At 37.3% G+C, this 60,948-nt stretch overlaps 1 protein-coding gene across 1 annotated transcript; it reads left to right on the plus strand.

Moving 5' to 3' along the window:
* The first annotated feature begins 36,220 nt into the window (after positions 1-36,220).
* On the plus strand, positions 36,221-36,607 carry LOC125858917 (uncharacterized). The gene has a single exon (XM_049538687.1). The coding sequence runs from the start codon at positions 36,221-36,223 to the stop codon at positions 36,605-36,607; it is 387 nt and encodes a 128-aa protein (XP_049394644.1).
* Positions 36,608-60,948: the final 24,341 nt, after the last annotated feature.

Below are 60,948 nucleotides of genomic sequence, written 5' to 3' on the forward strand. Positions count from 1 at the left end.
ACATCAACTCCATCTCAAGACATAATCAATGCAACACAAGAAAGTGGGAGCTACATTCACAACCCATTATGCACAAAAACTCATCATTTCACATAATCATAGAAGGAACTACCTTCTCCAACTGAAGCAAGCTCAACACAACATTATGGAGCCAATATGTCATTTCATCAAAAGCATAACTAAGCATGTTCATCAAATCACCTCATGAAGTCAAATATGGAATCATCATACTAAAATGCACAACTACATGAGGAACATAAAAATCATGAAAACTCATTTTATACTAAACATGAATTCTCACAAGAACATTCATATCATAAGGAAAATCATAAAGAACACATATAGCACACATGACTCCCAAAATACCAAACTCAAGAGAGACTACTTACCTCAAGCTTGGATAGGAGTAGAAGGAAAAAGATGAGGATAGCGGGACTTCATTTCGGACTCGGCCTCCCATGTAGCACCCTCAACTAAATGATTCCTCCATAAAACCTTTACGGAAGCTATTTCCTTGTTTCTCAATCTTTTAACTTGCCGGTCTAAGATTTCTACCGGAACCTCTTCATATGAAAGGCTTTCATCAACCCCCAACCCTTATAAGGGAATGATGGATACCGGATCACCAATACACTTCTTAAGCATAGAAACATGAAATACCGGATGGACCGGAGCCAACTCATTTGGCAAGTTTAACTCATAGGCAACTTTCTCAACACGTTTCAAGATTTGGTATGGGCCTACATACCGGGGACTAAGTTTCCCTTTCTTTCCAAACCACATCACACCCTTCATAGGTGAGATTTTAAAATAGATCCAATCATTAACTTCAAATTCTAGATCCCTCCTTCTAACATCGACATAAAAAAAATTTCGACTTTGGGCCGTCCTCAACCTCTCTCTAATGAGTCAGACTTTCTCAATGGCCTCATAAACTAGTTCGGGACCAATTAGAGAAATTTCACCTACTTCAAACCAACCAACTGGAGACCTAAATCTCCTACCATACAAGGGTTCAAAAGGAGCCATGGAAATACTGGAGTGGTAATTATTGTTGTAGGCAAACTCTATTAATATTGATTATTTTTTAGATGGAGTTGAAGTTTCATCCTTTGAATTGTGCATTATTTTGATGTTTCATGCATGATGGGCTGCTAGTCTTGAGTCTATACTTCCATAAGGTGTCTAGATCGTCATGCGAGGATGAATGATCCCTAGGGGGAGATATTGTAACACTCCGGAAACTAGCAGGCTAAACTAGAGCTTAACATGAGGGTTAGAGTCGTAAATGTAACTTCCCGTAGTTAGAAATAAAGGATTTCATGTTAAAACGTCAAGGTACGACCCCCAAGGACCAACCATGGGTCCTTGAGGAAGACCCTAGAAAATGGCCTAGACAGTGACCCACGAAAGGGACCTACGCACCGTAGGTCCATCCAAGCCCGTGGGTGAGGAGGCGTGGGTGAAGGTCCCAGGAATCAAGCCCCAGAACCAAACCATGATTCACCAGCACGGGTTGTGGGTCCAACCACGGTCCGTCAATGGTGGGTCGTGGGTGAGGCCTGGAACTGCTATTTGGCAGTTAAATTTAGGGGCACTTTGGGGTTTTCCAATTTTAGTTAATATTTAGTGCATCGTTTTATACTAATTTAGACTAACTATATAAGGATTTTAAACCCGTAAATTAAGTCTTGTAACCCAAATCCTCTCCAAATATTCTCTCTCTTCTAGGAAGAAGAAGAAGAAGGAAGTTGGAGCTAGGGTTCAAAGAGCAAGGATTTCTTCTCAAATTCATTAGATTTCATTGCTAAGGTATGGTAGCTCTTCATCCATGGACAGAATTTATCCATGGAGCCCCTTTAAAACCTCAGTTTCAAAGATAGAAATTCCCCAAAAACTAGGGTTTGACTCCAAATAATGTATTCCTTTCAAAAATGATTCTAATGATTGAATTAATTTATATTATGATTGAATTGATTATTAATTATGATTTTTTTGTTGAAATCCCCAAGAATCCATGAACTCACCATATTCCCAATTTATGACCTTGTGATGTGGGTGAATTAATGAACGAAGGATATTATGAGATTATGCTTGTAGCAATTGAGTAATTTTAACTATGTTATTATCCATGTCTAATTTAGTGAATTATAGATGTGTTGATTGAATATGATCTTTGATCCTTGAAGGGCAAAGTATGAGAATTATGCATGATTATGAGATTTATGTATATGATTTAAGAACACTTTGAGAGTGAAGTGATTATGATTATGATCTAGTTGTTGTGTTGTTGAAAGGTTATCCTCATATACACACTTATGTATGATTATGATATGATGTGAAAGGTTTTCTCACAATAGGATGATTCTAGGGTTGAAAGTCTTTCTCAACTATTAAATCTATATGTAGACATGGATGGTGAAAGGTTATTCTCATGCATGATCTACTGAGCTATCTTATGAATTTTGTTGGATTGAGTATCAAAACATTATTCCATGAATATAAACTTGAGTCAAGACTTAGTATGTAATTTGTGGGAATAAATGCTTAACACCGAGTGGATATTGAATATGAGATGGAAGCTTTTACGCTAGTTGAGTCCGGCTTCCCAATGAAAGCTTATACACTAGTTGAGTCTGGCTTTCCAAATGGGTTCCTTCTACCTTAGTTGAGTCTGGGTTCCCAAAGTATGTATCTCATGAGATAGAAACCTTCCACCTTACTTGGGTCCGGGTTTCTAGTAGCAATCTCCTTATCCTATAAACTATTTTTCCTTATAGGTTATTTAGCTAGTGCATCCACCAAAGCTAAGAGTATGGTTCAACCTTAGGCAAGTAGGACAACCTTTTTTCAGTGTGGGGTAGACACCAAATTCCATGTTAAGCTCACATGGTCTATGTCGGTTAAGGCTTATCCCCACTATGACAACAATATAAATAAGAATATGAATTATGAACTATTGTTACTCAAGAAGCTTTACTTAGTGTGGGTGAGATTTATGGGATCTTATTCATGCATTGCACAAGAATTCTTTGAGGGTATTTATGATATGTTCCTCTTATGTTATGATGATCCCCACTAGTCATTTTTCAAAAATCAACTTCATATCATGTTATCATCAGCTTAAAGTTAGAGGTAGTGACATCCCAAAAACAGCCTTCAGAACTTGGTATGGTCATTATGAATTTGTAGTTATGTCTTTTGGACTAACCAATGCTCCCACAGCTTTCATGGATTTGATGAACATGGTGTTCAAGCAGTATTTGGACTTATTTGTCATTGTCTTTATTGATGATATCGTCATTTACTATGGGAATAAGGAAGAACATGCAACTCATCTGAAGGTTGTTCTACAAACTCTTTAAGATCGCCAGTTATTCGCTAAGTTTAGAAAATGTGAGTTTTGGTTACAATCAGTTGCTTTCCTTTGGCATATAGTATCTAGCGAAGGGATTCGAGTGGATTCTCAAAAAATAGAGGCAATGAAGCAATGGCCCAGACCCACCTCTCCTACAGATATTAGAAGTTTCTTGGTTTTAGTCGGTTTTTACAGAAGGTTTGTGAAAACATTTTCATCCATAGCTTCTCCATTGAGTAAGTTGACTCAGAAAAAGGTTAAGTTTCAGTGGTCAAATGAGTGTGAGAAGAGTTTCTCAGAAATAAAAACTAGGTTGACTACATCTCTTATTTTGACTCTACTAGAGGGTTCAGACGGTTATGTGATCTATTGTAATGCATCCAGAGTCGGCCTAGGTTGTGTGTTGATCCAGCGAGGTAAGGTTATAGCTTATGCTTCTAGACAGCTTAAGGTGCATGAGAAGAACTATTCGACTCATGACCTCGAACTTGCAGCCGTAGTATTTGCCCTAAAGATTTGGAGACATTATTTGTATAGTGTTCACGTAGATGTGTTCACATACCATATGAGCCTTCAATATACCCAGAAGGAGTTAAATCTTCGCCAGAGAAGATGGCTTGAATTCCTCAAGGACTATGACATGAATGTGCTTTACTATCCTGGTAAGTCCAATGTAGTATCTGATGCTCTTACCAGACTATCTATGAGTAGTGTAGCACATGTTGAGGGAGAAAGAAAGAAATTAGCAAAAGATGTTCACCGGCTTGCTCGCTTAGGAGTTTGCCTTATGAACCTATCAATGATGGTGTGAGAGTTCAGAATGGGTCAGAATCTTCATTGGTAGCAGAGGTTAATGAAAAACTAGACAGTGATCCTATNGCTCGCTTAGGAGTTTGCCTTATGAACCTATCAATGATGGTGTGAGAGTTCAGAATGGGTCAGAATCTTCATTGGTAGCAGAGGTTAATGAAAAACTAGACAGTGATTCTATATTACTTCAATTGAAGGGTGCAGTTCATCATCAGAAAGTTGAGGTTTTCTCCCAAGGGGGAGATGGTGTGCTTCGCTACCAGGGTCGTTTATGTGTTCCTAAGATGGGTGAGTTGAGACCAAAAATCCTTACAGAAGCCCATAACTCTAGGTATTCAATTCATCTAAGTGCCACCAAAATGTACCATGATCTGCGGGAAGTCTTTTGGTGGGATGGCATGAAGAGGGATATAACAGTTTTTGTGGCTAAGTGCCTTAATTGTCAACAGGTGAAGGTAGAACATCAGAAACCAAGAGGTATGACTCAAGATATTAACATTCCTACATGGAAGTGGGAAGTGATAAACATGGACTTCATTACGAGTTTACCTCGTACTCGCAGACAACATGACTCCATTTGGGTAATAGTAGACAGAGTTACTAAGTTTGCTCACTTTTTGGCTGTTAAGACAAGAGATTCAGTGGATAACTATGCTAAACAATACATTGATGAGCTATTCAGGTTGCATGGGGTTCCTTAGTCTATTATCTCAGATAGAGTCCCTCAATTTACCTCTCATTTCTGGAGGTCATTTCAAAAAGGTCTTGGTACCCAGGTAAACCTTAGTACAGCATTTCATCCACAAACGGATGGTCAGGCAGAGCGTACCATTCAAACCTTAGAGGACATGTTGAGATCTTGCGTGATCGACTTCAAAGGCAATTGGGATGGTCACCTTTCTCTTATAGAGTTTGCCTACAATAATAGCAACCATTCCAGTATTTAGATTGCCCCTTATAAGGCATTGTATGAGAGTAGTTGTAGATCTCCAGTTTGTTGGTTTGAAGTAGGTGAATCAACTTTGATAGGGCCAGATTCGGGTTATGATGTTATGGAAAAAGTTCAGCTCATCAGGGATAGACTTAAGATAGCCCAGAGTCGTCAGAAGTCCTATGAAGATGTAATGATAAGGGACTTGGAATTCCATATCAATGATTGGGTTTTCCTAAAAGTGTCACCTATGAAGGGAATGATGAGATTTGGAAAGAAAGGGAAGCTTAGTCCCAGATATGCAGGTCCTTATGGAATATTGAAAAGGGTTAGTAAAGTGGCTTATGAGTTACAGTTGCCAGCGGAACTAGCAATAGTCCATCCAGTCTTTCACATTTCCTTGTTGAAGAAGTGTGGGTGATCCAGCATCAATAGTACCATTAGAGAGTGGTTGTGAAGGATAGTCTCACTTATGAGGAGGTTCCATTGGAAATTCTTGATCGTCGAGTTTGAAGGTTGAAAAATAAAGAAGTCGCTTCAGTTAAGGTGTTGTGGAGGAGTCAGTCTATAGAGGGAGATACTTGGAAGCAGAAGCAGCCATTAAGGCCAAGTATCCTCATCTCTTTCCTTCAGATTCCATTCCAGCTTGAGGTCATAATTCCTCTCCAGTCTTTCAGTTACGCTTGCATAAATTCAGTCTTAGTATCATGTTCCTTCAGTTATACTTGAACTTCAGCATATTTGCATGTTCTTAGAACTCAGTTCAGTCAAATTTCAGTTTCTAGTACTTAGTGGTAGGAATTGCGGCTCCTTCCTTCCATGTTCAACTATTTTAGACTTCATTCGAGGACGAATGTTCCCAAGGGGAGATAATGTAACACCCCGTATTCGAAAAGAAACAAAAATGTAGATTTTCAAAAGTTACATGTGCCACCAATGGAAGCCACCTATGGACCGTAGGTGGGGTCCGTGATTGGCCACCTCAGCTCCTTCCCCAAAACCCCTAGAATTTCCAATTAAGTCTCGACCAACGGCAAGACCTATGGATGGTAGGTCACACCATTGTCCGTGGTCCAGGGTCCATGGATCGTGACCCTCAGCCCGAGCCTCTAAAACCAATCAATGACTAACAGGAATCTGTCAGGCCCGTCAATGACCCCGATAGCTTTTAAGTTAGGGTCGTTTTGGTATTTTCCCCTATGCATTGGACACCTAGATTACGTCATTTGATCCCTAAACTATGTCATTTTGGTCAGTTTTAGCCTAGTGACTTAGTCATATCTTACCCTAAGTGATTCATCTCCAAAATTCGCTGAAACTAGAGCAAAAAGAGATAAAACAGTCAACCAAGCCCTCTCCAAGAACGCAGAAAGTTTTCTTCAGTTCCAGCCCCAAAATTGAAAAGTTGCTTCATGGAATTCTTCACCAGGTATGTGGGATTTCACTGGTGGATTCCTTTCATCCACTAGGTCCCTAGAATTGAGTTACACTCTTGATTCTGTATCTTTTGGTTAGACCTAGGGTTTCTTGAACTTTAGAGAATTGTTGTGATTTAGCTGTTATAGTTCTTAATCAGATTATCAAGTTTTCATAACATTGTTGCTTAGCTTCTTGCATGAAACTCACAACCCTAGTTGTGTAGATTCGTTTAGTTCATTAATTACACTAGCTAGGATAGATATACAGATATACATGCCCCAAATTTCAAATACTTCATTATCACTATTTAAATGTTGCATTTTCTGTTAGCATGTCAAAATATTGAGCTATCCATATATTTCAGTTATGTTGTATTGTACACATTTCTAGTTGGGAGTAGGCTTAACACTGAGTTGGACTAGGGTTCAGCTACCCTCATAGTCCCAGAACTATGTGCCCCCGTAGGTTGATAAGTCCCCTCTGTGGGCATCAGATTTTAGTGATCACGTCAGTCATGCCTTTATACCCTTGGCAAGGTATATTGGGTCCTCTCGATGGGTTGTATACATCAGACTCCATGTTTAACTCATGTGATTTTATGTCGATTAATAGTAGCTCCCACAATTAGACTACAGTGCATTTGACTAGGCTTTCAGTTATATTTCAGTATTTAGTTTCAGCATGTTATGTACTTTGTCATTGCATTCAGTTTAGTTCATATTCAGTATATTTCAGCATCTTCATCATGTTCAGATTATATCATTGCTCAGTACTCTTGTTCAGTTATATGTGTGTTTAGATTTATCCTATCCTGCATGCTCAGTACCTTCCAAGTACTGACGCATACTCTGCGCTATATCATTTTGTGATGTAGGTTCGGGTCCTCCGCATTCAGATCATGTGTAGATCGGTTCTCGGTCCATATTTAGCAGCATCAGTGGTGATTCCTCATACTTCGAGGAGAATAGACATGTTTTCTATTTCATTCTTTCATTTTAGTTTCAGTTTTACTAGAGTTAGTTGGGTCATATCCCAGCATCTCTAGTCAGTTAGAGGCTTATTTCAGACATAGATAGATTTAGCTTTAGTATTTTGAGTTATAGTCTAGTACCATTAACTCTTGTTCAATATTTATATATTCAAACTTATTTTGGGTATTCCCTATTATTCAGTTTATCTCATGTTTTAAGCTTCCGCATAGTATCTTTTGTTTAGTTGTTTAAGTATGCTTTTGATATGCCAGCTCAGGGTTAACTTGGGGTCATGCGTGATCCTAGGTCCCGTCTTTATGTCAAGGGGGTAGCCTCGGGGAGTGACAACTACGCCCTCTCATACTACCACTCGTATGCTAAAGTTTTTCACCTTGGAAACTAGCCCCTTCATGGCATTATCAATCATTTTGTGTAGCCCTATAGCCCACTTGTTGAGTTGCCTATTGTTGTGGTGGGTTGTTTCTACCAACTTTTGGTAGGTACTATTGTTGTGGGCAAAGGCATGAGATGATTATGAAGGTGCTTGTACATTCTCACCTAAGACATTTTTTTTTCTACGTGATTAGGCTCACATTGCATCCTTTTCATCTTCAGTGTTAGGGCTTCTGTGTCTCTCTTTTCTTCACATCTATCACACTTCTTACATGGATGGACTCATAATAATCAAAATATTGAATTCCATCTTGGTCACAACGCTTGCTAATGAGCACCGAAAAGGACATAGAATGGTTGTGTTGATGAACTTTTGTATGCTATGCACTACCACTATCTCTCTAGAGTTGGTATGAATACTTGTCATTAAATAGGAAATAAAATGGCTACCTCGTGGAAGACCCGCTGAATCATTTTTTGATGGCAAGAGTCATGTGCAAATGAAGTCAAGCCACACTTTGGCTTCAGAAGACAAGTCTTGCAAAGATTTGTCCTTTCTTTCCATGCCCTAAAACTTGGACCTTCCATATATTACGCTGGATACCTATTAAAATTTGGCACTTTTTGTAGCAAATTTCTACATATACACAACTACAATCCCAGTTGGCTTATCCCAAAATAGTGAATTCATGGTTGTCGGTGTGATTTCCACCTCTACTCGACATACTTTATGGATAACAAAAATAGAAACATATCCATATTCCATTTGTACCCTTAGGCATCTTGTGTAGATTGATAGGAAACATAGAACTCCAGGACAACCTCTGGATATGTAACACTTTGAAACTTAGTAAGTTGAAGTGGAAAGGAAAACTTCATAAATATTGTTGATGCAGTTATCATGAGCCCACCTACAACCATACAAGGTCATATAGGCCATAGGTAGGTAGTCATAGAAGAGGGTGAGATATTTGGAAAATGACAACTCCTAGATGAATGCCTACGGACTTCCAGGACAGTCCGTAGATGCATAGACAGACCGTAGGAAGTGGTCGTATGTAAGGTTCCAGACTTGGTGAAATTTTGATTGACATTGGGTTCTATGGTTGGGATCTACAGCCTGTAGAAGGTGTTACCGACCATAAGAATTTCTCATGGAGATTTATTGGATTTTTTGTCTTAATTTTATGTACGGATGACCAGCACGGTCCGTAGAGGGTTGTACGAACCGTAGGCTTGTCCATAGGTCGCCTCCGACAGCTTGTAAGTCAAGGTTATTTGAGTCTTTTTCTACCCTTTATACACCTAAATTATGTCATTTTGACCCTATAACTAAGTCCTATAACTGCTTTTACTCTTCAAAAATCTACCTATTTCCCTCTCATCACTAAAACCCTCAAAATACCTGAAGGTTTTCTCTCCAAATTCACTCAAAGGATTCTATCAAGTGGAGCTTTCAAGTTCTCTTCTCCAAATTCCAATGCTTAATTACTCAAGGTATGTGGGAAGTTCATCAATTAATTCTCTTTCATCCATTGAGTCCCAAAGGTTTTCTCCAATTCTCTTTAAGATTTCACCTAAATTTTCTAAGGTTTTATATGATTTCTTCATAGGTTCACTTATTTATGATTCAATTGACTATATTTGATCTTATTATGCATGATTTGATTCAAATTATATTTTTTTCAATATTCATATGAACCCATGCTATATGCCTATTTTATGATCATGAATTGAGTTTTGAATATTATGCACGCATAAAGAAATTGTAGTGACTGTGATTCTAGAGTGCTTTCAAATTAAGTATCTCATGATTTATGAAACTAGGTTGCTTCCAATTGAAGTATTCCTACTATGAAATTATTTTATGATTTAGTCACTTCTGATTGAAGTGTGTTTTTACTAAGAAAAAATTATCAAGATTTAGATGTTTTTTACTAAAGTGTCTTTTAATCATCGGTTATGTTATGAAATCATCATTTTGAATAGAGCTACTCTATGATGTAAAGTGTATAATTGGATTGATATAACTATTTTCTTACCCTTCCAAGTATTATGATTATAATAAATTACTCTTTATGATTTTCATTGGAAGTTTACTTAGCACCGAATGGATAAAGTCCTTGAACTATGTGCCCCCACAGGATGTCCCAAATGGATGAATTAGCTAGTGGATCCACCTAATCTTAAGTATAAGTTCTTTACCTTGGAAAGTAGGACAATCTATTTTTGGTGTGGGAGAAAGACATTGGATTCCATCTTATAGCTCGCAGGGTCTATGTCGGTTAACGGTAAACATCCCACAAAAAAATATGATTTCTCACTTAGCTTATATTTTATACATATTTCATGACTTTTATATTGCATTGACCTTTTTATGATTTATCTTTTTATGATTTATGAACTAATCTTACCCAGTTGGTATATTTCATTTGGTCATGCATTATCATGTTTTGAACTTATCAAGTTATCATGTTAATGTTTATGTTTATGTTTATGTTTATGTTTATGTTTATGTTTATGTTTACGTTTACGTTTATATTTACGTTTATGTTTATGTTTATGTTGATGTTTATGTTTATACATTTTCCCTATATTCAGTACATTAAAAGTACTGACACATATATCTCTTGTGCCTATATTATTTTATGATATAGGGTCTGATGTTACTTCATTCATTTGTGGCTAGTAGATTGATTTAGCTTTGCTTAGATTGGGGTAAGTTCTCATGGTTCAAGGGCATGATCACACATTATGAGTTTCTTGTTTATTGTATTCATTTCAATTTTTGGACTTCTTTTGTGAGCTAGGGGTTTCTCCTAACCACATCTCGAATATAGAGGCTTGTTGTCAGAGTTGGTATGTTCCCGTTAATGAGGTTGTTATACTCTGATTTTGGCATCATTTATGATGTTGATGTTGAGATTTATATCTCACTTTCATGTTTTATTTTCTTTATTTGTTCATCTTAGTGTTGTGATGATGTCAAGTGTCTTATTTAGGGTCTCTCAGGATCGGTAACAGTGGTTATATACTTTACAAGGATGAATCCTCTGGAATTTTATGGTTCGAAAGTGGATGAGAATCTATAAGACTTCATTGAGGGAATCCATAAGATTGTGGAAATTATGGGAGTAACTCTAGTGGAGAAAGAGGATTTGGCCGCTTATCAATTGAAAGGGGTTGCTCAAGTTTGATATGATAAATGGAAGGAAGAAAGGGCTTTGGATGTGGGTTCCTTAGATTGGGACAATTTCAAAAGGGCATTTCTTGATCAGTTCTTTCCCCTTGAGATGAGGGAAGCTAAAGTGCAAGAGTTCATAAATCTAAGGCAATGGAACATGAGTGTGAAGGAGTACTCTTTGAATTTCACTCAATTGTGTAAGTATGATTCGACAATTCTTGTTGACTCTTGGGAACGAATGAGTAAGTTTGTTTCGGATGTATCCAAATTGGTGGTCAAAGAATGTCAAACCACCATGTTGATAAAAAGAATATTGATATCTCAAGTTTGATGAGTCATTTCCAAAAAATCAATGCGGAAAAACTTAAAGAATAGGCTGGAGAGTCAAAAAGGGAAAGAATGGAGGGTGGTGATTTCTCTTACTCTATGTCTGGTAGACATGGACGTTCTCAGTTTCGACAAAGGTTCTCTGGCCCAAATTTATCTAGTGCTCTAGCTCAAAAGTTTGGTAAGTATAAGATGCCTACCCCAAGGACCCAAGGTTGTACACCTAGTGTCAAAATTTCCCCGCATGTTCGAGATATGGGAAGAACCACCCTAGATAGTGCTTAGCATATTTAGGTGCATGTTTTGGTTATGGAAAGACGGGTCACATATTTAGAGATTTCCATTCGTATGCTAGAAAGGCTCAGCCTCATGCTTCTTCTGGCTCTGGTGGTAATCCTCTTCAAAACAGATTTTATGCTCTTCAGACTCGACAAGATCATGAAGGTTCTCCAGATATGGTGACGGGTATGTTATGAGTCCTTTTGTTCAATGTTTATACGTTGCTTGATCTGGGTGATACATTGTCCTTTTTTACTCCTTATGTGGCTATGAAGTTTAATGTCGATCCCAAAATTCTTTTAGAACCTTTTTTAGTCTCTAATCTCGTTGTTGATTCTAATGTTGCTAAACGAGTCTATAGAAATTGCCAAATTTCAGTTTCTCACAGAGTCACTCCAATTAATCTAGTAGAGCTAGACATGATATATTTCTATGTCATTTTAGGGATTGATTGACTTCATTCTTGTTATACTTCCATAGATTTTTTGACCGGATTGGTCACTTTCTAGGTTTCGAATGAACCTATCTTGGAATGGAAGGGTGGAAGTTCAGCACCTATAGGTCAGTTTATATCTTACCCAAAGGCTAGGAAAATAATCTTTAGAGGTTGTATTTATCATTGTGTTCAGGTTAAGGATATCGATTTTGAAACCCCTACTCTTGAGTTAATTCCAATTGTTAATAAGTTTCTGGAAGTGTTTTCCAATGATCTACTTGGTGTTATTCCCACAAGGGAAATAAACTTCAGTATTGACCTTCTTCCCCATATGCAACCTATATTTATTCCTTCTTAATGTATGGCTCTGGTATAACTTAAGAAGTTAAAGGATTTGATGGATAAGGGTTTCATTAGACCGAGTATCTTACCATGGGGTAGTCTGATCGATCCGGTGCTATTTTTTTTTAAATAAGGATGGTTCACTTCATATGTGCATTGACTACCGGTAATTGAATAGGGTCACGATGAAGAATAAGTACCATATTCCAAGGATATATGACTTTTTTATCAACTCCAAGGTGTTAGCTTCTTCTCAAAGATTGATTTTTGATCGGGGTATCATCAATTGAGGGTAAAGGAAAGTGACATTCTGAAGACCAATTTTTGAACTCGGTATGGTCACTATGAATTCATGGTGATGTCATTTATTTTGACTAATGCTTTGATGGCTTTCATTGATCTTATGAATAAATTGTTCAAGTAATAACTCAACATGTTCGTGATTGTAATCATTGCGATATTTTCATTTACTTGCAGAGTGAGGATGGACATGTTGATCACCTAAGGTTAGTCTTGCAAATCCTCAAGGATCGTCGATTGTTTGCTAAATTTGAAAAGTTTGAGTTTTGGTTAAGGTCCATTGCTTTCCTTGGCCTTATTCTGGTGAGGGTATTAAGGTTGATCTTAAGAAAACTGGGGCAGTTAAGAACTCGCCTAGACCTCTTTACCCTTCGAATATTTAGAGTTTCTTAGGTTTGGCAGCTTATTACAGGAGGTTTGTCAAAGGATTTTCCTCTATTGTTTTCCCATTGACCTTGTTGACTTAAAAAATGTGAAATTTCAATGGTTGGAAGCATGTGAGAAGATTTTGCAAGATTTGTAGGACAGACTCACTATAGCCCTAGTTTTGATGATACTGGAAGCATTTTATGGGTTTGTGATTTATTGTGATGGTTCACAGATTAGTCTTGGTTGTGTATTGATGCAACATGGTAATAAGGTAATTGCTTACGCCTCAAATCAATCAAAGGTGCATGAAAAGAATTTTTTGACTCATGATTTGGAGTTAGCGGGGGTGATTTTTGCTTTGAAGATTTGGAGACATTATCTCTATGGTGTCCATGTGGATGTGTTCACTGATAATAAAAGTTTTCAATACGTCGCTAGAGTTACTAAAAGACTATGATATGAGTGTTTCTTATCATCCGAGTAAGGGAAATGTGGTTGTCGATACTCTTAGTCGATTAACGATGAGTAGTGTAGCTCACATTGAGGATGGTAAAAAGGAGTTAGTTCATGATGCTTATTGACTAGCTCGATTGGATGTTTGCTTGGTTGATTCCGAGGATGGTAGCATCATTGTTAAGAATGGCTTAGAATTGTCTCTTGTTTCGGATGTGAAAGCTAAGCATCTTGACCCAACTATGATTGAGTTCAAAAAACAGTTTCTAAAAAAGCCATTGAGGGTTTCTCCCAAAGGGGAGATGGTATGTTTCGTTACCAATTTCGGTTATGTGGTTAGAATGTTTATGATTTGAGGTAACATATTTTATCATGAGCTCATAGTTCTCAGTATTCTATTCACTCGGGATCCACCAAGATGTACCGTGATTTGTGAGAAGTCTATTGGTGAAATGGGATGAAGAAGGATATTGAAAAATTTGTGGCCAAGTGTCCTAATTGTAAACAAGTGAAAGTTGAGCATCAAAACCTGGGAGGTTTAGCTCAAGACATTAGACTCCCTACTTGGAACTTGAAATATTTGAATATGAACTTTATTACGGGTTTACCTCATATTTGGCGGCAACAAGATTCAATTTGGGTCATTGTGGATCAAAAGACAAAGTCGACACATTCTATTCAATGAAGACTTTGTATTCAGCTAAGGATTATGCTAAGTTGTATATATGAGAAATGATTAAGTTGAACGGGGTTCCCTTATCCATTATATCGGACCGAGGTACACTTTTTTACTTCCTAGTTTTGGAGGTCTTTCTAAAAAGGTCTTGAAACTCGAGTTAATCTTACTACAGCCTTTCATCCTGAGATTGATGGCCAAGCCAAGCGTACTATTTAGATTTTGGAAGATATATTAAGAGCTTTCGTGATTGATTTCAGGGGTAATTGGGTTGATCATTTGTCTTTGATTGAGTTTTCTTACAATGATAGTTATCACTCAAATATTCAAATGGCTCTTTTTTAGGATCTCTATTGTATGAGGTATAGGTCTTCTATAATTAGTTGGCTTGAATTTGGTGAGTTCGCTTTGATAGGGACCGTGTTGGTTCATGATTCTATGGAAAAGGTTCTACTTATTAGAGAAAGATTGAACCCAACCTTATTTGGGGATCCATTTCTCCAAATGGTGGTGTAATTAAATCATAACACACATTCAAAGTTTTAGATGAAAATTATTAATTCCTGACAATGAACCAATTTTGATAGGAGAACCTTGTTGGCTTGATGTTGATCTCATACAAAATTTATTTTTGGGAGATTTTTTCTTATAACCAATCAGCATTATTGTAATGACCTAAAGTACACCCTAGATGTGACATGGAAAATAGAACCCTGAAAGTCCCTAACCAAGTCACTTGACATAAGTATGGCATAAAAAATACAATAAGGGGGAATAGGCAATAAAATCTCATATCTTATAAGGAAATTGAACATAAGTGTAGAACACTAAACTGTGTCTGACATAACCTTTTGAACATCATAAGAGTGGTTGGGATGTAACCTATACACCCCGTACAAGACTAAAACAAAAGTGACCATAAAAGTAACATAAGAACTAAAACATCAATGCCTTGTCCTTAGAACATGAGGACTCACCAATCTAATGACCAACCTGAGCAATCTCGATATAAGTACTTCCGAAAGGAGAAGCGTTGGATCTTATATTATAAGGCAATATAGGCACAACTATGCATTAGTACATTGAAAGTACTAATATATGAGGAAATGCATAAAACATAAGCATGGACATGACAATATGAGAAACTTTAATCCTGACATGCATGACCAAGTAACACATATTAAAAGTCTTCAAAATAATCCATGAGTCAAAATCAAGGTCAATGCATACTTAAAATTATTTGATAAGCTTTCATAAAACCTTTGAGTAAAGCATAGTTCATTTGTGGGATATATACCATTAACCGACAGTAAGACCATGTGAGCTATATAGCATGAAATCTGGCATGACCCTCACACCGAAAAGGGAAAACTACTTGCCAAGGTAGAATTATGTCACATTCATTCATAATGGCTATTGTGGATCTACTAGCTAGATCATTTAATACAATCCTACGGGGGCACATAGTTTAGGACAAGGATAAGTCTTATATAGACCCGACCTCTACTAATAGGAGAGTCTCCATCTCAAAATTATCTCGGTGCTAAGTAAATTCCAATGAAAAATACATAATCATATTTATATCAAAATACTTGGAAATTCTCAATTAAGACTACTAATCCAATCATAAGTTATCATAGAGTAGATCCTTTCAAATCATAATTTCATACAACTTCTTCATAATAGACATTTACCTTTCTAAGCATATAAATCATGATTTCATTCATATGTGAGAAAATCTTTCACATATCATTGATACTTATCTCAAAAGCATCAATAGTTCATAAATCATCCTTTTTATAAAATATGCATAGCTTTCATAGTCATAATTCATAAGTTTATAAGCTTAACACATAAGTAATGTTCATAAAGTAGACATAGGCATGAGTCCATATGAAATCAACTGAAAACAATGTAATTGAATCAAATCATGCATAATAAGATTGAAAATAAACAATTGAATCATAGTAAATAGGACCCATGAAGATTTTCATAAAACCCTAATGGAATCGGGTGAAATCAATTAGGAGATTGAGATTCTTTTGAGACCCAATGGATAAAAGGAATCCATTGGTGAACTCTAACATACCTTGGGTAATCAAAGCCCTAGAAATGGTGGAAGAAAAATTGAAGTTTGATGGAAACCTAATCCTTAACTTGACAGCTCTTGAGAGAATTTGGAGAAGAAGACTAGAGGGATATGGGAGATTTTGAGTGAATGAGAGAAACTAGGCTTACTTTAATGTGTAAAAACAGTTATAGGGATAGTTATAGGGTCAAAACAACGTAGTTTGGGGGTTAGTTGGGTAGGAAAAGACCAAAATACTCTTAATTAAAATCTTCATAAAAGGTCTACGGTTTGGACATACGGTCAGTAAGTAATCTTGGTCAACCATAGAACCTATTACTTGGGTTTAAAATCCATTCAACTTCCAAGAAACTACTATATGGGTCATCATATGTTCTATGGTCCGTATACCTCTTCCGTAGAACCCAACTTTAAGTCCAAAATTTCACTAAGTCTAGATCCATTCTACGAAACCCTCCTACTTCCCGTAGAACACTCTACGACTTGTTTTGTTCACTCGTATATCAAACATCAGAGACTTGATACTTTTAAAACTCAAACTCAATCCTACGACTTCCTTCCTATAACCCGTCGGACTTCCTACGATCAGTAAGTTGGACTTGTAGACTCTACATCAGTGTCCAAAAATGCATCTTTCCTTACCAATCCAACTTTTCAATTTCTGAGGTGTTACAATTATTATCATAAATTAATACCTTGAAACGTGTTCTTGATCTAACAATTGAAGTAAATAACCTTTGAAAAATCAATTTTTAAATTGATATCAAAGCACACCTGACCACCCCATAAATGCAATTATTAAAATCATATAATTGCAAACGGTCCACATGGCAGGTGAACGGATCCATATTCACCTTTTTTATATGTTCCAAAACTTCAAGGGATACAATTCAAACCTTAACAGGTACAATGATTATTTTATCTCTAGAACAAGAAACACAAGAGAATTTTTGAAGATTATTTTTTATTTCTTCAATATATAGTCATGTGAATTCTCAATTATTTTGCATCAAATTGAATCGGAATGGCCAACCAGTCATCCCAACTGATTTTTATTCTAATAACTTTCTAGTTTACTTTTGCATGTGATTCTATTATCATGCTCATGTTTGTATCACGAACAACATGAAAAGACGGGTAACATTTAGAAATTCAATTTGTAAGTTGATATCAAAGAACATGTGACCACCCCATAAATGCAATTATCAAAATCATATAATTGCAGATGGTCTACAAGACAGGTGAATTGACCCATATTCATCTTTTTTATATGTTCCAAAACTTCAGGGGATACAATTCCAACCTTGGGATAAGGTACAAGTACCCTCTAGAATATGACCGAAATTACAAAGACACACATTAACTAAACTAAGGTCACATTACCTCCCCGAACTAATTTTTTTGATTTTATACACATTTTGTCTTATGTGACACACTCCGCGACTCCACATAGTTGAGGCGGGTGGGAGATGTTTGGATACCACATAAGCAAAAAAGGAGTACAAAATTGCAAAAATAATGAGTTCAAGGGGTAATAGGACCTTAATATAGTTAAGGTGTGTCTCTGAAATTTCGATCATAGTCTGGGGGGTACTTGTGCCTTATCCTTTCCAACCTTAGCAGGTAAAATGATTATTTTATCTAGAGAACAAGCAACACAAGAGAATTCTTGAAGAATATTTTTTACTTCTTCAATATATAGTTGTCACCCCCCGAGCCTACATCCTGGACGTGGCCGGCACTCGAGAACCATTATTGGTCCCAAAGCGAACCCTTCGCCTTGCTCAATACTCAGTGAAAGACTTACTCAACAAAATAGGTACTCAATACACGACTTCAACTCATATGAATATCATAAATAAAATAGTTTAACTCAATAAACTAAAATGAACATAAGTGTTCAACTCGCAGTCTTTAAAACATCAACAAGGGAAATGAGAAAAAGACTCCTCAACTACTATTGTATATGAAGCCTCTAAAATACTGCGATAGAAGTTGGGACAAGACCACGACATCCTAACAAAAGTAGAAGTAAAAGTGGAATCCTTCAAAAGCAAGAAAAAGATAACTGAAACTGCAAGTCGTATAAACAGAGCGCCTACTGATGACCTTGAATACCTGTATTTGCATCATGTTAAGATGCAAGCCAAATAGCGTCGGTACATTGAATGTACGAGCATGTAAGGGGAATTCTAAAGCATAGACAAAAGCTTGTACTGATAGAAAGGAAGAACATACTCACCTCATCTCAACTCAACTCAACTCCAAAATACTCAACTCAACTCAATATAAAAGCAACAATAAAGATACAGTATAAAGAAAGCTTTTAAAATAGTAGATAATAACTCAATGTGTATAAAAATACAATAAAAAACTCGTTACTCTTATTTGGGAGATTCTCTAACCGATAACCATCTCTATGAACTATGTGATGATACAACGTCTCACCCATGCTGCCATAATTGTCGTATACCTTGCTAGAGTATAGGACATCCTTAACTAAGTCTCAAAAGGACTCAAAAGACTTTCTCAAACTTTATTCTTAATCTTTACTTTAATTTGAAAAGTAAAATTAAGAGACATGATTAGGATATATGTAGAATCCTTCAATGATTTTAAAGGTTTAGATAGTTAGGATTAAGAAGGGAATGAAAGCTCGACTCAAAGGAACAAGTACGGATCGAAGAACGGAAGGGAAAGTGGATTGACGCTCCTAGCGCGCCGAGCCAGTCTTCCATTTTTTGGGGCTAGTTTGTGGCGCATTGTAGGTGCAGGGCGCCAACCCTCCTGGCGCATCGGGGGCGCGCCGCCTCACCCAATATTCAGAATGTTTCGACGAATTTTCTTCTCGATTTTTTGTCCTAATTCACCTAGAATCGATTGATTTCTTCCAAACTTCCTTAAACTCGTTAACCCAACACGAGTAAATGAAAATCTATTCAAAATCCCTTAAGATTAACCCTTATTTGAAAGTTCCTCACCTTAAGAACTCAACAAAACTCCATTATCAAATAATGAAGCACAAAACCTCAAAGAACTCAATATACTCAATCTCATGGGTGAATTCGAAATTGGAAACTCATGGTTGGCATGAGGTTAAACAAACCCAACACTATGAAAACTTTCATACCTCGAAAGAACTTCTTGAAAACTTCTTTTTTCTCCTCTTGAACTTTTTCCTAGTTTCTTGAATGTTTTAGACTTGATGAAAATCGATTATAATCAGCTTTGAACACTAATTAGGTGAACAAAACGTGTAGGCCTACTGGGGTAAGGAAAAGACCAAAATACCCTTCCTCAATTTGAATGAATTTCCTTAACTAGACTGGCTGTATTCAAACGGGAATATCTCCCTCATCCAAACTCAGAATTTAGCAAACTCAGCGACGTTGGAAAGAGGACTCAACGACCTTCAACTTGATATCTCATGGGCCACCTAACACATCTTGTGCTGAAAGTTATGGTCATTTGACGTTGACCCAGAACTCACTATTTAAGAGTAACTTGAACCAAATCTCGATTCAGCTCTTTCCAATTTAGTTCTTTCTAGATTTAGCTTTTTCTAAGACCGAGGTGTAACAATATCTCCCTCTTGGGAACATTCGTCCTCGAATAAGATCACTCTAAATAGAACTGAGGGTAGAAACATCTAACACCCAACTCAAACACCCAATATGCAATTTAACACAACATAGCATATCAACTTAAAGAGTACCAAGAATGTTAATACCTTAGATTGGTATCTCTCCAGATGCAAAGAGATGTGGGTATCTCTTCTTCACATCCTCCTCAGCCTCCCAAGTAGCTTCCTCACCAAATTGATTCCTCCATAAGACCATTATTGATGCTACCTCCTTGGATCTCAACTTACGAACCAGACGATCAAGTATTTCAACGGGTACCTTCTAATAAGATAGGTCGTCCTTAATACCAATACTCTCCATAGGTATAATAAGAGAAGGATCGCCCATACACTTTTTCAACATTGGAATGTGGAATACCGGATGGACTGCTGCTAACTCTGACGGTAGCTCCAACTCATAAGCTACATTACCAATCCTCTTGGATATCCTGTAAGGACCAATATACCGGGGACTAAGTTTCCCCTTCTTGCCAAACCTCAAAACACCCTTCATGGGTGAAACCTTCAAGTATACCCAATCATCTACCTCAAACTCTAAGTCTCTTCTCCTAAGATATGTGTAGGAGTTCTAATGAATTTGCGTTGTTTTCAACCTTTCTTGAATGATCTTCACTTTCTCCGTAGCTTGATGAACAAATTTTGGTCCTATCAACCTAGCTTCACCAACGTCAAACCATCCAATAGGAGATCTATATTTTCTCCCATAAAGAGCCTCATAGGGAGAAATCTGGATGCTAGAGTGATAACTATTGTTGTAACCAAACTCCATCAGAGGTAAGTGATCATCCCAATTACCTTTGAAATCGATCACACAAGCCCTCAATATATCCTCTAAAGTCTGAATTGTGTGCTATGCTTGACCATCAGTTACAGGATGGAAAGCAGTACTCAAATTTACTTTTTTTTTTAATCCAAACCTATCTGGAAAGACTTCCAAAATTGTGCGGTGAATTGCGCACCCCTGTCAGAAATGATAGACACAGGAACTCCATGAAGCCTAACTATCTCTTGAATATATAACCTGGCATAATCTTTTGTCGAAAAGGTGGTTTTTACCGAAAAGAAATGGGTTGATTTAGTCATTCGATCTACAATCACCCTAATCGAATCATGTTGTGTGTGAGATCGCAGAAACCCAGTAATGAGATCCATATTGATCATCTCCCACTTCCATTCCAGAAGATCTATATTCTGATCCATACCACTGGCCTGTGATGTTCTACCTTGACTTGTTAGCAATTCGGGCACTTAGCAACAAACTCTGCAATACACCTCTAAATACCACTCCACCAATAGACTTATCTCAAGTTGCGATACATCTTTGTGGAACCGGGATGGATAGAGAATCTGGAACTATAGGCTTCTTCCATGATCCCTCTCTTGGAGTTCATCCACCTTTGGTACACAGAATCTGACTTGATACCTCAACACACCATATCCCCCTTATTCAAAAGTCATCACTTTCTTCTTATGTATATTTGCCTTCAACTCAAGCAATATGGGGTCTTGGGTTTCTCCTTCACTTCAGACGCTAGTGATGATTCAGCCCCATTCATCACCACTACTCCACCTTCATTGGAATCCATTAACCGGACTCCCAATCGTGCAAGTATGTGCACATATTTGGCTAATTCTTTTTTTCCTTCCTCAACATAGGTAGTACTACCCATAGATAACCTGCTCAAAGCATCAGCAACAACATTAGCCTTACCTAGGTGATAGAGAATACTCATGTCATAATCCTTGAGTAACTCCAACCACATCTGATTCAGCTCTTTCTGACTAAAAACATACTGAAGACTCTTGTGATCGGTGAACACATATAACACCATAGAGATAGTGACGTAATATTTTCAAAGCAAACAATACCGCTGCCAACTCGAGATCATGAGTTGGGTAATTCTTCTCGTGAATCTTAAGCTATATGGAGGCATAGGTTATAACCTTGCCATTCTGCATCAACACACAATCAAGTCCAACTCTGGACGCATCACAGTACACAACAAAGCCTTGTGTACCCTCTGGTGGGATCAACACTGTGGCAGTAGTTAATCGGGTTTTCAATTACTGAAAGCTTTTCTCACAAGCTTCAAACTATTAAAACTTCACTGTCTTCTGAGTAAACTTTGTCAATGGGGAATATATAGATGAGAACCCCTTGACAAACCTTCTATAATAACCATCCAATACTAAGAAACTCTTTATGTCAGTTGGAGATGTGGGTCTGGGCCAGTTCTGCACTACCTCAATCTTTTGAGTGTCAACTCGAATCCCTTCACCAGAAACAATGTGGCCTAAGAACGCCACGGACTCAAGCCAAAACTCACACTTGGAAAATTTGGCATACAACTCTCTATCTCTGAGAGTTTGGAGAACTATTCTGGGATGACTAGCATGATCCTCCTCATTCCTCAAATAAATCAGAATGACATCAATAAACATGATAACAAACATGTACAGATATGGATTAAACACTTTTTTCATAAGGTCCATGAACGCTGTAGGAGCATTAGTTAAGCTAAAAGACATAACCAGAAACTCATAGTGACCAAAGCGGGTCCTGAATACTGTCTTCAGAATGTCACTTTCCCTTACTCTCAACTGATGATAGTTTGATATGAGGTCTATCTTAAAAAATCAAGTGGCACACTGAAGTTGATCAAATAGATCATCAATTCTCAAAAGGGGATACTTATCCTTTATAATAACCTTGTTCAATTGGTGATAATCAATACACATCCTAAGAGAACCAACTTTCTTCCTCACAAATAAGATCGGAGCACCCAAGCTGAGACACTGGTTCGAATAATACCTTTAAAGATAAGGTCTTTCAACTATTCTTTTAACTCAGATGGAGCCATTCTATATGGAGAAATAGAAATAGGTCGAGTATCAGGAAGAATATCTATACCAAAGTTGATTTCTCTCTCAGGAGGGACTCCATGGAGATCATCTAGAAAGACCTCTGGAAATTAATTCACAACTGGAACTGACTGCATAGGCGGTGTCTCAATACTAAATCATTAACTCGAACTAAGTGATAGATGCACCCTTTAGAGACTAACTTTCTAGCCTAAAGGTATGAAATAAAAAGACCTTTAGGCACTGTTGAACTACTCCTCCACTCTATAGCGGGCTCATGAGGAAACTAGAACTTACCTACTCGAGTTCTACAATCAACTGAGGCATAAAAAGCATGAAGCCAGTCCATCCCTAGACTAACATCAAAGTCCACCATGTCTAGCTCGACTAAGTCAGTCATATTGTCCTTGTGATTGACAGAGATGGTACAATCACGATAAGCTCTCTCAATTAAAATAAGCTCACTAAAAAGTGTGGAAATAGTGAAGGGCTCAAGAAGTCGCTCGGGAAGGATATCAAATCTTATAGCAGTATATGGAGTCACAAAAGATAGACTCAAACCTGGATCAAGCAATGCATATATATCAAAAGTAAAGACTTTGATCAAACCAGTGACAACATCGGGTGAATTATCTTGCTCTTGGTGATTGGTGATAGAATACAGACAGTTTGCTCCTCCACCTGTCCCTGAAGTAGCTCCTCTAGGTGTAGTTCTGTCTGCTGGAGTCGTTGAAGAAGATTGGGCTCTATTTCCCCATTACCATTGTCTTGCCTGTTCTTAGGGCACTCTCTCATAAAGTGGCATGTCTGACCACACTTAAAGTGTCAGTGGATCCATCACAACACGCTCTTGGGTGGCTCCTACCATACTTAGCACATGCAAGAGTCCAATTGGCCCCTTGTGCCACACTACCCTAAGACTAAGCAGGTCTAGCTCTGAAGTTCTGCGAATTCTGATTCATGAACTAACCTATGTTCTTTTGTGTAGGTGCACTAGTAGATGATGGAGAAGGTCCAGTTGGCTTTTGTTGAAAAGATGACCGGTTTGCATTACCGGCCTTCTACTGTCCGGACTCACTATCTGTTATCTTAGCCTTCTTACAATGGAACTCTTCTCTATCTCTCAACTTCTCTTCCTTAACCTATTACACATGGATCATAAGTCTTGCTATGTCCATGTCCCCTATCAACATAGCTGCCTTACCCTCCTTACTCGACAAGCAAGATAACCCAGACACAAACAAGCTCATCCGCAATGATCTCCGGAGCATAACGGGACAATTGAGTTAACTTGAGGTTGTGCTCATGCACACTCATGGATTCTTGCTTAAGAGTGAGAAATTATATTACCTTTGCCTCTATCAACTCACGGGGGGAGAAACTCCCCATGAAGGCACTTGCAAACACATCCTAGCTCATAATTGGTGCCCCTTCAGCTCTACTCTTCTTCTATTGGTTGTACCAAATCCTAGCAACACATTTGAGTTGGTATGAATCTAACTCCGCATGCTCAGCATCTATAACATGCATCACCTCAAATACTTTCTACAGTTCCTCCACAAAGTTCTCCAGATCTTCAGTGACACTTGACCCTGTGAAGTCTAGAGGATTCATCCTCAAGAACTCATAGATCCTGGATGTATCAGCCATATCCTAACGAATCCCTCTTTATTGACCAGTTTGGTTGGTCACCACTTGACTCAACATCTGGATAGCATCCCGGAACTCATCCTTAGTGACCTCTCCTTGGGGTTATACTTCTGGTGCATTGGGTAACCCTTGATCTTGAGGATCAACATTTCTCCTAGCAAGATGACCTCGAATAGCTCTTCGTGGAGGCATGATATGAAAGATACGTGCAAGCACAAATTAGAAAGAAACTTTTATAGAGTTGAACTCTATCACACGAAAAGAGTATCAAAGAAGTGAGATATTTCCTAAATGTTGTAGCCTCCTAATTATAAATGTAGCGCGCTTCACACCGATAACCAGGACTCTACATACACGGCTCCATAGACACCCTAGGACTCTTGAACTCTGTGCTCTCATACCAAGTTTGTCACACCCCGAGCCTACACCCTAGACGTGGATGGCACTTGAGAACCATTGTTGGTCCCCAATCGAACCCTTGGCCTAGCTCAATATTTAGTGGAAGACTTACTTAACAAAATATGTACTCAATACATGACTTCAACTCATAAGAATATCATAAATAAAATAGTTTAACTCAATAAACTCAAATGAACATAAGTGTTCAACTCGTAGTCTTTAAAACATCAGTAAGGAAAATGAGAAAAAGACTTTTCAACTACCACTGTCTATGAAACCTCTAAAAATACTGTGATGGAAGTCGGGACAAGACCAACGATGTTATAACAAAACTAGAAGTAAAAATGGAATTCACCGAAAGCAAGGAGGCTCACCAAAGCTAACTGGGACTGCAAGTGGTATCAATGGAGCGCCCATTGATGACCCTGAATACATGTATTTGCATCATGAAAAGATGCAGCCAAATGGAGTCAGTACATTGAATGTACGAGCATGTAAGAAGAACTCTAAAGCATAGACATAAGCTTGAACTGATAGAAAGGAAGAACATACTCACCTCATCCCAACTAAACTCAACACAACTCAAGAATACTCAACTCAACTCAATATAAAAGCAACAATAAAGATGCAGTATAAAGAAAGCTTTTAAAACAGTAGTTAATAAATCAATGTATATAAAAATACAATAATAAACTTTTTACTCTTATTTGGGAGATTCTCTAACTGACAACCATCACCATGAGCTATGTGATGATACAGCATCTTGCCCACACTACCAGAACTGTCCTATACCTTGCCGGAGTATAGGACATCCTCAACCAAGTGGATCAACTAAGCTATGGTTAAAATCAATAAGGTATCATCTAAAAGTATGACCCTTTACCCATTTTGGCATAAATGGTTTATGAGGATTTTGAGTTGTTTGAACTCATCCCCATGTAGATGCTGAATACTACTCCCAATTATATATATATATATATATATATATATATATATATACACCTCATGCTCATATGTTTTAAAGAAAACATAACTCCTCCTCAATTTGAAATAATTACTTAAAAGATTTTTCTTAAAAGAGATGATGCTCAAAACTCCTCATAAACTCATATAGAAATCAGTGTTTCTCTCATTTTAGATGTAAAAGTGTTACATACTTGTGAATACTTAGTCCCCTCATACTCATTTTAAAAACTCAACTCTCCTCACTCTCATACTCAATTACTCAAGTCTTAAAACTAGTTATAAATAATTGTAGAAAACTTCTCGAAAGACTTTCTTGGACTTTACTCTTAATCTTTAATTTTATTTGAAAAGTGAAATTAAGAGACATGATTAGGATATATGTAGGATCTCTCAATGATTTATGAAGGTTTAGATAGTTAGGATTAAGAAGGGAATGAAACCTAAACAAAAAGGAACAAGTATAGATCGTAGAACGGAAGGGAAAGTGGACTGACGTGATTTAACGTTTGAAGCACACCTCATCCAATTCTAGGTGTTCAATGATCGTAAATAGGTATAAAACCCAACTAAATTAGTTGGGGTCGAATCCCACAGGGAGCGATACGTGTTTTAGATTCAATTGGGAAGTGTAAATGTGGTCAAATCAGTCATTGGAATAAAAATTATTGAATAAAGACAATATTCAAATTAGGGGGTGACACGAATGTCATATTGGGGGAGTTTTGGTTTTAATTATCAACTACAAACAGCAGTCACAAACAATACGAATTAACAATATAGAGACAGATTTTTGGGATGTGATCGATTATAGGCTAATATAGACATATGGGTAATTGCAGCTATTAGAAAATAGCTAGATATTAGTGAGTAGGCAAGACTATAAAGGGGGTAATTTTCTCTCGAAAACAATTAGCCCGAATCAAGTGATTTCTCTCGAACGTCAACAAGCATGCAAATTAAGAGCAGACCACACCTTAATCCATTCACTCCTTCGAGCTAAATGTGTGTGATTGGGTTTAGGATTTACTCTCTCGAGCTAAACCCAGATTAACCTAATACCCACAAACCATCAATCAAAAACCTTAGTTCTAAAACCTCTCTTTCGAGCAAGCCAAGAACACAAACATAGAACTGCATTTGCAACTACAATTCTTAAATTAAACCACAATTAATGAATAAACTCACTTTTAAATAGCATTTAAACAAACAATTAGCAATACCCATAAGTTAAATCAATGCATAATCATATGATCACACCCCAAGAATTGGGATTTTAGCTAGACATCATAAAAAGGTAAAAACAGTTACCAAACTCATTATCCATCAACTAGGTAAGAGAGATTTTTTATTTACAATGGTCCAATTTGATGAATCTCAAAAACCCACTTCCAAATTCTCAAAAGTGAATTTCCTCAATCCTTCAAAGATAAGGAAGAACTCTTGAGAAAAACTGTCTCAGATGTCTAAAGATTATTTGATAGATTCAAAAGATAAAAATAATATACAAGATACTAAACTAGAATGTTCAAAATCCTATTTATAGTCGCCAAAAATGTGCTACAAAAGCCCATTCGGAGAAGTAAGTCGGGCTCACTGAACCACTCAGCGAGCCGCCCTTTGGTCTCTTCCATCGCCCTTTTTCCTTGGCATTCAACATCTGGAAAGTTTGTAACTTTGGGAGATCTATCTTGGCTTCGCGGAATCACGCAGCGATCCGCCGCCTGATCCTTTTCATCACCAACTTGGTTCTTTCCTTCAGGGCTTGGCAAACTGGAACTTTAGGCGGTCTGATGAGCCACTCGGCGACACGCCGAGTGCTCTTGGCGATACTCGGGCTCGCCCATCTTCATTTCTTCAGAATGTTTTGTTCTTTCTTGCATGTTAGTGTCCTTGCTTTGTTCCTCAATTCATATTCCTGAAAATCAAGGATTTAACATCATTTATTGGCACAAAATAAGCATTTGAGGACACTAAATCTATATAAACAAAGCCCTAAATAAGTCCAAATCTAGGACTCATCAACACCCCAATTTAAACTTTTGCTTGTCCTCAAGTAAAACTCAAGTTCACCAGTTAAAAAAGGATGTCTCAAATAGTGCTACAAAAGACTCAATCATGAATGCACACAACAAGACTCAACTTACTCATGCAATGATCAATTGTGCACTCAAAGATTCAAGTTGTGACTCACCATTATCAAAGATGCTCAAGTTCACAATACTTGCTTCAAATCCAAGTTCAAGCTTAACAAAGGTACTCAAATGCCCTCACAACAAAGATGATTCCATATTCACACATAATTCTTCAACAATTTATAGCTCTGGAATCACATACAACTCTCACACTCACAAAGATGAACACATGCATGACTTCACCCATAGGTTTGCCCTTATTTTCCAATCAACACTTATTTCAGCTCACTTAAGATCATAAAGGTCTTTCAAGGCTTGTAACGGGGCAGAGTGTAAAGGTATGGTCATTTAGGCTTAGTGAATGCTACCCTCATGAAATATGGTCTGAACATCACTTTCTTCCTTTTCTTCAACATTTTAATAATGCTGAAACTTCATCCCATTATTCACTTTCACATGGACTACCAGATACCCCTATTTCTTTTTGCAATTTTCACAACTTTTTCATTCTTTTTCTTTTGCTTTCTTTCTCCTTTTTTTTATATGGAGGGGTTCCATCTTTTTCAAAATCATGGATCAAAGGGGACTTCTTCACACTTCTTGATTTACCTTTCTTTCCACCACACCCCCAACTTAGGCTTTAGGCCTAAGTTGGCTATTCAAACAAACCACACTTCATGAGGATTATGGGTGAATGGATAAAGAGAGGTCACAATTGCTCAAGTTTCTTCCAAGAAAAGGATAAGGCTCAAAGGTGTTCAAGTAAGATTCACACATCTCACAAGGTTGGCCACAAAAGAGGTATATTGTCAAATTGTTTCACTCTTCAAAATTGTTGCCTAAGATCATTTCAAGTGCTTGCATCAATTAGTCAACCTGACCAATCGGGCAAATTCTAGGTGTCATCACACAAGGTTCAAAGTAAGCTCATCACACAGGGCATTGGCACCAATATCAAACGCGACTCCATATTTTTTCTAGTGTGCAATGTTCATCACAAGAGACTCCATTCGATAACCAGCTAGTCACAATGACATGCAAAAAGTCCACATATTGTCTATGCAACTTCATTTGGCCTCATCATAGCCGCACATTCATTTTTGTTCAATTAAGAGTACTATTCAAGTCATCGCTATTGATTATAACCGATACTCAAATTTGCACAAGAACAGCCACATTCAAACACAACAAGAGGTGGCAAAATTTTTTAGATGGGTCAAAAACCATTTCTATTCAAAACAAGGAGCCACAAGCTCAAACATCCACAAGATAGAATCAACACACAATTTGAAACACAAAAACCCAATATATATACAAAATATAGTCACAAGAGGTAGGTATGGAAATACATCACCCCACCACAAACAAAAAGAAATTGTCCTCAAATGCAACTAATGTAATCAAAAGTCAATAAAAATGACAAAGAGGGAGGTAAAGAAGAATCATAACTATATAGCTGCTCCATCTGTCGAGGCAACAATGCCCGGGGTCACACTCCAATCTTGGGCGTCAGTGCCCGGTGTAACAGCAATACTGGCTCCACTATAGCCTGCCATGGACGTCTCTATCAGCGATGTCTGAATGACTGACTGTACAATCATTTCCTCCAAATCAGGCAGGTCCTTATAGATGGTCACCTCCTTGCATCAAGCTACTCCTCATTTGTCTTCGCCTCTGACTCATCAGCAGCCACATCATTCATAGGCACATCTCCAGTAGTAGCCAGAGGCATCTCAAAACTAACCAGGACATCCTGAGCCTCAGCTGACTCAAAGAGAGAAGTGAAGTATGTGGACTAAAAATAGTCCACATCCTTTCTCGAATTTAAAACTTCGGCTTTCAAAGTCGTCACCTCTGAAGTAACCCCCAGTCCTCTCTCACAGATCTCTACTCTTGTTGTGAGATCATCAATCGATGTCTGAAGGGGTGTCAATGCAGCTGCAATAGAGCTCTCAATCATCCAGGGCACCTCGGCCTCTAGCCGGGTAGCCCGCACATCAGCAGAATGGGCTAGGTGCCTCATTTTTAGGATCATGGCCGGAGTGATCATAGTAGGCTGGGAAGTATAGGAACTAGAGGCCTGGGAAGGAGTGGTAGCGTATGTACCTTAAGGCCCGGAGGCCGGAGTAGGCAAAGATGTATCTGCAGGTATGGACTCAACATCAACCTCCAGGGATGTATCCACTAGAGCTGCTCTCCTCTTATATGCCTCATCCCATGTGTACTCAGCCTTTATGCGCCAGATGTCTGTGAAGGATGTAGGTGTGACCTGATGAGTCCATGATTTGGACTCATTTAAGGATTTATTTAGATAGATTTAGTGTCATAAAATGCTTATTTTATGCCAATAACTAATGTAAAATACTTGATTTCCAGGTATTTGGATTGAGGAACAAAGCATGGACACTAACGAGCAAAAAGAAACAAGGCAGCTGAAAGAACGAAGAAAAGAAGGCTTGTTGATCGCATAATCCATTGGGCGAATAGCTTAGTGTTTATTACCTCACCTAAAGTTCCAGTGTGCTAAGCTCTAAATGGAAAAATCAAGTCGGCAAGAGAAAAGAGCAGTCAGCGAGTCTCCAAACGGTTCTGTGATGCAGTGTTGGAATGCCCAAAGTTACAGAACTTGAGGATGTTGAAGGCCAAAGAAAAAAGGCGATGGAACTAACCAAAGGGCGGATCACCGAGTTGATCGGCGATCCCGACTTAGTGCACCGAATGGCCCTTCGCAGCATATTTTTGGCGACTATAAATACATTTTCAAACATTATGTTTAGTATCAAATTTTATTTTGAACTTTCATTAGAGTAATTTTTGAGTTTGAACTGAGAGTATTGAGACAAACTTTTCCTTAGCTTGAAGAATTGAAGTTTTTCATTTTTGAGAAATTGGAAGTGGGTCTTTGAGATTCTTCAACTTGAACCTTTGTAAAGATGAAATTAATCGTACCCAGATGATGGAAACACAATTTGGTAACGATTTCTATCTTTTTATGATGTCTAGCTAAAACCCCAATTCTTGGAGTGTGATTATGTGATTATGGGTTCATTTGGCTTATGGGTATTGCTAATTGATAGTTTAAATGTTGTTTAAGAGTTATTTCAATCAGTAATTATGGTTTAATTTAAAGGGTTGTAGTCTCAAATGCAACTCTACCTTTGTGTTTTTGGCTTGCGAGAGAGAGAGGTTTTAAAACCAAGATTACTGAATTGATGGTCTGTGAGTATTGGGTTGTCATGAGTTCAGCTCGAGAGAGTGAATCATAAACCCTTTTCCACACATTCAGCTCGAGAGAGTGAATGGACTAAAGCGTAGGTTGTTCTTAATTGTTGTTTTTTGATGATCGAGAAAAACCAACTTGATTCGGGGTAAATTATTCGAGAGAAAATTTATCCTCAGTAGAGTCTAGCTTATTCACTGATTTACAACTATTTACTATCATTTACTATCAGTTGCAACTATCCATTTGTCTACCTTAGCCTATAATCCAATCACATCCCAAGCACCCATCTCATTACTTGTTAATTCGTGTTATTTGTTGCTATTGTATTTGATAATTACAATCAAACCCCATGTTATTTGACACTTGTGTCACCCTTTAATTTGAATTATGTTTTTATTCGTAACATATCTATTCCTATGATTGACTTGAAGATATTCATACTTTGATCTTGATTCTTAAACACGTACCACTCCCTATGGGATTCAACCCCAACTCATTTAGTTGGGTTATATTACAGAATAACGATCGTTGGCACTTAATATTGGATAAGTTGTCCTGATATGTGAAATCAAAATGGCGCCGCTGCGGGGAGTGGTGTTGGTTGAGAATCTTTAGCTAAGTTGAACTTTGTTCTTGTTAATAATAGTTGAACTTACTTAAATTTAGTTTTGGTTTTCTTGTTTGTGTTGTGAAACATGAAGTATGAGTGTGAACGGAAGCAATGGTAGCCAAGTAGGCCACCAAGATGACATCGGAAACCTCAACGATGTCAACGTGCCTAATGATAATGACCCCCATCTTATGGGTGGAATTGGTCCCATTCCCTTGCCTCCGGCTGAAGGGAGCGCGGTGTTCCATATCACAAGTACTATGTTGCAGCTCTTGCAATTAAAGGGGTTGTTCGGTGGTTTGGCTCATGAGGATCCCCATGAGCATATTAGAAACTTCGTGGATGTTTGTGGACCGTTCTCCTTCAAGAACATATCCCAAGATTCGGTCCGACTGAGATTGTTCTCGTTCTCTTTGATGGGAGAAGCATGTAAGTGGCTGGCTGAATTGCCACATGAATCAATCACTTCGTGGGAGGAGTTGGTCACCGCATTTCAAGTGCGATTTTTCCCTCCTTCTAAGATGATGACTCTTCGGGACAGCATTCAGAGCTTCAAGTGTCTAGAGGACGAGCCAATTCATAAAACTTAGCCAAGATTTAAGAAGTTGGTGCTCCAATGCCCAACTCATGACTTGCCTGACAACGTGTTGCTGCAGTATTTTTACCGAAGTCTTGATTCGGTAAATAAGGGTGTTACTGACAAACTTACTCCTAGAGGTTTGATGCAGCAACCTTATGTGATAGCAGCTCAGCTCTTGGATGGCATGACTACAATCGATCGGGCTTGGTACACCCGCGAAGATCAGGTCTCCCCTCTCACATTTAAATTTACCAATGAGCAAATAAACAAGGACCAAGAGAGGGATCAGAACATGGACAAGATCATGACACAGCTTGACATTTTGTCCAAAACAGTCATGAGAGCTGGTGCTCGAAGTGTTAATGTTGTGGGTGTCGGGTGTGTTAATCCTGATGAGGCGAAGTTTGAGGCTTTGTACAACGAAGAGGTGAATTTCCTAGCCAACCAAGGTGGTGGTTATCGTTCAAACTACTTGAGTTAGGGTGGTAACCAAATTTGGAACAGGGATGAAGGTTGGAAGAATCATGATAGAGACTGGAGGGATCCAAATCCCAATTGGAATGATGGGGAGAAGATAGGTATGTGCCTCCCCACGAGCGTCAGAAACCAAAGATTCGGAAGGTGGTCGGTCGGAGGATATGCTTTCTCGTATCCTCAACAAAGTTGAGGGGTCTAACAAGATTTTGAAAGAAATGAAAGAAGAAGTGTCAACCCTCAGTCAGACGGTTACCTCATATTCAGTATCAATCAAATAGTTAAAGACCCAAATGGGTCATATCTCGTCTCATTTAAACTCGAGACAGTAAGAGGGGTTGCCTAGTGATACTATGGCCAACCCCAAGAATGAAGTTTAAGTGTGTACTTGTGTTGTCCTGCGACGTTAACTAAGGCGCTGCTTAGGAGGCAACCCAAATTTTCATTTGCTTTTTTTTTTAGTTTGAAAAAATGGTGTGTTGATTGTGCAGGTCGAAGTGTGGAAGATGATTGAAAAGTGCAAGTTAGCGAGCTAAAAGTCCAGTCGGCGAGCCCAACTTGGACCGCCATTGGACTCAAGACATTTTAAAATTGGAGTCCGTAAAACTCGGCTAGCCCAGGAGCTGATTGGCGAATCGCCGACTAGATCGGCGATCACGACTTTGTCCGCCGTTTGGACCTCCACAATAACTGGAGGTCCTGTAAAACTCGGTAAGGTAAGTGTCCACTCGGCGTGTCGCCGAGTGGGTTAGCGAGCAAAACTTATGTCGCCGAATGGCCGAGAACTGGACGGTTTTTAAAACACCAAAGTTTAAACTTTCAAACTCTTTCACTTTCCCTCACTTTTGAACTTCCCAAACTCACACTGGCACAATATTTTCTATATTCCCTGCATTTTTATCATATTTTTGTCGTCGGTTTTGTGTTTGGAGTTGGATTTCTTTGTCGCCTAGCATTTCAAAGTATTTATTCAGCATCTAAGGTTAGTTTTCTGAACCCCGAATTCATTTTTAGCAATTTCTACTTATTTGTAATTGATTTTGTCTTAGTGTAGTGTGTTGGGCCTCTCTGATCGTAATTGTATATGTTTGCCAGTTTTAATTTGAATACCTTGCCCGTAATGTCTATATCGTTCAATTCCTGAAATTGTCATGCTTGAAATTGATTAAATGGTGGGATTGTGCTTGTATGTTGTTGGGTCTAGTCGGGTGAATTCTAAGTAACCCACAATTTTGCCAAATGACGTATTTTGCCCAATGATAGAGCGGTTGACGTTATTCTTAAGGACAAAAGTCGTCAAATAGCCAAAATTGGACAAACCGGGAAAAGTTTGAGTATCCCGAGGGCATGGATGTAATTGGTCTTAGTTTAATTGTAAGAGTGCATGTTTTGATTTTGTTTTCGGGGGGCTACGGGGTTAAATTTGGGATGTTAGGTTGAAAGTAGGCACGTTGGGTAGTTTGGCGAGCTGGGTCGAGCTCGCTGAATCACTCGGCGGTTCACTGAAGTTCCCCTTCTCACCTTTAATTTCATGCTTAATCTTGAAAATGGTTCTGTAACTTTTGGCGAGAAGCCTGAGTTCTCCAAGTGCACTCGGCGACTCGTCGAAGGTCTTCCTGGATTGCCCTTTGTCTGCGCCCCTAATACTTAAATGCACTGTAACTTTCAGCAGGCTGATCTTTGCTCACCGAATGTTGTTAGCGATTCACCGAAAGGCCTTTCCCATCGCGGACAGGCCATTTGTCTGAGAACTTTTTGGGCCAATCCTTTCGGCGATCCCGATCTCGCTCGCCAAAGAAATTCGGCGAGTCTGTCTGCAACTACTTTTTTGTGCTTTTGCTTGAATTGTTTCTAACTTTTCTCTGATGTTTTGCAAACATGGCTAGACCAAAGGTTGCTGGTAGAAACATGCCACCCCACAAGAGGGCCAAAGGGATAAAAATAAATGAGGATGTAGCTGCATCCAGAGCCAAGGCCACCAAACTTCCCACAACTGGTGGTAAAGGAATGGGAAAAGGGAAGGCACATGCATCACCGAAGGCCAGCTCCGACAGTGACGGTATCTACGCTACAAACCTCACCACTTCTGAGAGTGAGGATCAGCACCAGGAGCATCAGGCTGCAGCTTCTGAGCCTGGGGAGGATGAATCACTAGCAGCACAGAGGGCAGAGTTGAATTCCAAGAAACTTAATGATCCATCTAGGATCAGGACACCTCAGGCTACATATCCTCCCTCTCCATACAAGCCATGGTCCTAGCACCACCAATACAGGGTCCTCCTCCCAAGTCTATGAACAAACTGAAGACCGAGGTGCTGAGGACCATTATCGAGGAGAAGCATCTGTCCACTGATGGAGTTATTGACAGGTACCCAGAGATAATGAGTTGCTTAAAGTCGCACAACTTCCAACTATTCACCAAGCCTCATGGCCCTTACATTCCTAATTAGGTCTAGGAATTCTACGCTGCTTATGGAGCAATTGATACCACAAGGGAAGAATTCGGTAGCTAAATTCAAACTGGTTGACTACGTAGTTGTCAGGGGTAAGAGAGTGTAGTGTGATTTTTCTGCCATCAATGTCGTCTTAGAATGTACTACAAGACTTGAGGATGACTGTCAATACAAGATCAGGACAAAGACGCTGGAGAACATGAAGCAGTGGTTGGCTCTGTTGATATCAGGCGCCACTCCCAAGTGGCTTGAGGTTGGGGAAGCTATTGAAAAGAAGGACCTCAATGTGGCAGCAAGGTATTGGTTTGGCTTCATCAGCAGCACGATCATGCCCTCCCAAAATAAGTCTATTCTCCATCACGCCAAAGCAGCCTACCTAGGTTGCCTTATTGCGAGGACAAGACTGAACTTAGGGATAATCATTGCAAAGGAGATGTTCATGAGGGCCAAGCAGCGCCAGACTTTTCTTCCTTTTCTGGTGTTGATCACCGAGCTGTGCAGACGAGCTCGGGTTCCTAGAGATGATAAGAAGGATGTGGAAGTGATTCCCACATCTTCTATTGATATTCGGAGAATCAAGGCGGAGTATTTAAAAGATGAGAAAGAGAAAAAGAAGGCAACCCTGGTGGACTCTTCCCCAGTTGTAGACACAAACACATTACCTACAAAGGCACATTTGCCTACTCCGGCCCCTGGGCCTTCAGGTACATCCAGTGTTGTTCCTTCTGATACCCCTAGCTCCTCTGCTGCTACATTGCCTCCCAGATATGTTGTTGTTGTTGTTGTTGCTGCCTCCCGGTCCCCACTCACTCAGGCATCATTACTCCAGATGGGGCAGCTAGCCCATTCTATCGATCATGTGCTGCCAGACTTGAGGCCTCCATTCCGGGCATGATTCAGTCAGCCCTCACTGATGTTGTGACACTCTTGAGTGCTGCCATTGATGCACTTGAGACTATGATAGCGGTGTGTGAGTGTGACCAAGGGTCCACCAAGGAGGTGACGGCTCTAAAGGCCGCCATTGCTGCACTAAGGAGATATGTGGACCAGCTGAAGTCCACCGATATGTACATGATTTTTGGGATGGTGGAGATCCCAGATGTGCCAGTTGAGCCAGATATGCCTTCGGCTACCCCCGGAGATGATGTTCGCACTGAGGATATAGTTGACCCCGAGTTTGAGGCTGAGACAGAGGAGAAGATGCTCGAGGTTGCTAAAGAGGCTTCTTACGAGGGCCTTACAGATACTGAGGAGGCCATGATCGATGCATTTGTGTAGACTTCATTGGCAGAAACGAATTTGGCTAACCCGAGTGGACATGCTACTATTGATGTGACTCCGGGCACTGATGCCTAGGTTCAGAGCCCTACACTGGGTACTGATTCCTAGACAGATAGAGCGATTGTTTAGACATAATTTCTTTTTACCACCCTCTCTGTCTTCTTTTATTGATGTTTTGGATATTTTATTTCTTGCATTTGCCGACAAATAGATTTTGTTTTGTGGTGGGGTGAGGCCCACCTTGTGTTATTATTGTTCTATTTATATATTTGGGTTTTTGAGCTAGAAATTTTGTTTAGCACTGTTGTTGTGGATGATTGAGCTTGTGGCTCTTTGTTTTAATTGTAAATGATTTTTGGACCCTTCCGGAAAAAAAAATTGTGCCACCTCTTCTTTATGTTTGAATGTCGTTGTTCTTTTGCAAATTTGAGTATCGTTCTTGATCAATACCATTAACTTGAATAGTGCTCATAATCGAACAAAAAAGAATGTACGGCTACGATGAGGTCAAATGAAGTTGCATAGGCAATATGTAAACTTTTTGCATCTCGTTGTGACTAGCCAATTATCAAATTAAGTCTCTTCTGATGAACATTGCACACTAGCGAGAGTGTGGAGTCTTGTTTGACATTGGTGCCAATGCCTTGTGTGTGATTAGCTTACTGTGAACCATGTGTGATGACACCTAGAATTTGCTCCTTTGGTTCAATTGACTAAGTGATGCAATCTCTTGAAATGATCTTAGGCAGCTTTAAAAAGTGAAACAATTTGATATTATACCTCTTTTGTGGCCTACCTTATGAGTGTGTGAACTTCGTTTGAACACTTTTTGAGCCTTAACCCTTTCCTTGCAAGAAACTTGATGAAATTGTGACCTTTCTTTATCCATTACCCATAATCCTCATGATTTGTGGTTTGCTTGAATATCCAACTTAGGTCAAAAGCCTAAGTTGGGGGTGTGGTGAAAAGAGAAGGTAGATCAAGAAATCCAAAGAAGTCCTCTTTGACCCATGGTTTTGAGAAAGATGGAACCCTTTCATACAAAAAAAAAGAGAAGAATGAAACAGAAAAAGAATAAAAAAGTTGTGGAATAAAGTTGCAAAAAGAAATGGGGTGTCCAACAGTCCATGGAAAGTAAATAATGGGGTGACTTTTGAGCATGAATGAGAATGATGAAGAAAAGGGAAGAAAAGTGTTGTCATACCACATTTCATGAGGATAGCATCCACTGATCCTAAATGACCATACCTTTACACTCAGTCCCGTTACAACTTTGAAAAGACCTTTTCGATCTTGAGTGAGCTGAAACAAGTGTTGATTGGAAAATATGGGTAAACCTATGGGTGAAATCATGCATTGTGTTCATCTTTGTGATTGTGAGTGTTGATTGTGATTTCGGAGATATTAATTGTTATACCATTGTGTGTGAATATGGAATCATTCTTTGTGTGAGGGAATTTGAGTACCTTTGTTGAGCTTGAACTTGCATTTGAAGAAAATATGGTGAACTTGAGAATCATTGAAAGTGGTGAATAACAATTTGAATCTTTGGGTGACAACTGATCCTTGCACGAGTAAGTTGAGTCTTCTCGTGTGCATTCATTATCGAGTCTTGTGTAGCACTATTTGAGACATTCTTTTTGAACCGTTGAACTTGAGTTTTACTTGAGGACAAGCAAAAGTTTAAGTTGGGGGTGTTGATGAGTCCACGATTTTGACTCATTTATGGCTTTATTTGGATAGATTTAGTGTCCTCAAATGCTTATTTTGTGCCAATAACTGATGTAAAATCCTTGATTTTCAGGTATTTGGATTGAGGAAAAAAGCATGGACACTAACGAGCAAAAAGGAACAAGGCAGCTAAAAGAACGAAGAAAAGAAGGCATGTTGATCGCCTAATCCATTGGACGAATCGTCGAGTGTTCATTACCTCGCCTAAAGTTCCAATGTACCAAGCCCTTAAGGAGAAAAACAAGACGGCGAGACAAAGGAGCAGTCGACAAGTCGCCGAATGGTTCCACAATGCAGTGTTGGATCGCCCAAAGTTACTAAACTTAAGGATGTTGATGGCCAAAGCAAAAAGGCGATGGAACTGACCAAAGGGCGGATCGCCGAGTTGATCGATGATCCCGACTTACTGCGCCGAATGGCCCTTCACAGCATATTTTTGGCGACTATACATACATTTTCAAACATTATGTTTAGTATCAAATTTTATTTTGAAAATTCATTAGAGTAAATTTTGAGTTTGAACTGAGAGTATTGAGACAAACTGTTTCGTAGCTTTGAAGAATTGAAGTTTTCCATTTTTGAGAAATTAGAAATGGTCCTTTGAGATTCTTCAACTTGGACCTTTGTAAAGACGAAATTAATCGTACCCAGTTGATGGAAACACAATTTGGTAACGATTTCTATCTTTTTATGATGTCTGCTAAAACCCCAATTCTTGGGGTGTGATTATGTGATTATGGGTTGATTTAGCTTATGGGTATTGCTAATTGATAGTTTAAATGTTGTTTAAAAGTGATTTCAATTAGTAATTTTGGTTTAATTTAAAGGGTTGTAGTTGCAAATGCAACTCTACCTTCGTGTTTTTGGCTTGCTCGAGAGAGAGAGGTTTTAAAACCATGGTCTATGGGTATTGGGTTGTCATGGGTTCAGCTCGAGAGAGTGAATCCTAAACCCATTTCCACACATTCAGCTCAAGAGAGTGAATGGACTAAAGCGTAGGTTGTTCTTAATTGCTGGTTGCTGGTGTTTGAGAGAAACCAACTTGATTCGGGATAAATTTTTCGAGAGAAAGTTTATCCTCACTAAAGTCTAGCTTAGTCACTGATTTACAGCTATTTACTATCAGTTGCAACTACCCATTTGTCTACCTTAGCCTATAATCGAATCACATCCCAAGAACCCGTCTCATTACTTGTTAATTCGTGTTATTTGCTGCTATTGTAGTTGATAATTACAATCAAACCCCCTGTTATTTGACACTTGTGTCACCCTTTAATTTGAATTATGCTTTTATTCGTAAAATATCTATTTCTATGATTCACTTGAACATGTTCGTACTTTGCTCTTGATTCTTAAACATGTACCACGGATTCGACCCCAACTCATTTAGTTGGGTTATATTACTAACTAATGATCGTTGGCACTTAGTATTGGATGAAGTGTCCTGATACGTGAAATCATGACCTCAATGTCACTATTCTCGTCACGAGGAACTCTAGCCCGCCGACATAGCTGTGTAATAAGTACAGGGAAAGGAAGGGATGTTTGGCGCTGTTTGGCTCTCATGGTCGTCTCATGCTCTATGATTATCCCCAAGTCGAGGCTCTTCCATGCTACGATTGATCCGAGACAGGTTGCCTTTAGGTGGCCGAGGATGGACTCATTATGTGAAGGCATGATGGAGCTACTAATGAACCTGAACCAATACCGAGCGACGATGTTCAAATCCTTCTTCTCAATGGGAGCTCCTGCCTCAATCCACCTCGGGGTAGTGTCAGAAGTGAGAGGATCAAGCCACCCCTTTAAGTCATCTAGGGGTGTCACAGTGGTAGCCAAGCTCGGGTAGTCAAAAACTGACCTTCTATCAAATACAACGTTGATATAATCACCGCTGCATCTCACTTCTCTCCCCTAGACCATGAAGAACTCTACCGGTCTGAAGGCACTGGCCTTCTTCTTTACCTTAGGTACTAGGTCACCGTACGCCGTGTAAAGCTCTCCGACCCATGTAGGAATATAGGGGCCACGGGGCCTGGTAAACTGCTCAAACCTGTAGAACCGGAGAGTGTCCCACACATTGGGGTACCTGTCCACTACACCATCTATGGACAACATCTTCTCTTCAAGAATGGTCATCAGTCTCTCGGCCTCTAGCTTGTTGAGTAGCCGGGGAGGAGGACCCTGAACTGGTGGCGCTGGAACCACTGTCTATGCCAGAGCTAGCATTGTATCATTAGCAGGTGGGGTAGCCTCTGGGATCCTAGACGGATCCTGACGAACTCGGGCTCAAATTTCAGCCCGCCTGGTCTGTAGTGGCTGGTCATCTTTAGGCTCTGAGAATAAGGCCTGAGAGTAAATAGACTCCCCATCACTGCCGGAGTTGTGCTCCGGCCTTTCTGCTATGGGTGCTTTGCCATTCCCCTTACCTACCTTTGGAAGTGCTTTCTTTCCTTTTTTTAGAAGGAGCAGTTGCTCCCTCTTTAATAACGATTCCTCGTGCTCTTATACGAGGCGGCATACCACTATCATCTAAGTTGGTCCTAGCTATATCTTCAATACACACCAAAAAGTGTTAGAATTAATCCAAGAAAAATGGAGATAACATGTTTGCAGAAAGACTCGTCGAACCGATCGGTGAGTCGCCAGCCTCTTTGGCGAGCCAGATCGGTATCACCGAAAGGACTGGCTTAAAAATTACCCAGAAAAATGGCAAGTTGGCGATGTACAGGTCCCTTCGGCGAATCATTGACACCATTCAGTGAGCTCAAACTAGCCCACCGAATTTTACAGTGTGTTTTAGGGGTTAGGGGTGTAGAAAGGGTGATCAAGGGAGACCTTTAGCGAGTCGCCGAGTGAACTCGGGGAGCTCAGGCTTCTCACCGAAAGTTACAGACTCTAATCTAACCAAAACACGAAATTAAGGGAGATCTAGGAGGACTTTGGCGAACCACCGAACGGTTCAGCGAGCTCGACCCAGCTCGCCAAACTGCCCAACGTGCCAAATTTCAACCCCCTTTCCCAAAATCAAACCCGCCACCCCCGAAATCAAAATCAAACAACACACTCATGCAATTAAGCTTAGACCCACTAGACCCATGTCACCGGGGTACTCAGACTTCCAACGGTTTGGCCAAAATTGGTCATTTGATGACTTTTACCCTTAAGAATGACGTCAAACGCTCCATCATTGGGCAAAGTACGTCATTTAGCACAATTGGGGATACTTAGACTTCACCCAACTAGACCCAACAAATATTTACCGCAACCCAACAATTTATGATCAATTTTAAAGCACAAAATTTGGGAAATCAACATTTTAATCAATTTAGGCACAATTACAAAACTAAAATAGGTAAACTAGCACAACAACTACTATTTCAGACAGGTCCAGCACACATCAACAAGAGTTAAGCAATTGCATTCGAATTCACTGTTATTCAAGAGTTTGGGATTCGGAAAACCAACCTTTAAGCTAAAATACAAGTTTGTAAAGCTAGGCGGCAGTGTACTCCAACTCCGAGCACTAGATCAAGAGCAAAAAGCCATAAAACTAGGAAAACATGGAAAATCTGGAGTGCGGGTGTGATTATATAAGGCTAAAACGACGGAATATGAAAGAGTTTGAAATTTTAAACCTTTGGTATGTTAAAACCTTTCAGTTCGCGGCCCTTTCGACGATTTTAGTCGTCCTCGCTGAACCACTCGGCGATGCGCCGAGTGATTACTTACCTCGCCGAGTTTTACAGGACCTTCAGTTAATTTGGGGGTCCAAACGGCAGGCAAAGTCGGGCTCGCTGACTTGTTCGGCGAGTCGCCGACACATCCAAAGGCCTGTCAAGTTTTACAGACTCCTACCTGCTATTTTTGTGAGTCCAACAGCGGTCCAAGTCAGGCTCGCTGACCTCTTCAGCGATTCGCCGACTGGACACTTGGCTCGCCAACCTATATTTTTCAAACACATTCCACACTTCGACCTGCACAATCAACACCCGTTATTCCAAAAACAAACATAAAGCATTAAAAACTTGGGTTGCCTCCCAAGAAGCTCCTTAGTTAACGTCGTGGCACGACGCAAGTATCCACTCAAACTTCATTCTTGGGGTTTTCCATAGTATCACTAGGCAATCCCCCTTGTTGTCTTGGTTTTAAATGTGAAGAAATTTGACCCATTTGGGTCTCCAACTGCTTGATAGAGACGAAATTAGAGGCCACCGTCTGGTGGAGAGTCGATACATCTTCTTTCATTTTCTTCAAAACTTTATCGGACTCTTCAACCTTGTTGAGAATACGTGAGAGCATATCCTCAGTCCGGCCACCCTCAGAATCTTTGGTATTTTGACCCTCTTGGGGAGGAACATACCTATCATTCGCCCCTTCTCTTTTCTTCCAAGTGGCATTACGATCACGCCACTCTCTCTCACGGTCTCTCCAGCCCTCATCTCTATTCCAACCTTGATTACCACCCAACTTTGGGTAGTTTGCATGATAACCTCCTCCTTGGTTGGCTAGGAAGGTCACTTCCTCATTGTACAACGCTTCAAATTCGGCCTCTTCAGGGTTTACACCACCAACACCGACAGCATTAACACTTCTAGTACCAGCACCCATGACATTCTTAGCCAAGATGTCCAGCTGGGTCATCATATTTGCCATGTTTTGGTCTCTCTCTTGATCTTTTTCAATCTGTTCCTTTATCAATTTGTAAGTAAGAGGAGAGACATGATCTTCGCCGGTGTACCCAATAACCACTGGCTATCGATTTAGTAGTTTTAGTTTAAAAACCTCTCTCTCGAGCAAGCCAAAAACACGAAGGTGAAACCGTATTTGCAACTACAATCCCATTAAGTTCAAACACAACTACTAAACGAAATCACATTCAAACAGCAAATAAACCATCAATGAGCAATACCCAACAGTAAATTTAACCCATATTCACATAATCACACCCCAAGAATTGGGGTTTTAGCTAGACATGATAAAGAGATAGAAACTAAAACCAAAAAGTGTTTCCATCAAATGGGTACGATAGAAAATGTCTTTAAACACGTCAAGGATGAAGATTCTTCAAGACCTACTTCCAATTTCTTGGAATTGTAAACCTTCAAATCTTCAAAGCTCAAGAACAATGTCTCCAAAAACTCTAAGAACTGAAAAATGTCTAGAAGTTCAATAATAATTCGATACTAGGCTACAGATTTAAATGGGTATTTATAGGTTTTGAAAGTTTATGCTGTGAAGGACCACTCGGTGCAGTTAGTCGGGATCGCCGATACACTTGGTCATCCGCCCTTTGATCTAGTTCATCGCCTTTCAGCTTTTGCCTTCAGCATCTTCGCGTTTTGAATCATTGGGTGATATGGTGCTGCTTCGCGGAACTATTCGGCGATGCACCGACTGCTCCATTTCATCGCCAACTTGATCTTTTCCTTCAGGGCTCAGCACACTAGAACATTAGGCAAGATTAAGGCCATTCGGCGGCTTGCCTAATGCATTAGGCGATCCTCAAGCCTTCATTTCTTCGTTCTTTCAACCGCCTTGTTCCTCTTTTGCTTGATAGTGTCCATGCTTTGTCTCTCAATTCAAATGCCTGAAACTTAAGGATTTACATCAATTATTGAGACAAAATATGTATTTGAGGACACTAAATCTATCAAAATAAATCCCTAAATGAGTCCAAATTGTGGACTCATCAACACCCCCAACTTAAACTTTTGCTTGTCCTCAAGTAAAACTCAAGTTCAGCAGTTCAAAAAAGATGTCTCAAATAGTGCTACACAAGACTCAATCATGAATGCACACACAATACTCAACTTACTCATGCAAGGATCAATTGTGTACTCAAAGACTCAAGTTGTGACTCACCATTACCAGAGAATCTCAAGCTCACTATACTTGCTTCAAATGCAAGTTCAAACTCAACAAAGGTATTCAAATGCCCTCACACAAAGAATGATTCCTTATTCACATACAATGGTTCAATCATTAAAGGTTTCGGAATCAAGATCAACACTCACACTTACAAAGATAAACACAATGCATGATTTCACCCATAGGTTTGCCCTTATTTTCCAATTGACTTTTGCTTCAGCTGATTCAAGATCAAAAAGGTATTTTCAAGGCTTGTAATGGGGTTGAGTGTAATGGTATCATTATTTAGGTTTATAGGCTGAAAATCCTCATGAAATGTGATGTGAAAAACACCTTCTTTCCTTCTCTTTATCAATTTCATTCAAGCTCAAAAGTCACATCTTATTCATCTTCCATGAGTCATTGGGAACCCCATTTTCTTTGTATTTCCACAACTTTATTTCATAACTTTTTCTTTTTCAATTCTTTCTTTTTTTTATATGGAGGGGTTCCATTTTTCTCAAAACATAGGCATAAGGGACTTCCTTGCATTTACTTCATTTGCCTTCTCTTTTCACCACACCCCCAACTTAGGCTTTTGGCCAAAGCTGGCTATTCAAACAAATCACAAATCATGAGGATTATGGGTAATGTGTCAATAAAAGGTAGAAATGTTATCAAGTTTCCTCCAAGAAAAGGCTTAAGCTCAAAGGGTGCTCAAAAGAGGTTCACACACTTACAAGGTAAGCCGCAAAATAGGTATAATTTCAAATTGGTTCAAACCCTTTAAAGTTGCCTAAGATCATCTCAAGAAATTTGCATCACTTAGTCAACTGGACCAACGGGGCATATTCTAGGTGTCATCATGCATGGTTCACGGTAAGCTCATCACACAAGGCATTGACACCAAAGTCAAACAAGACTCCACACTTTCGCTAGTGTGAAATATTCATCGCAAGAGACTCGATCCGATAATTGGCTAGTCACAATGAGATGCAAAGAGTTCACATATTGTCTATGCAACTTCAATTGGCCTCGTCGTAGCCGCGCATTCATTTATGTTTGATTATGATCACTATTCGAGTCATCGGTATTGATCAAAACCGGTACTCAAATTTGCAAGAAAACAACCACATTCAACACATACAAGAGGTGGCAAAAGGATTTTGGAAGGGTCAAAAATCATTTACAATTAAAACAAGGAGCCACAAGCTCAAACTTTCCACAAAAATCAATGTATACACAAATTAAAAATGTCAACCCATATATATAAATAAAACGGAGTCACAAAAGATGGGCCTCACCCCACCACACATAAAAACATGTGTCCTCAAATGCAAATAAAAACATCCACCAATCGAAATAAAGTAAGGCAGGGATGGAGGTAAAGAGAGGGTTTTGTCTACACAATCGCTCCATCTGTTTGGGCATCGGTGCCCGATGCATCACTCTGAGTCTAAGCATCAGTGCTCGAGATCACCTCAAGAAGAACGGCAATGCCAAATCCACTAGGGGTTGTCACGTGCGAGTACTCCAGAAAGACATGCACAGCTACACAGAATCCCCGGGTCCATGAAGGAATATTAGGGTCTCTGATAGTGGACTTCCTGTTATAAGTGGACCTCTTGCCCTTGCCTTTCCCACCTGTTGTGGGAAGTTTCGTCGCTTTGCCTTTAAGTGTAGCTGCATCCTCATTTATCGTAATCCCCTTAGCCTTCTCTTGGACTGGTATTATTCTTTTAGCTGCTTTTGATCTAGTCATGTCTGCAAAACCTCGAGGAGAAGTTAGGAAATATTCAAACGAACACACAGAGAATTAGGCGCAGACAGACTCATCAAAATAGTTGGCGGGTCACCGAAATGCTTCGGTGAACTGGGTTAGCCCGCCAAAAGTTATAGTGTGAGAAGGGTTCTGGGGTGCAGACAAAGAGCGATCAAAAAGACTTTCGGCGAGTCATCGAGTTCCTTCGGCGACCTCAGGCTTCTCGTCGAAAGTTATAGATTCCAACAATACATTTAGCATGAAATTAAAGGCGAAATGGGGACACTAGGGAAACCACCGAGTGGTTCGGCGAGCTTGACCCAGCTCGCCAAACGGCCCAACGTGCCTATTTTCAACCCAACTTCTCGAGTTCAACCCCGCAACCCTCGAAAACAACATCAAAGCATGCACTAGTTAAATTAAGCTCAGACCCATAACAGCCAAGCATAATACCCACGAAATTTGCTTCATTTTAAGCACAAGCCTACACGATTTCGACAATCAAAACATTACGTGCAAGATTATCAAATTAAATCAGGCATTCAAACATACTAATTCTATCAGAGAGGCCCAGCACACGACAACACAATAAGATTATTGCAAATGAGTACAATTTTGATAAAATAATATCGGGGTTCGGAAAACCAACCTTTGATGCCGATTAATAAAGATTGAAATGTTAGGCGCCAAAGTAATCCACAATCCGGGCACCAATCAACGACTAAAATACTCTAAAAATGCAAGAAATATAGAAACTAGAGTGTGGGTGTGAGTTTGGGAAGATAAAAAGTGAGGGAAAGTGAATGAATTTGAAACTTTTAAACCTTTGGCATGAAAAACCGTCCAGTTCACGCCCATTTGGCGACATTAGTCGTGCTTCGCCGAGCTACTCGGTGACACACTGAGTAGTCATTCACCTCACCAAATTTTACAGGACCTTCAGTTATTGCGTGGGTCCAAACGGTGGTCTCCATCGGGTTCACCGAGTTTTACAAAGTCCAATGTAAAATTTTCTTGAGTATGTCGGCGGTTTAGGTCGGGGTCGCCGACCTCTTCGGTGATTCGCTGAATGAACATAATGTTCGCCAATCTGTACTTTTCGAACACTTTCCACACTTCCACCTACACAATCAACACACCATTATTTTATAAAAACAAAATAAAGAAAAAAGGGTCTTGGATTGCCTCCCAAGCAGTGCCTCAGTTAACGTTGCGGCACGACACAAGTCCACCTTGAAACCTTATTCTTGGGGTTAGCCATAGTATCACTAGGCAAAGCCCTTGTTGTCTCGGGTTGAGATGAGACGATATATGACCCATTTCGGTCTCCAACTGCTTGATCGACACTGAATGGGAGGTGACGGTCTGGCTAAGGGTAGACACATCTTCTTTCATTTCCTTTAAAATCTTATCTAACCCTTCAACTTTGTTGAGGATACGAGAGATCATATCCTCGGACCGACCACCTTCCGAATCTTTTGGCTTATGGCGCTCGTGGGGAGGCACATACCTATCTTTATCCCTATCCTTCTCTTTCGAATTACGGTCCCTCCATTCAAGATCTCGATCTTTCCAACCTCCATCCCTAGCCTAACCTTGGTTACCACCCTGCCTCGGGTAGTTTGAACGATAGCCACCGCCTTGGTTGGCTAGGAAATTTACCTCTTCATTATACAAGGCTTCAAACTTGGACTCATCTGAATTAGCACACCCGACACCCACGGCATTGACATTTCGAGTACCAGCTCCCATGACATTTTTAGACAAAATATCAAGTTGTGTCATGATCTTGGCCATGTTTTGGTCCTTCTCCATTTGTTCTTTAATTAACTTGAACGTGAGAGGGGAGACATGGTCTTCACGGGTATACCACGCCCTGTTTATGATAGTCATGCCATCCAAGAGCTGAGCGGCTATCACATAAGGTTGCTGCATCAAACCTCCTAGAGAGAGTTGGTCAACAACACCCTTATTTATTGAATCCAGACTCCGGTAAAAATATTGCAGCAACACGTTATCAAGCAAGCCATGGGTTGGGTATTGAAGCACCAGTTTTTTGAATCGCAGCCAAGTTTCATAGATAGGCTCGCCTTTTAGACACTTGAAGCTCTAAATGATATCCCAAAGAGTCATCATCTTCGAGGGAGGGAAAAATCACACTTGAAATGCGGTGACCAACTTCTTCCACGAAGTGATTGATTCGTATGGCAATTCAGCCAGCCACTTGCACGCCTCACCCATCAACAAGAACGGGAACAACCTCAATTGGACCAATTCTTGGGAGATATTCTTGAAGGAGAATGGTCCGCATACATCCACAAAGTTTCTAATGTGCTCATGGGGGTCCTTATGAGCCAAACCACTGAAAAGCCCTTTTAGTTGCAAGAGTTGCAACATAATACTAGTGATGTGGAACACCACATTCCCTTCGGCCGGAGGTAAGCGAATGGCACCAATACCATCCATGAGATGGGGGTCATTAGCATAAGGCTCGTTGACATCGTTGAGATTTCTAATGTCGTCTTGATGGCCTACTTGGCTGCCATTGTTGTCGTTCACGCTCATACTTATTGTTTTCAACACAAACAAGTAAAACAAAGCTAAAAATTAAGTAAGTAGAACTATAACTAACAAGAACAAAATCCGACTTAACTAAAAATTCTCAATTAACACCATTCCCCGACAGCGGCGCCATTTTGATTTCACGTATCAGGACACTACTTCCAATTCAACTACAAACGATCGCGTGTAGTAATATAACCCAACTGAATGGGTTGGGATCGTTCCCACAGGGAGCGGTTTGTAATTGAGAATAAATAGAAAAGCAAAAATATGTTCAAGTTAATTATAGCAATAGATATTAATGAGTGAAAACATGATAAATCAAAGGGTGACACAAGTGTCAGTTATCAAAGGAGGTTTTGTAAGCAATTATCAACTGAAGTAGCAAGAATATAAAGATGTGAATTAGGGAGACGGGATTCTTAGGATGTGATAGGAATATGGGCTAAAATAAGCAACCAGGTAAATGTTATTGATAGTAAATCGTTGAACATTTGTAACTAAGCTAGACTTTAGTAAGGGTAAATTTTCTCTCGAACAATTTACCTCGAATCAAATTGGTTTCTCTCAAACACCGATTTGCAGCAATTAAGCATAGCATTCACCTTAGCCCATTCACTCTCTCGAGCTAAATGTGTGGGAGAAGGTCTAGGATTCACTCTCTCGAGCTAAACCCACGACTACCCAATAACCACAGGCTATCGATTTAGTAGTTTTGGTTTTAAAACCTCTCTCTCGAGCAAGACAAAAACACGAAGGTGAAATCGTATTTGCAACTACAATCCCATTAAGTTCAAACACAACTACTAAACGAAATCACATTCAAAAAGCAAACAGACTATCAATGAGCAATACCCNTCTCTCGAGCAAGACAAAAACATGAAGGTGAAATCGTATTTGCAACTACAATCCCATTAAGTTCAAACACAACTACTAAACGAAATCACATTCAAACAGCAAACAGACTATCAATGAGTAATACCCAACAGTAAATTTAACCCATATTTACATAATCACACCCCAAGAATTGGGGTTTTAGCTAGACATGATAAAGAGATAGAAATCGATACCAAAAAGTGTTTCCATCATATGGGTACAATAGAAAATGTCTTTAAACATGTCAAGGATGAAAATTCTTCAAGACCCACTTCCAATTTCTTGGAATTGTAAACCTTCAAATCTTCAAAGCTCAAGAACAATGTCTCCAAAAACTCTAAAAACTGAAGAATGTCTAGAACTTCAATAATAATTCTATACTAAGCTACAGATTTAAATGGGTATTTATAGTTTTCGAAAATTTATGTTGCGAAGAACCACTCGGTGCAGTTAGTCGGGATCACCGATACACTCGGTGATCCACCATTTGGTCTAGTTCATTGCCTTTCAACTTTTGCCTTCAGCATTTTCGCATTTTGAATCATTGGGTGATATGGTGCTGCTTCGCGGAACTATTCGGCGATGCACCGACTGCTCCCTTTCATCGCCAACTTGATCTTTTCCTTCAGGGCTCAGCACACTAGAACATTAGGCGAGATTAAGGCCATTCGGCGGCTCGCCCAATGCATTAGGCGATCCTCAGGCCTTCATTTCTTTGTTCTTTCAACCACCTTGTTCCTCTTTTGCTTGATAGCGTCCATGCTTTGTCTCTCAATTCAAATGCCTGAAACTTAAGGATTTACATCAATTATTGAGACAAAATATGCATTTGAGGACACTAAATCTATCAAAATAAATCCCTAAATGAGTCCAAATCGTGGACTCATTAGATCCTCATGAGCCAGCCCACCAAACAAACCTTTCAATTGTAAGAGTTGCAACATGGTGCTTGTAATGTGAAACACCGCCTTTCCCTCGGCTGGAGGTAAACGAATGGCACCAACTCTACCCACTAGATTTGGGTCATTTACATTCGGGTCTTTGACATCATTGAGATTTCCGATGTCATCTTGGTGGCCCACTTGGCTACCATTGCTTTTGTTGACATTCATTTCCTCCTTTGTTTAACAAGCAACACAAAATCCAAAACTAAAAATAAGTAGATTCAACTATAACCAACAAGAACACAATTCAACTTCACCAAAAGAATTTCAAACAACGCCACTCCCCGGCAGTGGCACCATTTTGATTTAATGTTTCAAGCACACCTCATCCAATTCTAGGTGTTCAACGATCGTAAATCAGTATAAAATCCAACTAAATGAGTTGGGGTCAAATCCCACAGGGAGCGGTACGTGTTTCACATTCAATTGGGAAGTAAAAATGTGGTCAAATCAGTCATAGGAATAAAAATTATCGAATAAGGACATCATTCAAATTAAGAGGTGACACGAATGTCAGATGGGGGGATTTTGGTTTAAATTATCAACTACAAACAGCAATCACAAACAATACGAATTAACAATATAGAGACGGGATTCTTGGGATGTGATCGATTATAGGCTACTATAGACATATGGGTAATTGTAACTATTAGAAAACAGCTAGATATTAGTAAGTAGGCTAGACTATAAGGGAGGTAATTTTCTCTCGAACAATTACCCCAAATCAAGTGATTTCTCTCGAACATCAACAAGCATGCAAATTAAAAGCAGCCCACACCTTAATCCATTCACTCCTTCGAGCTAAATGTGTGAGATTGAGTTTAGAATTTACTCTCTTGAGCTAAACCAAGATCAACCTAATACCCAAAAACCATCAATCAAAAACTTTAGTTTTAAAACCTCTATTACGAGCAAGCCAAAAACACAAACATAGAACTGCATTTGCAACTACAATTCTTAAATTAAATCATAATTAATGATTAAACTCACTTTTAAATAGCATTTAAACTAACAACTAGCAATACCCATAAGCTAAATCATCCCATAATCACATGATTACACCCCAAGAATTGGGGTTTTAGCTAGACATCATAAAAAGGTAAATACAGTTACCAAATTGATTATCCATCAACTAGGTAAGAGTGATTTCATCTTTACAATGGTCCAATTTGATGAATCTCAAAGACCCACTTCCAAATTTTGAAAAGTGGATTTCCTCAATCCTTCAAAGCTAAGGAAGAACTCTAGAGAAAAATTGTCTCAAATGTCTAAAGATTATTTGATAGAGTCAAAAGATAAAAATAAGATACAAGATACTAAACTAAAATGTTCAAAATCCTATTTATAGTCGCTAAAAATGTGCTACGAAAGCCCATTCGGCGAAGTAAGCCGGGCTCGCCGAACCACTCGGCGAGCCGTTCTTTAGTCTCTTCCATCCCCATTTTGCCTTGGCATTCAGCATCCTCAAGGTCTATAACTTTGGGTGATCTATCTTGGCTTCGCGGAATCACTCGGTGATCCGCCGACTGCTCTTTTTCATCTCCAACATGGTTCTTTCCTTTAGGGCTTGGCACACTGGAACTTTAGGTGGTCTGATGAGCCACTCGGCGACACGTCGAGTGCTGTTAGAGATCCTCAGGCTCGCCCATTTTCATTTCTTCAGCCTGTTTTGTTCCTTTTTGTCTGTTAGTGTCCTTGCTTTGTTCCTCAATCCATAATCCTGAAAATCAAGGAATTAACATCAGTTATTGACACAAAATAAGCATTTGAGGACACTAAATCTATATAAACAAAGCCCTAAATGAGTCCAAATCTCAGACTCATCATGAAGCTCTTGGTGCATCCTTAGCGCGTCGCGCCAGCCATCTATTTATTGGGGCAAGTTTGTGGCGAGCTGCAAGTGTAAGGCACCAGCCCTCCTAGCGCATCGGGGGCACGCCGCCCCAGCCAATTCTCAGAATGTTATGACAAATTTTTCTTCTTTATTTTTTGTCCTAATTCACCTAGAATCGATTGATTTCTTCCAAGCTTCCTTAAATTCATTAAGCCAACAAGAGTAAACAAAAATCTATTCAAAATCCCTCAAGAACAACCCTCATTCGCAAGATCCTCACCTCAAGAACTCAACAAAACTCCATTATCAAAGAATGAAGCACAAAACCTCAAAGAATTTAATCAAGAATTCAATATACTCAATCTCATGGGTGACTTCAAATTGGAAACTCATGATTAGCGTGAGGGTGAACAAACCCATCACTATGAAAACATACATACCTCGAAAGAACTAAGTTCTTGGCTATTTCCCCGGAATCTTGAAGAACTTCTTGAAAACTTCCTCTTTTATCCTCTTGAACATTGCCTTAGTTTCTTGAACGCTTTAGACTTGAATGAAAATTGATTTTAATCAGCTTTGACCCCTAATTAGGTGAACAAAACGTGTGGGCCTAGTGGAGTAAGAAAAAGACCAAAATACCCCTCTTTAATTCGGATGAATTTCCTTAACTAGACAAGTTGTACTCGAACGGGCATATCTCCCTCATCCGAACTTAGAATTTAGCAAACTCGGTGGCGTTGGAAAGAGGACTCAACGACCTTCGATCTGATATCTCATAGGCCACCTAACTCATCATATGCCGAAAGTTATGGTCGTTTAAAGTTGATTCAGAACTCACAATTTAAGAGTAACTTGAACCAAATCTCAATTTAGCTCTTTCCAGTTTAGTTCTTTCTAGATTTAGCTCTTTCTAAGACTGGGGTGTTACAATAGCCATGTGAATTCTCAATTATTTTGCATCACATTTGAACCGGAATGGCCAACCGATCATGCAACTAATTTTATCCAATAAATTTCTAGTCTACTTTTGCATGTGATTCATCATGCTCATGTTTGTACCACAGACAACATGAAAAGACGGGTAAACTTTCATGTAAATTTATAACCCTTTTTGGTTGTAGTAATATGAAGATCTTCAATTTTTTCATATTTTATAGTCTCAATATAATTATTTTCAATTCCTTTGAAGCTTGAAAAGTTTCTTTTGAGTCTTACTACAACCTCAATATTATGAACAATTTTATTTCTCCCGATAGTAACAAATTAGCTCTTTCGAAGCTCTCAATTAATTTTGTGTACTATCACAAATTTTATAACACCATTCGTATGATAAACATCTCTTTTGACGAGAAATTATTATTATTGTCATGATTAAAATTATTACATGCAAGATTTGTTTCTTGCTTTATATTTTGTCTTACTATAGGTACACAACCAATGACAAATTTGTGTGGTCACACAATAATATTCATAGTGGTCATAACACAAACTTTTTAGGACAGAATTATTTCTTTCTTTTTTTTCCTTGAATAGTTCATAATAAAACATACCACAATATTTGTAGTGTAATCAAAGTACGTGGCCAAATAACCATTTATGTGAAAATATGTTTTAATATTCTCTCAAATCGCTCGTAGAGGTGAGTTGTGGCATGTATCCAACCCATAATATTTTTATCACATCTTCACTTATTCTCTTTTAGAATAGCTGAGTATTCACGATGCTTATCACTATCATATTCTCTTCAAGAAATGAAGTTTATCATTCATATGTACTTTATAAATTTGCAATATAAGCTCATTTTCATGCCTTTAAAATTTGTCATTTTTATATGGCATACCTCAACATCACTTTGAAATTTCAAATACATCATCACTTTATGTTCTTATTTTGACGAAAGGTTTATAAAACTTATCGAATTAGGTCACACGATAATTGTCTACTCAATATCTTTCAAAATAAATTGATGATAATTTTTACCTTCACTTTTTGAAGGACTATTTTGAGAACCCATAATGTTCTTTCTTTTAATTACCACAATAATGACCATTATCATTTCACCATGCTCATATTCATACATTTAACCACTTGTCATCTTTTTGACATATTATGCACTGCTACCACATTCACATAAGAAAATGCAGTAAATTAGTTGCGTAGATTTCACAAATTTTATCAAGAACATATTAATTTATATGTTGTCTTCCTAGTTCTTTGTAAGAAATAATAGGGATAAGGCATAAGTACCCCCTAGACTATGACCGAAATTCCAGAGACGCACCTAAACTTAACTAAGGTCCTACTACCCCCCCCCCCCCCAAACTCATTTTTTCGTATTTTTGTGCAGCTTTTGTGTTGGAGTAGCACCTTCAACCATTCAAGTTGGTTGTGTTTGTACACACTCGCCTGTCACGTGTGTAAATATTTATTTATTTTATTTATTTATTAATTAAAAATTAATTTAAAAAAATAAATTCTTAATTTTTTAAACTTTTTCTTTAAAAAAAAATTGATTTTTTTATATTGTATTTAAATTAAGTTAATACACAATTTTTTACCTTGTATCAAAACTTTTTTTTACCTACATTCATTGTTTTTTTCTCTTTTATTTTTATAGTGAATTTATTTTCTTTGTCTTTCGTTTTGATTTGATTTCAAATTTAATTCCAAATGTCTTGTATTTAAAATAAGTTAATTTTGAACGGATATCAAAATAAGTGAAGAAAATCAAATAAAACATTAAAAAATTAAAACGTTAAAATTAAAGGACACTTTTAATTTATTTTTTTAAAAAAATACACATAATTTTTTTAAGATAATTAAAAGTGAAAGATAATAAATCAATTAAAAAAGTTTAAAGCGAAAAGAAATTAAAATAAATATTTTACAAAGAAAAAAAAATAATTAAATATATATAAGTTTTAATATTAAAAAATATGTGTACTAACTAATTATAAAGTTACCAATCAAAATATGACATGTGTCCAATTTGTGCACTCATCACTTGCCTTCAAGAGAATGTGCACACTCTCTATGTCATGTCAACGTTTGTGGCGTATTTATTCCATTTTAAATTAGTTTAGTGGTGGTGGGGGGGGGGGGGGGGGGGGGGGAGGGGGAGGTGGGGAATAGGACCCTAGTTAAATTTAGGTGTCTCTGGAATTTTGGTCATAGTCTAGGGGGTACTTATGCCTTATCCCGAAATAATATTTTAGAGTTGAATAAACAAAATTCATTTACCTTTTTCGTTTTTCCTTTGCTTCACAGTTATTTGAAGATAAAACAATCATGTTGATAACGTATTATAAAATTAAGCTCATAATAATCTTCTATCTGTATAACAGGAGAAGAAAAAACGTCATATGTCAGCGCCACAAATTTTTAGAATTCTAAATAATTAATAATTAATTATTATATAACTATTATCTATCTATAAATAAAAAACTTAAATAAAAATAGACACATGTCATCAACTTACACAAATACTAACAAATGTCAACATTTCTAAAAACAAATTTAAAAATTAGTAAAAATTTGATATTTTTTAGTATACGAGAGATTCAATATTTTTTAAAAAAAAAAAAAACTAAGTTTCTCATGTCCTCAAAACTATCGCTAAATTTTTCTAATTATATTTTATTAAAAGAATAACTATTTTAAAAAGGGAAAAAAAAACATACGTAGATTAACATTAATTTAAGAAGGGAAAAATCATTGACACTTTAATTATATCTCTAAATTTTTCTAATTAATCTTTTATTAAAAGAATAGTATTGATTATATTTTTAAAAAAACTAGAAAATTATTAACTTTCATTGTTTAAATAGTATTGCTTTATATGTTTATTAAAAGTAGAAAAGACTAAATAAAATGAAAAAACATTGTCCATCCGCCATTTTAAATAAAAAAAATTACCATAACCGTCCACTAATTAACAAAAAACTGTCAAATGAAGAAAAATAATAAATAAATTTAAAAACATTGTCCATAAGCCATTTTTTAATAAATAAATAGCAAAACCATCCACTAATTAACAAGAAACGGTTAAATGAAGATATACTTTTTTTTTTTAAATGATTTTAAATGTATTTTTTCAAATTATATAAACAACGTACGTACTATTATTTTAAAATAGTTACTTTTTTAATTTGAATTTAAAGTGGTTATCTAAAACTCTCCACCCATTATCTATATTCTCTCTATATATTTATATATACATAACTAAATTCAATTAAACAATTAATGGATCTATTCTTCTTTAAATGTGTAAAGTTATCTTCATTCTTTTTATCTTCATCTTCTTTTGGGCCGAATTGATGAATTATTTTATGGCTAGCCGAAGAAAAATTAAATATATTTGCAAAAAAAAAGTTGGAAGTTAAGAAAAAAAACAATATTTATCAAAGTGAAATTATCTGTATGTATCTTAGGAAAGCATTATTGGCTGACACTCTACTGATAGACAATGGGTTTGTGTTGAGAACATGACCGTTCTCAAGGAAGGTGTCCTTTTTTTCTTTTTGAATTTACATCAATGGAGGTGTAGTTTTGCTCCACAATTAGGAGATAAAAATATTTTTGTACATTATTATTTATTTGTGTATAGATATTTTACCACTTCAAAATTACAGTAATCTACAATACTTTTGAAATTTCGGTAAAAATAAAATCAGCTTCAAAGAGATTTGTTTATGCATAATTATTTTTTTAATTATTATGAATTTTATAAGTCTCTTTATATTTTAAATATAAATGAATATGTTAATGAAAAAGAAAAGTTTCATAACTTCTCATTACTCATCCACTACTGCACAATCCTATAAACGATGAAAAACTGTGTTGATAATATTTTATTTTATCCATAATCATCTTAAGCCAAATATATATTTTTCAATTTTTACAAAGTGGTCTTTGTTGTATTTATGAAAAGTGAGAGTTAGAATATATTTTGTTATATTTTATCAAAGCAAGAATTTTGCAAGAAAAGATATCTTAAAAATATTGTTAAATAGTATAATTTTTATTTTGGTCATTATTTTTTCTTTTTGAATCAAATTAATAGTGTTGTTTGATCTTTAGTGAGCATTTATTTATATTGTGATAAAGATATGGTTGCTAGAGTTTATCATAGAAAGAGGCATACATGAATTCTACATTAAATAATAATATAAATAACAAGATATTTAGTGTAATTTCATAAAGTAGTCTACAAAAACTACAATATACAAATATTAAATTATTAAATATCATATAATTGATATATGATTTTTTAGAAAAATTGAAAGACTAAATTTAAAATTTTGAATAGCATTCCAACATTTGATATTTAAGTGCTTACATTTTTGTAGTTTATTAATTTTATGTTTAGCATTATTATCTATATATCTATATATATATATATAATAGGAGAAGAAAAAAGTGACAACCGCCAGCACCATAAAAATTCAATAATATTATAATTCAAAAATTAATTTAATTTTTTTAAAATTTGTACCTAAAATTAACCAAAAAAAAAAAGTAACCAACTAAATAATTTCATGTTTATTTTTTAAATAATTAAAATGAATTACAAGTAATAGGGTTAAATAATAAATTACTATTTTATTTTTAAAATGATTTAAAAGTACTTTTTATAATTTTAAAATAGTTCTATAAAATATGTGATGTAACATGTGTCATTAGTATTTTTCGTGGAAAAATATTTTTAACTATTGTTCCATAACCTCCTTATTTATAGCATAACAAATATAGATAATAATTAGGAAGATGTAACTATAAAACTGTTTTTAATTGATATACAAAATTTTAAAACATTTAAAAAATTAACTTAATATACGGTAACTTTTTTCCACAAATTTTGATGATCTTTTTTAATGAACATTTATTATAATATTCATTGCTTCTAAAACTTTGATAATTGATACGTATATAATAACTAGATACAATGAGCCCGTGCTCATTAATTATTACTTTATTTGTCTATTTATATGTGTGATTTATAATATTCTTAATGTAATTTTTAAATAATATATTTTTTTTTGTCCCAATTTTTGTAGTACATATAAAATTTCGAAAGTTAATCACATTTTTCTAAACTATCAGTGTTAATTTAAATTTGAGATTATTTAAGTTTTATATTAAAAATTTTTTTTAGGGAAAGTGAAGCGAAAGACATATAGAGAAGTAATTTTAGATACTTGCAAAGAGAAGTGAAAAGTTTGTTAGGGAAAAGACATTACACACTTGTGGTTTAATGAAGAGAACCATTAAATTAGATAAAGTAGTATATGAAGGTTAAATTTTAGATTAGTTCCCGTCTTTCTAAATTTCTAAACTTGATCCTAAGTACCTAATACAAGTTCCTCTCGTTGTAAATTTTGAAATTTGATCCCAAGCTGCTCTAATTCATATGTTTTTAAATACTTTAAGTTGCAATTAATAGTATTCTTAACGTAATTTTCAAATAATATATGTTACCCCCATTTGTTTCAATTTATGTGGTACATGTGAAATTTTGAAAGTTGATATATTTTTCAAATATTGTAAGTTGTTAATTATTATGATTTATGATATTTTTAATGTAATTTTTAAATAATATATGTTACTTCCTTCGTCCCAATTATACAGTATGCGTGAAATTTCGAGAGTTAATCAAATTTGTAATATTTTAAATTTATTTTTAGTATCATTTAAAAAGGAAAATATTAAAAAATAAATTTTAAAAAAATAAAATATTAAGGGCTAACCGGCAATTGCCCAGCCAACAACACAAATTTATAATGCATTTGTAAGTAAGAGGACCAGCATTGTGATAAAAAGAAACTTAGTTTATCTGATTAATAGTATTCTTAACGTAATTTTTAAATAATATATGTTACTTTATTTGTTTTAATTTATGTGGTATATGTGAAATTTCGAGAGTTAATATGTTTTTCAAATATTATAAGTTGTTACTTATTACTGATTTATGGTATTTTTAATATAAATTTCAAATAATATATACTACTCCATTCGTCCCAGTTATACAGTATGCATGAAATATTGAGAGTTAATCAAATTTGTAATATTTTTAGTTTATTTTTTAGTACTATTTAAAAAGGAAAATAGTAAAATAAAAATAAATTAAAAAAATAAAATATTACTATATATAATAAATGAAAATTAGAGGAGTCACAATTTTATAATGCATTTGTAAGTAGGTGGGCCAGCTTTGTGATAAAAAGGAACTAAAGTAGGTGGACCAACTTTGTGATAAAAAGAAACTTAGCTCCTCTCTTTGTAAATTAAGAAACTTGACCTCAAGCTCCTCTAATTCCCACTTATTATATATATATATATATACTAGATAATGTTGCCCGTGCTATGCACGGACCCAATAATATAAATGGTATGTTTTGAGGCTAATAACCGAGTTTTTAAAGCGATTATTTGCGTGGATAAAGGAATAAGTTTTTTTATCACAAACCTGTACTTTTTTTAACGCTATTTAAGGCATAATAAGACTACCCACATACAACATTTTTAAAATATTTTATGTTGTCAATTATCATGATTTATAGTATTTTTACGATAGATTCACTTCAAGAATCAGAGGACTTTTTTGTATTTTTTTCAAAACATATTTTATATTGTCAATTATCATGATTTATAGTATTTTTACGCAATTTTTAAATATAAAAATAAAATAAAAAATAAGACAAATAAATTAAAATAGACCCAATATATGTTAATTTTGTTGTCTCAATTTATGTGACACAGATGAAATTTGGAGAGTTATCCAAATTTTCATATATTTTTAAAATGTTTTAAGTTATTAATTATTGTGATTTATAATATTTTTATGTAACTTTCAAATAACGTACATTACTGGTCACTTTGTCCTAATTTATGTGATATGGATAAAATTACAAAATTAACCCTTTTAAAATGTTTTTCAGATATTTTAAGTTGTTAATTATTATTATTTATAATACTTTTTTGGTAATTTTAAAATGATATGTGTTATTTTTTCTGTCCCAATATATGTGAGCCTGATAGAATTCTGAGAGTCAACGTATTTTATTATATAGCTTTTAAATATTTTAAATTGGTAATTATTGTAATTTTTAATGCTTTTTAAGTCATTTGTAAATGATATATGTTGCTTCCTTGATTGGGACTTTTCCATTTGTGACACATATATATAGATATTTGGTGCCCGTGCCAGCACGGGCCCAATAAATATTAATTTTTTTTGTTTTAATTTATGTGATATAAATGGAATTTGAAGATCAGTCGATTTTTTATATGTTTTCTTAAAAATATATTTGAAGTTATTAAATTGTTGTGATTTATAGTATTTTTGCGTTAGTTTTGAATAATATAGGTTACTCATGTTTCAATTCACGTGAATAATCATAAATATTTTCAGTTGTTAATTTATTGTGAATTCTAGAAATTTTGACGTTATTTTCAAATAGTACATGTTACTTATTCTATTCCAATTAGTCAACCAAATTTCTTATATGATTTAAAAATATTTTTAATTGCTAATTATTGTGATTTATAGCATCTTTTATGTAACTTTTAATAATATATAATTTGTTCAAATTCATATGACAATGATAAGATTTCAAGAGTCAATGCAATAAAAATTTAAATTTTTTAAAAAGTTGTACCTCTAATATATTTTGTAGCTAAAATATACTCTCTCCGTCCACTTGTATTTGTCATGTTGCGCTTTTTGAAAGTCCATTTGACTAATTTTCAAAGTTAAATCAGATTGTATTAATTCGATATTTTA

This window comes from Solanum stenotomum, chromosome 3, assembly GCF_019186545.1.
Source record: "Solanum stenotomum isolate F172 chromosome 3, ASM1918654v1, whole genome shotgun sequence".
Classification (NCBI taxonomy): Eukaryota; Viridiplantae; Streptophyta; class Magnoliopsida; order Solanales; family Solanaceae; genus Solanum; species Solanum stenotomum.

What these genes read in the sequence shown, in the direction of transcription:
- LOC125858917 (XM_049538687.1), top strand. Translation starts at nt 36,221, where the DNA reads ATGATTCAGTCAGCCCTCACTGATGTTGTGACACTCTTGAGTGCTGCC.